This window comes from Castanea sativa, chromosome 5 (genome assembly GCF_040712315.1).
Source record: "Castanea sativa cultivar Marrone di Chiusa Pesio chromosome 5, ASM4071231v1".
Lineage (NCBI taxonomy): Eukaryota > Viridiplantae > Streptophyta > Magnoliopsida > Fagales > Fagaceae > Castanea > Castanea sativa.
This window is the reverse complement of record NC_134017.1, coordinates 3,673,796-3,745,884: the sequence shown is the minus strand read 5'-3', so window position 1 is coordinate 3,745,884 and position 72,089 is coordinate 3,673,796. Positions and strand designations below refer to the sequence as shown.

The 72,089-nt window shown below is 35.1% G+C and overlaps 5 protein-coding genes and 2 pseudogenes across 14 annotated transcripts in view; 6 read left to right on the top strand and 1 right to left on the bottom strand.

Moving 5' to 3' along the window:
• Positions 1 to 9,010, top strand: part of LOC142635993 (G-type lectin S-receptor-like serine/threonine-protein kinase RKS1) — a 13,132-nt gene extending 4,122 nt beyond the window's left edge. For 2 of the 4 annotated variants that reach the window (XM_075810045.1, XM_075810046.1), the window contains one exon: positions 33 to 334. In XM_075810045.1, the coding sequence (XP_075666160.1) occupies positions 33 to 332 (300 nt within the window). In that variant the 3' untranslated portion in view covers positions 333 to 334. Of the gene's footprint in view, positions 1 to 32; positions 335 to 3,415; positions 3,828 to 6,922; positions 6,974 to 8,657 lie in introns of those variants that run through there. The other 2 variants (XR_012844231.1, XM_075810044.1) reach the window with 2 other exon arrangements.
• A 7,599-nt stretch (positions 9,011 to 16,609) lies between these two features.
• On the top strand, positions 16,610 to 17,077 carry LOC142634559 (uncharacterized). The gene has a single exon (XM_075808860.1). It carries the CDS (start codon positions 16,610 to 16,612, stop codon positions 17,075 to 17,077), a length of 468 nt encoding a protein of 155 aa, XP_075664975.1.
• A 7,365-nt stretch (positions 17,078 to 24,442) lies between these two features.
• LOC142634443 (G-type lectin S-receptor-like serine/threonine-protein kinase RKS1) lies at positions 24,443 to 29,007 on the top strand (annotated as a pseudogene).
• An 11,041-nt stretch (positions 29,008 to 40,048) lies between these two features.
• LOC142635992 (G-type lectin S-receptor-like serine/threonine-protein kinase RKS1) lies at positions 40,049 to 44,045 on the top strand (annotated as a pseudogene).
• A 9,623-nt stretch (positions 44,046 to 53,668) lies between these two features.
• LOC142634558 (uncharacterized) lies at positions 53,669 to 54,220 on the bottom strand. Its single transcript, XM_075808859.1, has one exon. It carries the CDS (start codon positions 54,218 to 54,220, stop codon positions 53,669 to 53,671), a length of 552 nt encoding a protein of 183 aa, XP_075664974.1.
• Positions 54,221 to 57,127: 2,907 nt separating this feature from the next.
• Positions 57,128 to 62,211, top strand: LOC142635991 (G-type lectin S-receptor-like serine/threonine-protein kinase RKS1). Of its 5 annotated transcripts, XM_075810043.1 has the most exons (9): positions 57,130 to 57,479; positions 58,571 to 59,455; positions 59,572 to 59,715; positions 59,890 to 60,086; positions 60,249 to 60,459; positions 60,607 to 60,844; positions 60,955 to 61,105; positions 61,184 to 61,485; positions 61,809 to 62,211. In XM_075810043.1, the coding sequence occupies exons 2-8, from the start codon at positions 58,654 to 58,656 to the stop codon at positions 61,481 to 61,483; spliced, it is 2,043 nt and encodes a 680-aa protein (XP_075666158.1). In that variant the 5' UTR covers positions 57,130 to 57,479; positions 58,571 to 58,653; the 3' UTR covers positions 61,484 to 61,485; positions 61,809 to 62,211. The 5 variants fall into 5 exon arrangements, 4 of the variants coding, with proteins under 4 accessions (XP_075666156.1, XP_075666155.1, XP_075666157.1 ...); XM_075810041.1 differs by having other exon boundaries at positions 57,129 to 59,455; positions 59,896 to 60,086; XM_075810040.1 differs by having other exon boundaries at positions 57,129 to 59,455.
• Positions 62,212 to 70,795: 8,584 nt separating this feature from the next.
• Positions 70,796 to 72,089, top strand: part of LOC142636301 (G-type lectin S-receptor-like serine/threonine-protein kinase RKS1) — an 11,202-nt gene continuing 9,908 nt past the window's right edge. For 2 of the 3 annotated variants that reach the window (XM_075810477.1, XM_075810476.1), the window contains exon 1: positions 70,796 to 72,089. This exon is cut by the window's right edge and continues 1,262 nt beyond it. The gene's annotated coding sequence lies outside the window, so the exon portion shown is untranslated. The other variant, XM_075810478.1, reaches the window with a different exon arrangement.

Genomic DNA, 72,089 nt, shown 5'->3' with positions numbered 1-72,089 from the left:
CAACTTTTTTTATATAATACTACCAACTACAGGTCTGGGAACTATGGAGAGAAGATAGAGCCTTGGATATAGTTGATTCATCGATAAAGGAGTCATGTGTTTTTGATGAAGTCTTGAGATGCATTCAAGTTGGGTTGTTATGTGTACAAGAAGAAGCAGTAAATCGACCAACTATGTTAGCAGTTCATCTCATGTTGAGTAGTGAAAGAACTCTTCCTTCTCCTAAACAACCTGCTTTCATTTTCAGAGGACCTTCCAAAAACTTGGACTCAGTCACAGGAGTTTCTTGTTCTATAAATGAAGTGACAATAACTCAGTCTGAAGCTAGATAAAGGTAGTGATTCTTGTTTAAACAATGAGACATCCTTAGTAGATTTTTCTCTCTCTTTCTTAACAGCACACTATTGCCTATTACACCCCTCTTATGCCATTTGCATATATAATATGTAGTACTAGGATTTTGTATTGAAAAAAATGAGGCATTTTTGTTTAGATCTCATAGGGTCAAGTATGTGGTAAGCAAACTCAGAGAGTTTGGAGCCATTGAAACATAATTCAGTGGAGCAAAACTAAACAAAAGGGTTATACTTGGGATCCCTGTGGCTGTGATACTTCACGCTAAGTGCTTCCTTGACTCTTTTCTTGTCTTTTATTGTATAGTTTAAACAGGTACTTATGACAGCATGTCTGGACTAGCTAAACCAACACAATTGACGATTTTGTCAAAGATTGCAGAGACTGTTATGTTATCTCAAGTGCAATCGAATTTGAGGCCTAATTGGACCATTAAGTAGCAAGCTAGGCAAACTATTAGCTGGAGAATTGATTTTTCCTTGTTCACAAACTGCTTCTTTATATCTTTGCTTCCCAAATATCTTTTCTTGCAAAGTTCAAAAAAAAAAAATCTCTTCCTTTATGTTAGAAATTTAAACAAGTTAAAATCATTGTACCTCCATAGGGATCATTCAAATATATGTAGCAGTACGAATGTGAAATTCTGTTACATATAAACTCCAACTTGACCCATCAATCTTAGATCAACCCAAAACAAATGATTTTACCAATTCATTAACTGACTCACTATAAAAAGCAAATCAATATTAACTTCAAGATCACTATCCTTGAGTATATCTATCTTTAATTTTGGTCCAGGTGCTTGTAAAAGCATAAACCTTGCTATAGTAACTTGAAAATTCGATTAAATCCTAAAGTTGATAAAAAAGGAGCTAAAAAGGATTACCTTTTCAACTGATGGAACAATAATATAGGGAATGTAACGTCCCAGCTTTAAAAAAAAAAAAAAAAAAGGGGCATGGTCAGATTTTAATTTGCATTCACATGTGCCCCCCACCTATCCACCATTTCCCACCACTCTTTTTCGCACCATCTCTTCTCTCTTTTGGCGAGCCATCTCTTTTCTTATTTTCACTTTCTATCTTTTCTCTTCACTTAAACACCCACACGCATTTCCCACTCTCCCACCGGGTTCCACTCCAAACCACCATCTCACCATCATTTTTTCAGCAATATCACCGAAAAATCTTTAGAAACCTCTAAGCATCTTCATCCTTTTTATTTGAGATAAAAAATTTTAATCTTTTTTGTGAGTTTAATATTTTGGTTGAGGTTATATTTTTATCTAAGCTTTGATAATGATACTCGTGATTTGTAAGTCTTGGAAATGATATTTATGTGTTTATATGTATGAGTTTTGTCTTGGTGGATTTATTTGATGAGTGGGTTTATAGTTTTTACCATGGTGACTATCTAAGTGGTTAAGATTTGAGAGTTTTGGCTTTTTAATGTGAAATAAATAGTGAATATAATTTTTATTGATTATTTGGAGTTAGTCAAAGATTCAAATTGTTTGTTTTGGAGAATATTATGAATTTTGGTATCATGGGTCTCTTGTTGATGTGGTGTAAATATTGTGGGAAGTACTTTTAAATTGTTGAGGTTTTGATGTTAGATATAATACCTTCAATCATTATGAGAAGATTATAAGGCTATGAATGTAAAATGGTCCCATAAGCGCTTTCACCCACCCCCGAATAAGCGAATCCTTTTTCAAAGCCTTTTTGCCCAAAAGAGAGATCCATTCTCAGGGGAATCGTAGGCTTCAAATTGATTCGTAGTGGAATACATTGTTTTTGAGATTAAGTGCTAGGCTTGCCTAATTAAATGCTTATTTGGCAATTCGTAATTTGTAACTAGATATAATTTCAAGCTTTATGCTTATTATGATAGGTTTGCTTGATATTGTTTAGGTTTTAGTTAATCTCCTTTGGAGCTTGGAAAATTAAGCTCTTTGTGTTGGAAAGTTAATCTCCTTTGGAGCTTGGAAAGTTAATCTCCTTCGGGCCAAACACATTTTGCAAAATTATATATGAATATATGTTTTTTTAAAAGTTTTGTGTTGTGACCTTATCATATATTATTATGTATGAAAAGTGTATCATATTTGATATTGCGTTTGGGGAAATGCATGAATTGTTGACATGAAAAATATGAGCATTTTTTAGTTAAAATTTGATAAGGAAATCATTGATTTTATGGTATATTAGAAAATTTAAAGATGCTTATTTTGTTTTGTTATGTGGGAAATTGATAAAAAATCTCTTGACAAGAATGAAGTTGAAAACTTTACGAACTTTGTAGAAGTTAAATTATTTAAGATTTTTCTAGAAATTATCTAGATATAAACTATGTATTTGAAAGTAATGTAAAATGTGAGTTTTATGTGGTTTTAACACTATGTCATGTGTGATTTTTCGGTGATCACCCGATTTGGTTTTCGTAGTCTTTGTGACAACGGAATTAGATCCATGTTAATGCCCTTTCACTTTAGATGACACGTTCTTCCCTATTGCCCATGGGGGAGAGAGGTTCCTTGATTGTATATGGGTGAGACTGCTGCCCATGGGGCCAAAAAATCACATGCAAAAGAGGTCCTATATGACGCGTTCTCCCTGCCTATGGGGGGAGAGAAAAACCTTGAGGGTTTGGGTGAGACTGTTGCCAATAGGGCCAAGAGACTGCATACTAGAGATGACAGTATCATGTTAGTTGTGAATGGATGGATCCCTAACTTGTCTATGTGGTAATGTGGTATATTTGTGATAAATTATCGAATATTAGATTTTATGGCTTTGGAAATTATATAGTTAGTGCTCACAAATTATAGTGTATAGTTTTATGGTATTATTTTTCGAAACTTTGTGTTCATTATTTTTCATTCTTGTCATATTATTATTGAAAATGACCTTGCAGTATTCAGTTAAAAATTTCCCAAATTAAAACCATGCTTTGTAACTGTTCATCATCATGAAACTTGCATTTTTCACACTCTCATGAATTATGCTACTTACTGGGTTTTGACTCATCTCACCCTCTAACATTTTTTCAAATTAATTAGTTATACCTTGGGTATGGAGCTTACTTCATTGGTGATGATTAGAGTGCTATATTAAATTTGGAGATTTTTGTCGTAAATGGTTGATGACTCGATCTTGCTATTTACAACGAGACCTTAATTAATTGTATTGGAGGTTGGTCGCTTGAGGTTTGTTAGCCTTTAGCATGGTAGGCCTAGACTCAATGTTAAGGTCCTTATTCTTGATAAGATTGTGATTTTGTGTAATCCAATTAGAGTCTTGTAATATATCTATGTATTATGTGGAGGCACATGATTTTTAGTTATTGTTCATAAATATGTTATAGAGCTCTAACTTATAATGTAGAGATTTTAGTATGGTTATATATTTTTATCCTGTGGAAAAGAAAGAAAAATAAAGATCTCCTATAGTTTGATTTGCCAAAAAGGAAAAATCTACAAGTACCTTTGGGATGTATTTCTCATGCTTTTGACCCTTTTGGATTTGCAGCATGACAGGAAATACTACTAGTTACCCTGAATTATTAGTGTTTCCTTCACCCAAATTACACCACATTCACAACATGGAAAACAAAGTTACAACGCTTCCCCAATTTCATGGACTCAGGTATGGTGTTGCATAGGAGCTAACATCATATTTTCCTTTGTATATACCAATTTACCTACATAATGTGAGTTGCATGTGACCAATGGTAGAGTTAGATTTTTTTTTTTTTTTATGAGGGCTAAACTTGATAGAACAAAATTTTAAGTTAGAATATATATTTATTTATTTATACGCACACAAGTATATAAATATAACAAATAATCCTATTCAAAAAATTAATAATAATATCAAATAAAAAAACTTAATTTAATTACTTGAATTAAGTAACCATTAACTATCATCAATACAAATATATGAAGCAAACATGTGGAGTAGAAGTGCCTATTATGTGGCTCCTGAAGTTTTACATTGATCAATGTAAATATATGATATAAAACAGCCCTTAAAAATATAATATAATATAGAAAAGTATTAAAAGTGCATTGGAAATTGGAAACCACTTACATATACCTAGGTTTCTAAAAAAATAAAAAATAAAATAAAAACTTATACTCTGTGTTGATGCCCATTTTTGACAAGAGGCCCAATAGTAAAAGAAGCCTAACAATAAGGGAAATGAAAGGAAGACGAGGGGCAAAATGGTAAAAAAAAAAGAGGTAACAAGCCTAGTGGACTGACATGGCAGGAATGATGGCCAGCAAGCCCATAAAAGTAACAAGAGGTAAAAGAAAGAAGTAAGTGGGCCGAGGAAGCCAAAGGAATGAAGTGGTAAGCACATGGGGACAATGAGAGGTAAAAAAGAAGTAAATGGGCTAAAGAGGCCCAAAGAATAAAGTGGTAAACTCAATGGGCTAACATGGTTGGAACAATAGCCAACAAGCCCATAAGAGTGATAAGAGGTAAAGATGTAGTAAATGAGCCGACGAAGCCCAAATGAGAGAATTAATGGTTCAATGGGCTAACACGGCAGGAACACTAGCTAGTAAGCCCACAGAGGTAATAAGAAGTAAAAGCAAGGCAAGCTAGTTAGGGAGGCCTAAATAAAGAAATAGCAAACACAATGAAGCAACATGGCAAGATTAATGGCTAAAAGGCCCACAACCACGAAGAAGAGAGACAAAAACATGGGCCTAGTAGGCTATGGAGACAAAGGCCTTCGCCTAGACAATACCCAACCCAAGAAGGGATAAAAGGAAGAAAACATAGGCCCAAAAGCCCACACATCTTTCACGCCACAATGGATAAGCACAAACTAGTACACACAGCAAAATGAAACAACGCAAGAGTAGCAGAAATGGCATGAAGGGCAGAAGGAGACAAACACAGACGAAGTGAAACTTGCTTAGAAGACCATGGCACCACCTACTTGTACCCAACCAATACATGAGAGGTGGGCCATGGGTCAAGATATTCAGAGGGTGTGGTTTGACGGTGGGAAGAAAATGGGGGTATATTGTAAGGTTTCCGCCTAAGCCTTTTTGGGATAATGAGAGGTAAACAAGAAGTAAATGAGCCAAAGAAGCCCAAAGAATAAAGTGGTAAAATCAATGGGCTAACATGGTAGGAATAATGACCAACAAGCCCATAAGAGTGATAAGAGGTAAAGATGTAGTAAATGAGCAGAGGAAGCCCAAAGGAGAGAATTAATGGCTCAATGGGCTAAGACGGCAAGAACATTAGCTAGTAAGCCCACAGAGGTAATAAGAAGTAAAGGCAAGGCAAGGCAGTTAGGGAGCTCCAAACAAAGAGGTAGCAAACATAATGAATCAGTATGGCAAGATTAATGGCTAAAAGGCCCACGGCTATGAAGAAGAGAGACAAAAACGTGGGCCTAGTAGGCTATGGAGACAAAGGCCTTCGCCTATACAATACCCAACCCAGGAAAGGATAACAAAAAGAAAACATAGGCCCAAAAGCCCACATATCCTTCACCCCACAATGGATAAGCACAAACCAGTGCACACAGAAGAATGAGATAATGCAAGAGCAGTAGAAATGGCATAAAGGGTAGGAGACAAACACAAATGAAGTGGAACTCACACAAAGGACCAAGGCACCACCTACTTGTATCCAACCAATACATGGGAGGTGGGTCATAGGTCAAGATATTTAGAGGGTATGGTTTAGCGATGGGGAGAAAGGGGGGGGGTCTATTCTAGGGTTCTCGCCTAAGCCTTTTTGGGGGAATGTCTTGTTGGGATAGCATTTCACCCAAAAGAAGTAAGTGTGAGCTAGGACCACTTAATGCATGCCATAGAAGTAGGTGTTGAGGTAACTTAATCCTTATCCATTGAGGTAAAAACAGAAACAGAGAAAGGTAAAAAAACAAAACAAGTAATTTTATCTAGAAATAGAGAGTGGTGCAACCAACACACTCTGGTAGAGGTAGTGGCTAGACAACCAGCTTAGTGGGTAGTCTTAGAGAGATGCCCACTGTAAATACTGCTTTTTGTACTCCTTACGACTCGAGCCTCCATTCCCTAATGATGCTCAAACTCTAAGGCCCAAGGTTAGTTTAGAGCCTAATCAGATATCAAATTGACTTAAGGTGTTAAAAGAGAAAATATAACCTTTTAAATGAGCAAAAATCTATTTTGAAAATAAAATGACCAAAGAGTCCCTTGGCCCACGTATGTAGGCCAAAGCATGCATACACAATTACATTCCTGCATACGTAGCTAGGGTTTCAGAAGCATGAAAAATGCAAGTTTTTTGCAATAATTGCTGAAGTTTGGAATGAATCTCACATTGTCTAGGAGCCATTCCAAATCCCAATTTTTTCACTATAAAAAACCTTGCACTGTACATTTTCAAAACACAGAAATCTCATAAGAAAAACTTAAGATTCACTTGAAAATAGTGAATCAAAAGAGAGTTTTTCACAAAATACCCTCATGTCAAATTTATTTGATTGAGACCTCTTCTGGCCCCAATCCTTTTAGTTTAAGATTACTAATCGCTTGTTTAATGACTTATGATAGATTTTATTGAAGGGAATGGTCAAAATCAAAGCTTGGAAACTCCTTTTTGAGGTATCAAGCTTCAACCCTTTCTTTTCTTTTTTGCTTTTTATTTTGTGTTTTAATCTTGTTTCTTTGCTTAGTTTATGTTTTTACATGTTTGTTTAGCTTATTTTATGCTTATTTGTTGCTCTGAGCATGCACAGTTGTTAGAATTAGGATTTTTTTTGTTTGTGCTCTGTTTTCTATTTTGGGTTTTTGGGGTTAGGGTTTTGAACAAGTCCCACGCATGCATGTCATAAGCATGCATACGTAGGTTAAATCCTGCGTATGCAGGTACTTGCCCAGAAACCATAATTCAGATTTCTTACGTTGTTTGGTTTGCTTGTTTCACATGTTTTACTTCTATTTAAATCATTTTCTTATGTTTATACGTATCAGAGTCTCTGTCTTATATGCTTGTTTGTCTTTAACATGCTTAGATTAGGGTTTTATGTTCATGTCTTGTTTAAATACCATGTCATTCGTTCACATATGTGTTGTGTTGCTCAAAGGTAAGTGAGGTAAGTCATGCTTTGACATGAACATACATGTTGTTTATTTAATTCTCCCTTGATATATATGTATGAAGTTGATGCCTTGCTGTTAATCTATGACATGATTTGCTTGTTGCCATATCGATGTTTATGCTTGTTGTCATGTATGGGCTGCTGCCGTACCTTGAGAAGTATGATATGTTTTTCACATGCTAGATGAATGCTAGGGTTTGTATATGTGTGTGGTTTGGCTTCTTTTTGCTTTATGGATAGATGAGTATTTTGTTTTGGGATGAATGATGCCATGTTGCATGCTAGATGCATGTTAGCGTGTGTGTGAGTTAGAAAACAAGTAGTGAACATGTTTTTAACAAGGTTAAGGTATAAGACACAATGATGAGAGATCAACCTTAGGGTTGGGCGATCTTAGGTGCCTAACACCTTCCCAAGAGTACACCTAAACGCCGAATCTATACTCTAGTAGTAAGATCAAAGCTCCTTCTTCGAAAGGGCGCTATATATATGGTTCCTAAACCATTGCAAAAAAATTAGGTGGCGACTCCAAGACCCCTTGTGTCCACACCCACAAGAAACCAAAAATGGTTAAGGGACAAAAGGGGTAAATTCTATAATGGCAAACGGTATAAAAGGGGGTAGCCATGAACAGTAAAAGAGAAGAGGAAGCAAGAGGTAGGAAAGAATAAGGAGGAGAAAACACGGAGAGAAAAAAGAAAAGATTAAAAAATAAAAATAAAACACCCAAGTAAAACGAAAGAGAAAGTAATGTGGTAGGAATAGAGACATGCATTGATTGACCTCCTTTGCTCTCCCTCTTAGCATGCCCACTCTCTAAAGGTTGTGAATCGAAGCTTAAACCACTTAGGCCTTTTCTCCAGAATGAGTAATTTCTGTGGCAGAAATCTTTGTTGAGGTTACCCGCGTTGGAGATTGGTTCCCTTCTTGAGTTTGTTTCTATTGAACAGCTTAGCCCATAATCCAGCAGACGAGTTATTTTCATCATGCTTACTAGGACGATTTTCCTACTGCTTGAATAGAAGTTACCAAGTTATCTACTTTTTTCTGATGTAGTGTTATTTTTGCTTGTTGAATTATTCTGCTATAACCTTGTTAACTTTATTCATGATGTTAGCTTTATTTAGCACATTTTATTATTATAGTTATCCTGCTGTAGTGTATTCCTTCCGTAATACTTGTAACAGTCACTCCTGCTGTGACCACAACTTGTGTCCAGCCCATAGCACTCACGTCAAGATGCATCTGATCACAAGGTGTGCACAAGCTGGCCTGAAGCATAGTCTTAGCAAGGCCAGTTCCAACTCTCTTACCTTAAACTAACGGGCCATAGTGCAGCAGAAGGGGTTAAGGTCTAACAATACAAAAGGGCCTCCACACCCTACAACATTTACTCGATTGTAAACCACAAAATAGAGACCAAGATGTAAGCCATAAAATAGTTACTGACTTTTAGTCAATTGTCAAAACTCTCAAACTGTTTACTCCGGCTCTTTAGCTACAAACTCAACTCATACAAAAACACAAAGAAAAAGAGAAAGAAGAGAAATTGAAAGAGAGAGTTATACCATTGCAAGCTATGACTTACTAAACCATAGAGCTGTTATTTTCTTTGTTTTTGTATTTATAAGAGTACTCCAGAGTCCAAATTTATAAAGGATTTTTTGTTCAAATAATATTGTTGATTTGGATTTTGTGAAAGTTGTTTTGTTGTTTGTATTTATTTGGAGGGGTTATGAGCAACGGGCTAGATTATTTTTTGGGTTCCTAGTATCGTATTGTTTTTGGGTTGTTCTGAATTAAAATTCTAGGCCCAAATGAATTTCAAGAGAAAAAATTTTTCCTCAAAATCCAAGGTGGCCTGGTAAGTATATATGCAAGTAATTTTATAATAATAATAATAATAATAATAATAATAATAGCACTATAACGCTCCGTTTGTTTCAATGGAAAACCTTATGTAAAGATAGTTTTCCTTATTTTCCAATGTTTGGTAGTATAAAAAATATATAAGTCAAAGGAAAACTATCTTTGGTCAATATAAAAAGTATGGCTTATTTTTAGAGATTGTTTTCCATTAAATTTTTTTGGAAAACAACTCTATCTCACAGCAAGCTAAATAAGGGAAGATAAGAGGTTGTTTTTCAACTTATTTAAAGTTGCTACCAAACATTGGAAAATGAGATAGTTTTATAGAAAATGTTTTTTAGAAAATCACTCATTTTCTAGAAAATATCTTTATTGAAACAAACAGAGCGTAAATAAGAATCCCAAGAGCTAGGGGTGGTTCCCCCCTTAGCTCTGCCATTATCTGTGATTGAGTCTATGTAAGACCTCATAGTCAAAGTTTTTTTTTTTTTTTTTTTTTTTTTTTTTTTTTTTTTTTTTTTTAAATTTTAGTGTTTAGTAAGTCCTCGGTTAGGAGGAGAGAATGGAATGTAAATGAATGAAATTAAATTTAGGCTTCATTTGGGAGTTCATGAGGGAATGGAATGGAATAATCATAACGGAATGGAAAAGAATGTAATGTATTTAAGAAAGGAAAGGAATGGAAAAAAAAATGAATGGAATGGAATTAAGTAACCTTGTTTGGATGTTTTAAATAAAAGAATAGAAAAGAATGCAAATTAATGGAATGTAAGTAATTTCGTTTGGGAATAACATAGCGGAAATGGAATGAAATCATTTTATGACAATATTACTATTAAACCCTTATTTTAAAATAAAAGGTTGAATATACAGGGGTATTTTGGGAGTTTTAGTAAAAAATTCATTAAATCTAATTTCATTCCCTCCAATTCCTTCCAATTTCAAAGGGAATGAAAATTTAAGGTTTTAAAAGAATAAGGAGGAATGAGTGTTCTCTCCTACACATTCCATTTCCTCCCACTTAAACTCTCAAACAAAGGAATGGACTTTCCATTCCCTCCATTAAAAATCCCAAGGAAATGAAAGAATATTCTAAAATTATTCTTTTTAGTCATTTCCATTCCATTCCCTTCCCTCCTCCCAAACGAGGACTTAATTAATTTTTTATTAAAACTCTCAAAATACCCCTATATATTTAACCTTTTATTTTATTTTATTTTAAAATAGGAGTCTAATAGTAATATTGTCATAAAATAATTCAATTATTTTTCCTCTATGTTACTCCCAAACAAAGTTGCTTACATTCCATTCTTTTTCATTCTTTTATTTTAAAATATCCAAACAAGGTTACTTAATTTTATCCCATTTATATAAATTTTATTAAGTGTTTGTGTATCTTTCAATACACGATACGGTGTAAATTTTATTAAGTGTTTTCTCTCTCGTTTCTAAGCAAGTATATCCCTCTCTTAGGTGAAACCTTAAGGGTTTGATTTTTTTCTATCTCTTTTGGCGGAGATTGTCCATTCTGTTATCATGGAGGAGGATGTGATTAATAGTTTGGGGAACATGAAACTTGCCGCGGAGGAGGAAGAAACTATTACGATACCTGAGGAGGCCAGGTTGCCTAAGATCGAGAGTTGTAATCTGAGTTTAATTGGCAAATTTTTGACTTGCAAGGCTTTTAATAAAAGGGCTGCATTGTCTACGATGAGAAGAGTATGGGGGTTGCAGTCCGATTTACAGACTATAGAGATGGGAACGAATCTATTTCAGTTCAAGTTTCAGAGGATTTTGATCTTAATCGTGTATTGAAAGGGGGAACATGGTGCTTTGATAATCAATTACTGACGCTCAAGAGATGGCATAGTTGTACCGTACATACCCTTCAACTATATTTTAGTGTCAATTAAATTAATTAATGCAAAACTTGCTCAAATTTCTATCACTGTCAAATGATCAATTTAGGCATCACAGATTCACACAATAAGAAAAGTGACATTAACATACAAACAATACGTACGATACGTAAAACAGCAAAATAGATCTAAAAGATTATGAGAACTCTTTGATACCACATGATTTTTTGTGTACAAAATTAAATACCCTGTCAACTTCAGAACTTGGAGAGTTGGCTAACAAAAATGGAATAGTTTTTTGTGTGATTCACCAATTTTTCTAGGTTCATTAATTACAAAACGAAGCATATATTCGGTTGTCACAATCTTCTCATTTGGAGAATAATATTAATTACTTCACTTGGTGAAACCTAGTATCTGCCTTTTTACAGTTTCTGGCTTTGTGTTCATTAATGCGGCTCTAGGTGTTTTTTGTTTACAGAAATTTAGAGCCCGCTTAGTACGTATGTTTAAACAACAGTTTTTTTTTTTTTTTAAATGCGTGCAGATAAATAAGTGTGTGAAAATGCATGTAATGTTATTTAAAAACTAAAACATGTGTTCAAAATCATCTACCAAATAAGGCCTTAAATGTTCGAGAAATTATTCTGTAAAGCTGTGTACTACCTTTTTTTAATTACATAAATATGAATTTTATTTTATGTACATGAATCGGAAATAAAATTTTGTAAAATTTTTCAAGAAAATAAGAAGAATAAGAATTTTTGACAGTCAAAACTCAAAGTTTCAAACTTAAGGGGATGACTGCAAGTAATGTGAAATTAGAGTGTGCTTCTCTGTGGGTTCAGATTTAGGGAGCTCCGTTTGATATGCTTTCTTCTAAAGTAGCGACTAAAGTCAGGAGTAGGCTGGGTATTGTGGAAGATGTTGAAAGGCATCGAAGACAAGACATGCAGAATTTTTTCATGAGGGTCCGAGTTGCATTGCCTATCTCGAAGCCTCTCGAGGAGTGGAGGTTTTGTTGCGTACTCGATGGTGTGCGCACATGGTTGGCATTTAAGTATGAGAGGTTACCTATATTCTCGTCATTATTGTGGCCTCGCTTGGACATGATTTACGCCATTGTGCTAGTCACTATGCTGTGGAGAAAAATGGAGTGTAAATAGAGTACCAATATGGAGACTAGTTAAAGGTTGTAGGAGGACAACAGAGATAACCACCACAGAAGGAAGCGACAGAAAAGGAGGCTGATGCATGGATGCTCAAAAATCTGGGAGAGGATTTCTCTCAGCGTGATGATCAGGCTGAGAATCAAGGGACAAAACTGAGTAGTCAGATGATGTGTACTAGAAAAAAGGAGTTGAATATGTTGCTGACAATATGATATCTATAGAGGCTGAGGATAAATGGAAATCTACTCCTAGTGTTGTAGTTACGGAAGCAGGCAATTTAAAGTCAAATTTTGAGATAGAACCGAGTAATCAGATGATGTGTCACGAGGAAAAAGGATTAGAAGATACTATTGTAGTTACGGAAGTGGGCAACTTAGAATCAAATTCTGAGATGACACAAGCAGAACACGTAGCTGGACTGAGTGGTCATCTTGGACCTAAACAAAAATTTACTTGGACTAGAATTATGCAGATGGACTATGGGCTAGGAAGTTTCACTAAAGCATTGGAGGGTCCAATACTAGGGAAAAGAGTTAGTGAGCTGAATTCTAACTTATCCCTTTCACGTGTAGAGGTGGAAGGCCAGAAAGTGAAGCGTGAGAAATTATCTTCAAATTCTGCAGATGTATCGACGAGGGTGGATGGTCACCCTTGCCGAGAGCAATGAAACTCTTAAGCTGAAACTGCTAAGGGCTTGGGAACAATTGGATAGATCGAAGCCTTTGCAAAATTGTGAGGGAACAAGCTCCTACTGTGTGTTTGATGGAAACAAGATTGGACAAAGAAGGGCTTAATAGGTTGTATGGTGAGTTGCCTTACCCAAATAAAATCATTGTCAAAAAACCTGATATGGATGGCGGGTTGGCTTTAATTTGGATGGAAGGAGTAGTGATAGATTTGATTAATTTCACAGCTAATCATATCCTAGTGAAAGTGACGGAAGAAGATGGATGGTGGCTGACATGTTTCTATGGTTGGCCAAAAGCGAATATGCAATATAAGTCCTGGGAATTATTTGAGCACCTTTAAACTCTTGTGGGGGGGACCTTGGATATGCATTAGTGACTGCAATGCAATAATTCAATCTATAGAAAAGCTCAGTAAAACACCACCTCAGATGAACCAAATTGATTCTTTTTGGGCTGCCTTGGAGCATTGCCAATTGGAGGATTTGGGGTTTAAAGGCTATCCATATACTTCGAACAATAATAGATCGGGGGATGCAAACACAAAACTCAGGCTAGACAGAGCTGTTGCAATGAAGGATTGGCGTGACAAGTTCCAGTTAAGTTCTGTAACTTATCTTCCCCCTCATGAGTCTGATCATCTTCCTATTGTTCTTCAAATAGAGCACCTGAAGTCGAGGAAGGGTAGAAAAGGATCAAGTTTAAGGAAAATTGGTTGCTTTGGAAGGAATGTGAAGAGGTAGTGTCGAATGCATGGTTACTGGTGAGATTGAAGGTCAAGGGTTGGAGATGATTCAACATAAAATAAAGACATGTAGTGAGGTGTTAAGGGCTTGGGGTTCAGCTAAAACATATCCGAATACAGATGAGATAAAACAGCTTCCAAAAAGATTAGAAGTGTTGAATATGGAGGAGACTACTGAAGTGTCGAGAGCTGAATATTTAGGAGTAAGCAAGACATTGGATGATTTATTACTAAAACAGGAGATTTTTTGGGCACAGAGATTTAGAGTGGCTTGGCTGAAACATGGAGACAAGAACACAAAATTTTTCCACTCAAAGGCCTCACAACGTAGAAGGAGAAATCATATACAGGGAATAAAGAACTTTGTTGGTGCATGGTTGGAGGAGGAGGAAGAAATAGCTGACATGGCGGCTGATTATTTTAATAACTTGTTCAATTCAGGTACTTGTACTCAGACTGATGACTATCTCAATATTGTGCCCCACAAGTTGACCCCAGAAATGCAACAGACTTTGACTAGTGATTTTACTGCTGAAGAGATCAAGGTTGCATTGTTCCAAATGGGACCAACCAAGGCACCTGGACCTGATGGTATGGATGCACTTTTTTTCCAAAAATTTTGGCATGTAGTGGGTGATAGTGTAGTTAATGCTGTGCTGGATTATTTTAATTCTGGTATCATGGTTCCTACTATAAATCATACCCATATTGTGTTGATCCCCAAAATAAAGTCACCTGTGAAAATGTTTGATTTCCATCCTATTAGCTTATGTAATGTTATTTACAAGATTATTTCCAAAGTTTTGACTAACAGGTTGAAACATATCCTCCCAAGTATTATAACCCCTACACAAAATGCTTTTGTCCCAGGAAGACTCATCACAGACAATGTATTGGTGGCCTATGAAACTTTACATACCATGCACTCTCTGAAAAAAGGCAAAAAAGGATCTTTTGCATTGAAGCTTGACATTAGTAAGGCATATTTCCGAGTTGAGTGGCATTTCTTGTAGGGTATTATGGTAAAGTTGGATTTTCTAGTAACTTGGATTAATTGGGTGATGGTTTGTATCACCGCACCTTCTTTTTCCATTCTCATCAATGGGAAGCTGTATGGCAATATCAACCCTTCTAGGGGAATTCATCAGGGTGATCCATTATCAGCATACTTGTTCTTACTGTGTGCTGAGGGTTTTACTTCATTACTATCCAAGGCTAAGATGGATAGGCGGATTAAGGGTGTATTTATTTGTAGAGGGGCGCCAAAAATATCAAATTTAATGTTTGGAGATGATTGCTTTCTCTTTTGTCGAGCTAATACTGGAGAGGTGGAGGTGATTAATGAAGTGCTACAGACTTATGCTAATGCTTCAGGCCAGTGTATCAATATGGAGAACTCTTCGGTATACTTTAGTAGCAATACCCAAGGCAACCAAAGAGATGAGATTGTGTCACTTTTGGGAGTGAAAGAGGCGGAGCGCTTTGAGTCTTATTTGGGTCTACCAACATTGGTGGGTTTAGCAAAATACCAAACTTTTTCTTTTTTGAAGGATAGAGTTTGGAAAAAATTGCAAGATTGGAAGGGGAAGATGTTATCTAAGGCGGGGAAGGAAGTGCTTATCAAGGAAATTGCCCAAGCTATCCCCACGTATACCATGGGAGTGTTTCAATTACCGGTGAAATTGTGTGATGAACTAAATTCCTTGTGTGCTAAATTTTGGTGGGGGCAAGTAGGCAATGAAAAGAAGATTCATTGGAAGAGTTGGGATAGTTTAACTCAACCAAAGAAGGAAGGGGGAATGAGTTTTAGAGATTTGAGGTATTTTAATCTTGCTATGTTAGCCAAGCAAGGTTGGAAGTTGCTAAAAAATCATGAGTCTCTACTATTTAAATGTTTCAAGGTTAGATATTTCCCTCAGTGCAATTTTCTTCATGAAATTGACTCACCTAACAGCTCTTTTGTTTGGAAAAGTATGATGGCAGCCTTACCAATTTTGAAGAGTGGGTGCTGTTGGAGAGTAGGGAATGGAGAGTCCATTGAGGTCACCAAAGATAAGTGGATTTCAAACTACCTTTCTAATAAAATTCTACATCCGGTGCATGATATTGAGGAGGGCTAGAGAGTATTGGATATTATTGACTGGGACCTTCACAGGTGGAGAAGAGACATCATTACGACAAAATTCAACTAAGATGAGGCTAAGGCTATTTGCATAATTCCCTTGAGCCAAAGGGTTGTGGAGGATTCAATGTTATGGCTGCATAACAAGAGAGGAGACAGTATACTGTTCGGTCTGGGTACCATTTAGCAAGACAAGTTCTAAGGAAAAATAATTGGGTCAAATCATCAAATAGGAGTGGAAGGCAGCAGATATGGAGAACTTTATGGAAGCTAAAGAAACCTGGGAAAATAAAAAATTTTGGCTGGAGGGCTTGCCATGATATCCTCCCTACACGAGTGAATTTAGCAAAGCGCAAAATTGTTCCAGAAAATTTGTGCCACTGCTATAAGAGTGAGCCCGAGGATGCTATTCATGCCATATAGGGATGTGGAGCAGCCCAAGATGTTTGGGTAGGGAGTTTCAACGTGTTGTAGAAGCTTCAGACGAACCAATTTGATTTTTTGTAGCTCTTTGAAATTTTGGAGGACAGGTTACTACAACAGAGATGGAGCTCTTCCTTGTTCAAGCTTGGCTCATATGGAATGAGAGGAACGTGGTTGTGCATGGAGGACAAATGAAGGACCCGCAATAATTGAACAATAGAGCAACTAAACTGTTGGAAGAATACAAGAAAGCTCAAGCAAATATGGTGTTGTCTAATGCAGCACCAAGAAGTAGCAGCTATTGGCAGCCCCCTTCGCAGGATGCCTATAAATTGAATTTTGATGCAGCGGTCTTCTCGAACTTAAAATGCTCTGGTGTTGGTGCGATAATTAGAAATTCTGCAGGTGAGGTGATGGCCGGTATGTCGGCTAAGGGAGAATATGTGCACAACAGTGACGAAGCAGAAGCATTGGGATGTCGTAAAGCTTTGGAATTTTCTATGGAAGCCGAGTTCTCAAATTTGGTGATTGAGGGAGATAATTCAAATGTCATTAGAGCTATAGCAAGTTCTACAATAAATAATTCCTTGTATGGTCAAATAGTGGATGACATTAGACATTATATTTCGGGTAGGCAATTTGTTGCTTTTAGTTGTGTAAAAAGGGAAGGAAACATGGTGGCTCATTCTTTAGCTAGATTTGCTAGGAATATAGTGGACGATCTATATTAGATGGAAAATGAGCCCTCACCTGCTGTAGATGCTTTGCATCATGATCGATTACATATTAATGAATGAGCAGTTCACTTGTCAAAAAAAATTTCATCTCATTCATTTTCCTTGCTTAATACATTTCATTCCATTCTATTCCCTTGATTAATACATTTCATTCCATTCCATCCAACACCTTTTAAATCACATGAGACGTGAAAACCAAAAAATAAAAATAAAAATAAAAAGTAAAGTGAATTGTTCAGGTTTATTGATATCTCTTCTAAGATCAAGGGAAGATCTTGACATCTCCTCATGTCAATAGAGGGTTCCTTCATCCCCCACAACCCAATTTGACTCAACATGTGAACGCTTATACTCATTAATACTAATCAATAACATCCTAAGAACTATCTTTGTATTTTTGATGATTCAAATTTAAAACTTTGAGTTCAACCAAACTATCCTCTTTTTTTTAGGGGGGGTGGGGGATTGGAACCTAGACCTCTTTGTTAGAATACTATGAGGTCTTAGTTGAGATACAAGTCTCTTAGCAGTTCAACCAAACCATCAGGGAATAAATGAAAAACTTAATCCATGTTAGCCAACCAACACTAATTTTTCAAATCTCCAAATGACATCAACAGTCACTGTTATAGAAAGATAAGTTCCCCAAGATTCAATTTGGCTAATGGATCAATAATCAAGCTAACTAAATCCATATAAAAAAACAATCTAATCGAGGCAAAATGGTTTATGATTGAATCTCAGACGCATTCTTATCATTTGGTACATCACATCCAATTTTAGGCTTCCATACATACCCGAACCAAGACATTCAAACGATGGGATAAATTTTGATATAAATGTGGTTCAAATTCCTCCTATTGAGCACACAAGACAACTTTGACCCTGGAGTGAACGGAACTTAAATCTCATACTGTTTACTTTGGCAAAGTCCTTAGACTTTGGAGTTATTATCAATTTGATCTATTCATTTTGGTAGCAATCAATTTAGTTCATGTTATTTTCATTTGTAGTCAACTTCTGTTAGTGACTTGATAGTAGGAACCAAATTCTTGTAAGTTAAAAATAAAATGTACTAAATTGATTGCTACCAAAATGAATTAGGAACCAAAATGGTATTTTCACCTTAATGTATATCTAAACTCATGCATCTAAACTATTTTTTAAATAATAATAATAATAATAATTTAAACACTCAAGCATCTAAGGTAATTGCAACTTATTATTTATATGCTTGACTCAATTAGGTAATACTTATTCCAATTGATGGTCTTTATAAATTGGGTCAAATGTGGGTTTCAGTTAACTCAACTAGTAAAAAAATTTCTTGTCAAATGAGAGATTTAAGGTTCGAACCTCGGCTACACCAAAAATTAATTGGTGTATTGGCTTGATAAATGATAATAAATAGCAATCATTATAGAACCAACGTCAAGTTGAATTCTTTTGTATCTATCAACAAATAAATAAAATAGGTCAACTCTATGTAATTTTTTTAGCATGTCATTAACATAAACTAACTTCACCTAATCTTATACTTTATTTTTATTTTTACTTTATTTTGGCTTCAACAACACATTTGGCTAGAAGTTTTGTAACTCAACTAATTGACATTTTTTTTTAATATTTCTAAGACATCCACGGTTCAAAATGCTAGCTCCATCCCTATTATAACTATTGAATTATTTATTAACAACAACAACAACAACACACTGAGTATAATATTCTAAAATGAGGCATAACTGGACCATTAAGCTGCAAACTAGCCTGGGAAACTATTAGTCAGGCCGTGATTTTTTTCTAATTCAAAAAATGCACCAAGTTCCCAGTACATTAAAATATCCCACTTCTTAGTGTCGTTGCTGCCTAATGTCATCTTATTCTTTTCTTCAGGTCTCCTTCAAACCAGGCCTAATGTCTTTTCCTACAACCCAAACTTGAAAAATTAAAACCATATTACCTCCATGGGTCATTCAAAGGACAAGTTTGGATTCAAACATTCAAACATGTTTGGATCTATCTTTTCCAAGTCATTACGTGGTAATTGATAAGACTTTGTGCATTATTTAAAAAAATCACATGACTCATTAAAATAGTCATCTAACTAAAATGAATGATTTTTTTAATCACTACATCATGGGTTGGAGCAAGATAACTCCAAACAAATTTGGGGTCAATTTTTTTTTTTTTTTCTGTAATTCAAATATATGTTATAATTGGAAGTATATGGAATATAAATCCTAACTTCATACATCAAATTTATAGCAACCTACAACAAATGATTTTATCAACTCATTCACCAATTAGGCCCGTCAATGTTTACAATATGACAACCATTGAACTGTTTGGTACATATGGTACATACGCCTCTCCTCAATGAGATGCTATCTCCTGTTACAAATATATCATATATGTGGATTGAGATACAGACATTATATATAGCAACCTAGGATATTTAACTTGATGTAATTGCTCTTGTTCATCTCATAATTTTTTTTACTTCTTCTGACAATTTGTATTCAATGGTTGATGTATGGATAAAAACAGTTTCTCAATGGAATAGGGCTTAAACCAAATCAATTAATTTGTAGAGGTGAATTAAGAACTAACTCACAAATGTATAAGGAATCTCAAACTGCTTTTATACCACATAAAAGGTCTTGCCTAAGGAGGAGTGTACTCAATAAGGATATAAATTTACAAAGACTATTTCATTACTTGACTCTTTTTCTTTCCCTTAAACACAATTTTTTTGGATCCCCAATGCACGGGGGATTTGTTCCTATTTATACTCATGAAGGTTCCCTCCCTCACCATCCACTTGTAGGGTGGGCATGGACTTGGTGAAGATATTTGTCCAATCCTTCCTTTCCCCCTTCTTTTGAGGTAAAGATGGGTGAAAGGTAGGTTGTTTGACACTATTCTAGTGTGTCATTTAGCTATAAATGCACCACTGCTAGTTGTTAGGTGCATTTAATGCGGAAGTGATGGCTATCTTCTCTGAGGTTTTCCTCATTTTGGTCTATTCTCTAATCCTTTGTTGCCCCTACTTATGCTTTGAGAGCTAGGTGGGTTCGTAAAAGGTGAGACAACTAGTTGTCTGAAGGTAGAACACTTCTTGGGCAATCTTCCGAGGAGAGGTTTCTCTCCCCCCCCCCCCAACCCCCACCTCTTTCTTAAATCGTACTCCTCGGAATTTTGTGATGACATTGTCCCTTTTCCCTCATAATTCATGCTTCGGAGGTGCTGCTAGAACCCACCTTATTTTGGGCCCACTATATAGGATATGGACTTTGCCCCTCACAATTGAGATTGAAAAATGCTTTTTACAACTCTCGATTTCTACCATTGAGAGCAATTGCACATAGTAAAATACCCTCTCAATTCCCATATATTTAGTAGCCTTTCACAATGGGTGGCTCTCACACAACTTCAGGACCCATTTAGTGTAAGAGAGCATGTATCAAAAACAAGTGATAATTATTCCTCCTTAGCAAGGAGAGTGCCTGTAGAACACCTTGAGTGCATGATACCTTAAAAACTTAAATAAAAAAAATAAAAAATAAAAAATAAAAAAAAGAACAAGAACAAGAACAAAAGTATACTACATGACTAATGTCCCAGTGCGACAATATCTCACCACTAGCTTCTATTTCAATGCTTTGCAAGACCTGGCTAATGCTAGCCCAAGATCAATCATCATTTTAACAATAAATAACCAACTTAAAGCAGGATGGGTAGCCCTGCTTCAATAACTCCTTTTGAGTAATCTATAAATACTATATAACTAAAGCTTTTGACTTTTTTTTTTTTTGAATTCATGAAAACTTGTCACGTCGGCTTTGAACCTCCGACAATTTTACACCTCAATACTTATTCTTTTTTTAGTTAAGTTAAAATTTTGGGGATATTTGCCAACTAGCATAATTTTTAGAGACTATTTTGTTAGTAAACATAGTTTTGAAACCATTTAGGAAACTAGCATCTTGAGTCTGTGAAGTGGAACAATTTGGACTCGAGTTCTAGTGCTAAGGTGGAACAATTTATCCACGCAAAACTTGAGTTTCTCATACTCGAGTTTCATAGAAGTATCTGAAGAACGAAGAGGAAGAAGAAGAACCAGAACTGAAGAACCAAGTCCGAAGGAAGAAGAACTAGAACGGGAGGAAGAAGAACAACAGAGAACATGATCTAGAAAGCGCAGATCTAAAGAAGAAAAATAGAGATCTGGAGAACGCAAATCCAAAGAAACAAAAAAGGAAGACGAAGAATAGAGGAAAAATCTGTAGAAGCAGATGAGAAAGAAGAAGTGCAGAGGAAGAAGGAGGACGATCTAGAATGGTGGAACTCGAGTATTATAAACTTAAGTTCCACGTAGATAATTTTTGTTTGTCAACTCAGGAACTCGAGCATTTAAGACTCAAGTTCTATCATGAAACTAGAGTCTTAAAAACTTGAGATGCTATTTTTCCATATTGTTTTGCAAACATCACCACTAACAAAATTGTTCAAACCCACCTGTGCGAGATTTTTAAGCAGGAAGAATCCTTACTAGAAGAATACCAGAGACTTGCAAAGACTCTACCCCGAGGAGGATGATTTATATTTTTACGTTGTATGCATGGCCATTGTGTAATTTGCATGGCCTTGTTTTTTGTCTTTAAGTCTTAGCAGGTCCTGGAGTTATGGGCCCATGGTTTAGCTCTGGGCCGTTTCTTTGGTTGAAAAGCTCCTGGGCCGGGCCTGCTTGTTTTCTTTTGTTTTCCTTTTGATTAATATATTTCTATCTTTACAGTAAAAAAAATTAAGGCTAAATGAAAAAAAAAAAAAAAAATTCTTAAAATTTTATTTGCTTATAGCCAATAGTATGCCCTCTCTTTCCCTCCCCGATTAACGCTTTTTCTTTATCTCTTACCTTTCTCTCTATCCGGAAAACCATGGGAAGGGACAACGATGAAGAAATAAAGTTGTCTTAACTTTATGAAGAAATTCAACAATGTGGTGGGGAGATGCAGTATATTGTTGTTATAATTCAACTTCATCGTTGTTGTAATTCAGTATATCTAAGAATTACAACAACAATTTAAGAGGTAAATCAAAGATGTTCCCCCCACCACGATGAAGAACATTGTAATTCCTTACATAAATCAATGGTGGTGGAATTTCTAAGAATATCTAAGAGCTAAATCAATGATGGTGGAATTACAACTAACATCTTCATGCACAATTTTTTTTCTTCCCATCTGACCTCACCTTAGAAAATCACCCAAATCTTCAATTGTCAACTAACCCATATAATCAGGATGAGATTTTGATTGGTTTATCATGTCAGGTGATTCTCCCAATTCTTTTCAATTTTTTTTTTTTCCAAATTATATTTGTTTGTCTCTCTATTTGTTTGTAAACTCTGCCATTACTGCGTTGCCTCAATTCCTAACTTTGAATCTCGGTACATCCTTGTTTTTTTCTCTCTTTTTCCATATGGATTTTTCTAATTTTTCTTTTATTTCGATTAGTTCACTATTGCTTGATTTTTTTTTTTTTTGTGGGTTTCCTTTGGTTTTGGAGGATTGCAAGGAACACAACCTAGAAGGTTTTAATTCTTCTACTATGCTATTCCGTTCCCTTTTCTACTATTAAAACAAAAAGAGAACAAAGTTCTCCATTATTCTATGGTTCATTGTTTTAAGTTGTACTATGTTGATAAAACAAAGTTTAGAATTTCAGAAATTTTAGTGTTAATTGCTTCTTTGCTGAGATGTAATTTTTTTTCAAATCTATAAGATTCTTTTTTGTTTTTATGTTATGGTTTTTTTTTTATTGACACGCGTTTATATTAAACATGTTGAGAGGGCGCTTATTTAAGTCACATTATTATTGGTGTAATTGGCCCTTAACGAATTCTACATATTTATGCATGCTTAAAGTCAGTTAACTCACCGACATTGAATTCTCTAGCACATTCTTTTATAGTCTTTGACTAATAGTAAAAATATCTCTTTCACCAACCTTCTAGACAAGTTAAAACTTTGTGGCTGAGATTAAACTATGCAGGGAAGCTCTAGATAATTCCGGAGAGAAAAAGATTGAGTGAGATATGTCACAAAGACATCTGAAGCTTTTTTTTTTTTCCTTTTTTTTGAGAATCACAAAGACATCTAAAACTGAAAAATAAAGTATAGACTCTAGAGTTTAACATATAGATTGCTTAAGTTGAATTCTACTTTGCCCTAAGACTTTAATTTATTCATCACATTTGGAGCAAAAGAAAAATGAAAGGATAGGGAAAAAAAATTGCAGTTTCCTCTTGTACGAAAATCTGATCTAGATCATTGTTTTAGTCATCAAAAGCCTTCGCTGAAAAATTGACTCCCAATTCCTAAAGAATTCTCAGTCCACACGCACAACCTTTAGTTTTTTTTTTTTTTGGTCTCAACCACAAAAATTAAAAATAATAATTTTTTTGAGTTTTAAGACCATTTGCATAAACTAGGATTTCCTGGAAAAAAAAAAGGATTAAATCTTTGATTCTAAATTCTAATCATTCTCTTCTTCAAATTTTGCACTTCCCTTGACACATTAACAACAAACCAATCCATTAAGGATGGCCAATCTTTGATTTCCTAACACGACCGTTGTTACTAAAACATTGTGCCCCATACAAATAAATCCAAGACCGATGGTCTGTTGAACTAGGCCCTTTTGTGCCACAATATTCAACATGTTTGATGCATCCAGCAGCAGGAGCTGATCAGCGAGTTCATCAAGTTGCACTAAAAGTAAAATTAAAGGTCTATTTAGATATCGCTTATTTGCTGAAAACTAAAAACTTATTGTTAAAAACAGTGTAGTAAAATAATTTTTAAATGTGTGAATAGTGCTGTAGGACTCAAATTTACCTAGAAATTTGCGTTTTGCTGAGTTTGGCTGGGTCATGAACAGTACTATGAGACCCAACTAAAAACGCAAACGTACACTAAGGGTCTGTTTGAATACCACTAATTTGCTGAAAATTGAAAACTTATTACTGAAAATACTATAACAAAATTATTTTTAAATATATAAATACTATTTGAAAACCCAAATTTACCTAGAAATTTGCGTCTCGCAAAGTTTGGCTAGGTCGTAAATAGTGCTACGAGAACCAACCAACAACGCAAACACACCCAAAAGCACACTTGCCCCGCAAACGCACGCTAAAAAGAAATGGCGACTAGAGAATTCTCAGTCCATATGCACAATCCTTAGTCAAACCTTTTTTTTTTGGGGGGTCTCAACCACAAAAAATAAAAAAAAAATAAAAAAAATGTTCCATGTTAAGAAACCTTTTGCACAAACAAGGATGTGCTGAAAAAAAACATGTTCAAGTCTTTGATTCTAATCGTTCTCTTCTTCAAATTTTGCACGTCCCTTGACACCTTAACAACAAACCAATCCATCAAAGATGGCCAATCTTTGATTTCCAAACGCAACAATTTTGCCTTAGGCTTCTTCAGCCCTGGCAACTCTAGCTTCAAGTATATTGGTATTTGGTATGTCAAAGCAACACCAAAAGCAATGTGTGGGTTGCAAATAGGAACGACCCCATTAATGATTCCTCTGGAGTTCTCTCAATGAACCAATATGGAGACCTTGTCCTCCATGACAGTAATAGCCTTCCGCTTTGGTCTACAAATATTTCTGTCCAAGACCAAGTGACAACCTCCTCGGAAGCTTAGCTTCTTGATTCAGGAAACTTGGTATTAGTCCAGGACAATAACAAAAATGTGCTGTGGCAGAGCTTTGACCATCCTACAGATACTTTGCTTCCAAAGATGAAGCTTGGCTTGAATCTTAAGACTAGGATAAACACGTTCCTAACATCTTGGAAGTCAAAAGATGACCCTGGAACTGGAAACTATAGCCATAAGATGAATCTTGATTGCTCTCCACAAGTGTTTTCGTACAACGGTTCAGCCCCATATTTAAGAAATCCTTTTTCGCCAGGGAATAATGTATTCACTGTAACAAGCTTATCAGGTCAAAAGTCTTTTTTTGTTAACAACCAAGATGAAATATCTTTCTACTAATCTGATGATGACCCTTCCATCATGACAAGAGTAGTGTTGGACAACACTGGATTGGTTCAGTTTCTTACGTGGGATGATGGTGTTCATCAGTGGAAGGAACAATGTTCAGCACCTAAATACCGGTGTGACAAGTATGGGCAATGTGGTCCGAATAGTAAACGCAATCCTGATAATATTAATAAGTTTGAGTGCATGTGTCTGCCAGGGTATGAGCCTAAGTCTCCAAGGGATTGGTATCTCAGAGATGGTTCTGAGGGTTGTGTGAAGAAGAACTCGGGGTTGTCTATGTGTAAAAATGGAGAAGGGATTGTTTAATTGGAGCATTTGAAACTTCCCGATTTATCAATTGATTTAGCTTTGATAGGCACGAGTATGAGTAGCTCAGAGTGCGAGCAGGCATGCTTGACGAATTGCTCTTGCGCTGCTTTTACCAGCATGAACATTGATGGGAAGGGAACCGGATGCTTGGCATGGTTTGGTGAATTAATGGACATTTTACAGTTTACAGATGAAGGGTCGGAACTAAATGTTCGTGTGGATGCAACTGAGTTAGGTAGCATTCTTCACTTGCTTGCATTTTCTTATAAGTTTCATTCTCTCTTTTTCAATTTCTGAATCATGTTTTCTTCATACTTTTTTTTTTTCCCCTTCAGCTAAGTATATAAGCAAATCCAAACGTTCTCTTAGCAAGAAGAGGAAGCTGGCTATTGCATTAGTGTCTATTGTTGTGCCAATGTTTCTGGTATCCTTACTAGCCTATATTTGGCTAGCGAAGAAGAAGAAAACAAAAGGTAAATAAAGTCACTTGTGCGCTGTATTGTTCACAAATACATGTGTTCGGCTCAGCTATGACAAAACGTCCCATATATCAGGAGTCATTTAGATTAGTCCTCCACATGATGTGAACTATATCATATAGATCCTGAATTACAAAGTTATATTAAGCAATATCTCTCAAATATTTTTTGGGACAGTGAAGAGAGAAGTTTACTATCAATCATTAAATCTTGCGAGTACCAAAGGCTCTTTCGAGGGGCATGAGCTCGAGGACAGTGGTACACGTCCAGATTTACCGATTTTCGATCTAAGCTGCATAGTTGCTGTCACTGAAAATTTCTCTCCTACCAACAAACTTGGGCAAGGAGGTTTTGGCTCTGTATTTAAGGTACAATTACAATTCATTGACATTGTCGTTATCTTGCGCATTTTTATCTGTTTCAAATTCCATTACTATAAGCTATGACCAAAGTTTTTGAAGAAACCGATAGCGCTTTGTTGCTTTAAAATAATATTCATGAGTAAGCTTAAGTTTGGGTCATGATTGCAGGGCCAATTATCTAATGGACAACATATAGCTGTAAAAAGGCTGTCCAAGAGTTCTAGACAAGGAATAGAAGAATTCAAAAATGAAGTTATGTTGACTGCAAAACTTCAACACAAGAATCTTGTCAAACTGTTAGGTTGTTGCGTTCAAGAGGAAGAAAGGATGCTCATTTATGAATACATGCCCAACAAAAGTTTAGACTCTTTTATTTTTGGTATGTCTTCTATGTAAAAATCTATGGCCTTCACGTTTTAGAGCATCCACAGCAGTGGAGATAAAAATTTAACTTTCTAGCCCCATAAAAAGTTACTTTATCTATTTTACCTACTCACTTTAAAAAACATGCTGTAGCAGTAGATCTATTTTAGCTTTCAACACAATAAAATAATATAAACATCACAATAAAATAATATATCCACTACAATAAAATAATATATCCATTATAATAAAATAATACATTCATTACAATAAACAACAACCACAACCAACCACAACCACCCGCAACCGCCGCCACTACTGCCACTACCGCTGACTCTTCCACAGCCACCGCAATCGCTACCGCTGCCCGCCGCCGCCTCCGCCGCCACCAACTCCATAAAATTAGACAAAAAAAATGTAAAGTTCCCTGCACACAGAAAATTCTCAAATTCTTGCAAACAGAAAAATCCCAATACATTCCAAGACAAAGTCATTCTGTCCATTCATGGATGCTCTAAATCAAAAGCCAAAAAAAAAAAATGCAAAGTTCCCTGCACACAGAAAATTTCCAAACTACCAACAACAACAATTGTATTCAAACACAATCATCACAACACAAACAAGATGAACATCAAAAAAATTATTGCATCTAAAATAATAAACTGAAAGAACAACTAACCTGAAGTGAAATAGAGAGGTGGGTCTAAGCTGACCGGCGGCTTGGGACGGTGGTGAAACAGAGGTGAGAGTTTGAGAGAGTGGGTCGGTGATGTTGAGAGAGTTTGAGAGCTTGAGACGGTGTGGGTCTGAGGCTAAGAGGGTTGATCGGCGGTGGGTCTCAGCTGGTGGGTCGGTGACGTTGAAGATGACAAGGGCTGGTGGCGGTGAGCTTGAGAGAGTTTTGAGAGAGTTGAGAGAGTTGATCGGCGGTAGGTCTCAGCTGATCGGCGGTGGGTCTCAGCTGGTGGGTCGGTGACGTTGAAGATGGAAAGGGCCAGCGGCTGTGAGCTTGAGAGAGTGAGCTTGAGAGCTTCGGATGGAGAAGAGATGAGAGTGACTGTGAGAGAGAGAGAGGCATGAATAAAAGAATTGAAAACAAATAATCTGCCTCTATTATTTTAATTGGAAGCCAAATAAAAATTAATTTTTTCTTTTAACTCTTAGCTACAGTGCTCATGTATAGATACATGAGCACTGTAGCAATTAAGCTAAAAATTTTAGCTATACCTCCACTGTTGCAAGAGGATTTTTTGTGTTTTGGTAGAGCTAAAATAGCTATATAGCTATTTAGCTCCACTGCTGCAAGTGCTCTTATATCCTTTTGTTATATATGTGCAAAAGAAGAAAAAAAATATTATATTTGAAGTTTCTAGAAGGTAAAAACCACATATTTCAACACTATTACATCACATTTAGTTTACTTGAGCAAGCTTTTATTGTAGATCAAACAAGAAGCTCATTCCTAGACTGGAAGAAACGCTTTGAAATCATCCTTGGGATTGCTTGGGGAATTTTGTACCCTCATCAAGACTCAAGACTGAAAATTATCCATAGGGATCTTAAAACCAGCAACGTCCTACTAGATGCCAAGATGAATCCCAAGATTTCAGATTTTGGTATGGCTCGTATATTCAAAGAGGACCAAACTCATGATAAGACAACCATAGTTGTCGGAACGTAGTAAGTATAGCACACGTGCAAACCTACACACACACACTTAGACTCACATGCTTGAACACATACAAAGTTATAAAGTATTATGCAAATGTTAAGATTACCTTTGATATTGTTTATCTTCAGTGGTTATATGTCACCAGAGTATGCAGTATTTGGAGAGTTCTCAACAAAATCAGATGTCTTTAGTTTTGGTGTCATATTATTGGAGATTGTAAGTGGCAAGAAGAATAGTGATTCTTATCAAGAGCATCCTTCCCTAACTTTGATAGGGCATATAAGTAATAGAAAGCTACAATCTTTTACCATTTGCATTCACAGTACAGCTCTTTATAGATTATGCTACAAACCACACAGGTTTGGGAACTATGGAGAGAAGATACAGCTTTGGATATAGTTGATTCATCGATAAAGGAGTCATGTGTTTCCGATGAAGTCTTGAGATGCATTCAAGTTGGGCTGTTATGTGTACAAGAAGAAGTAGTGGATCGACCAACTATGTTGGCAGTCCATCTCATGCTGAGTAGTGAAAGAACTCTTTCTTTTCCTAAACAACTTGCTTTCGTTTTTAGAAGACCTTCTAAAAATTGGACTTAGTCACAGGAGGAGCTTCTTGTTCTATAAATGAAGTGACAATAACTAAGTTTGAAGCTAGATAAAGGTAAAGATTCTAGTTTAAACGGTGACACATCCTTAGTAGATTTCTCTCTCTTTGTTTTAATAGTACATCTATTGCTAATTTTATTGCACCTCTGAGTTATGCCATTTGCACATGCAATATTTTGTACTGGGATTTTTTATTGAAAAATGAGGCATTTTTGTTTAGATCTCATAGGTTCAAGTACGTGGTAAGAAAACTCAGAGTTAGGAACCATTGAGACATAATTAAGTTGAACAAAACTAATCAATAGGATTATACTTGGGATCCCTGTGGCTGTGATACTTTACACTAAGTGATTCCTTGACTCTTATCATGTCTTTTATTGTATATTTTAAACAGGTACTTATGACAGCATGTCTGGAGTAGCTAAACCAACACAATTGCCTATATCGTCAAAGATGACCGAGACTGTTATGTCAAGTGCAAATGAAAATGAGGCCTAATTGGACCATTAAGCAGCAAGCTAGGCAAACTATTAGCTAGAGAATTGATTTTTCCTTGTTCACAAACTGCTTCTTTGTATCTTTGCTTCCCAAATGTCTTTTCTTTAATGAAAGAAATTTAAACAAGTTAAAATCATTGTACCTTGATAGGGATCATTCAAATATAAGTGGAATTCTGTCACATATAAACTCCAACTTGACCCATCAAACTTAGATTAACCCAAACAAATGGTTTTATCAATTCATTAACCTACTCACTGTAATAAGCGAATCAATATTAAGTATTAACTGCAAGATCACTGTCCTTGAGTATTTCTATCTTTGATTTTGGTCCCAAGTGCCAGTAAAAGCATAAACCTTGCTATAGCAACTTGAAAATTGGATTAAATCCTGAAGTTGATAAAAAAAGGAGCTAAAAAAGACTACCTTTTCAACTGATGGAACAAGAATACTAGGAATACATTATCCTTGTCACCCCAAATTTTTAGTGTTTCCTTCACCCAAATAACACCACATTCACAACATGGAGAACAAAGTTACAACGCTTCCCCAGTTTCATAAACTTGTGCATGGTGTTACATAGGAGCTAACATTTTATTATCCTTGTTATATACCAATTTACCTACATAATGTGAGTTGTCTGTAACTAAGTCTATGTGAGGCCTCATAGTCAGAGTTCTTTTTTTTTTTTTTTGGTAGCGTTCACTAAAAGAGACTTAAATCTAAGACCTTATGGATCACATTCACATGAGACGTGAAAACCAAAAAATTAATATATATATATATATATATATATATATATATATATATATATATATATATATATATATAAAGTAAAGTGCATTGTTCAAGTTCATTGATTTCTCCACTAAGATCTAGTGAAGATCTTGAGATCTCCTCATGTCGATAGAGGTTCCTTCATCACTTGCCTAACGTGGTTGAGCCAAGTGATAGGTTGTGCCACAACCCAACTTGACTCAGCATGTGAAGACCTGTACCCTTTAATACTAATCAATAACATCCTGAAAACTATCTTTGTTTTTTTAAGGATTCAATTTTAAAACTTTGAGTTCAACCAAACTATCATCTTTTTTATCATTGAACTCGAGCCTCTAAGGCTTGAGATGCTAGTTTGCTAATAAATTTTGAAAACATGTTGACTAACAAATATGTTTCAAAAATCGTGTTACATGCCAAATTTCCCCTAACTTTCACCCTGGAGTGGATGGAACTCAAATCCCATATGGTTTACTTTGGCAAAAATACCATTTTAATCCTTATATTTTTGGAATTACTCTCAATTTGATCCCTACGTTTTGGTAGCAATTAATTTAGTCCCTGTTATTTTCACTTGTAGTCAATTTCCGTTAGTGACTTGATGGTAGGAACCAAATTCTTACAAGTTATAAATAACATTTACCAATTTTATTGCTACTAAAATAGTATGTTCGCCTTATTGTACATCTAAACTCGGGCATCTAAACTATTTTTTAAGAAATAGAAAAATAATAATAATAATAATAATTTAGACACTCAAGCATATGAGGGTATTGCAACTTATTATTTTAATGCTTGACTCAATTAGGTAACACTCATTCCCAGGTCTTTATAAATTGGGTCAAATGTAGATTCTAGTTAACTCAACTGGTAAAATCTTTTCTTGTCAAATGAGAGATATAGGTTTTGAGGCTCACCTATACCAAAAATTAATTGGTTTATTGGCCTAATAAATTATAATAAAGAGTGGTCTTTACCTGAATCGTCCGCCGGTTCAACTCGACCGAGTCAAAAAAATTTATAATAAAGAGTAATTATTATGGAACCGATGTCATAGGTTGAATTCTATTGTATCTATCAATAAATAAATAAAATGGGTCAACTCTATGTAATTATTTTAGCTTCAAACATTCAAACATGTTTGGATTTATCTTTTCCAAGTCATTACATGGCAATTAATAGGACTATCTTTGTGCATTATTTAAACAAATCACATGACTCATTAAAATAGTCGTCTAACAAAAATGAATAACTTATTTAATCACCACATCATAGATTGGAGCAAGATAACTCCAAACATGTTTGAAGCCAATTTTTTTTTTTCTGTAATTCAAATATATGTTGCATACATGAATCGGAAGAATATGGAATATGAATCCTAACTTCATGCATCAAACTTATAGCAATCTACAGTAAATGATTTTATCAGTTCATTCACCAATTAGGCCCATCAATGTTTACTACATTACAACCATCGAACTGTTTGGTTCATATGGTACATATGTCTCTCCACAACGAGATTCTATCTCCTGATACAATTATATCATATATGTGGATTGTGATAAAAACGTATTATATATAGTGACTTAGGATATTGCACCTAATGCATTTGCTCTCGATCATCTCATAAAAGTTTTTTAATTCTTCAAACTATTTTTATTCAATGGTCGATGTATAGGTAAAACCCATTTCTCTATGGATTAAGGCTTAAATCGAATCAATTAATTTGTAGAGGTGGATTAAGAACTAACTCACGAATGTACAAGGAATCTCAAATGAATTACAACAAGAGACTTTGACAGAAGGAAATGAACAAAACTGCTTTTATACCATATAAAAGGTCCTCAACATCCCCAAGGAGTGTACTCAAAAAGGTTGTAGAATCACAAAGACTCTATTGCACTACTTGACTCTTTTTCTTTCTCTCAAACACAATTTTTCATGATCCTTAGTGCACAGGGGGTCTATTCCTATTTATACTCATGAAGGTCCCTTCCCTATTGTCCACTTGTAGGGTAGGCATGGATCTGGTAAAAATACTTGTCACATCCTTCCTTACTCCCTTCTTTTGAGGTAAAGATGGATTGAAGGTTGGTTGTTTGACACTATTCTAGTGTGTCATTGAGCCATAAATGTTACATTACTAGTAGTTAGGGTGCATTTAATGCGAAGGTGATGGTTGTCCCTCCGAGGTTTTTCTCCTTCTAGTTTGTTCTCCTGGTCCTTTGTTGCCCCTACTTATGCTCTAGGAGGTAGGTGTGTTTGTACGAAGAGAGACAACTCGTTGTCCAAAGGTAGAACGCTCCTCGAGCAATCTTCAGTGGAGAGGCTTCTCCCCCCCCTCCCCCTTTTTAAAATGGTACTCCTCGAAATTTTGTGATGACCTTGTCCTTCTTCTCTCATAATTCATGCTCTGGAGGTGCTCCTAGAACCCACCTTGATTTGGGTCCACTATACTGGGTTTGGGCCTTCTTTTGTTCTTAGCCCTGATGGGCCAGTTAGGCTATGGTACATTTACTACATTTAGACTTTGTCCCTTACAGTTAAGATTGAAAGTTCTCCTTTTTTTTTTAATTTTTCAATTCTCAATTTCTACAATTGAGAGGAATTTTACATAGTGCAATACCCTCTTAATGCCCATACATATAGCACTCTATCACAATAGGTGGCTCTCACACATCTTTAGGACCCATTAAGTGTAAGAGAGCATGTATCCAAAACAAGTGATAATTATTCCTCCTCAGCAAGGAGAGTACCTGCCTGTACAACATCTTGAGCACATGATACCCTAAGAACTTTAGCAGAAAGAAGAAGAACAAAAGAATACTACATAATTAATTTCCCAGTATGGAGGTGTCTCACCACTAGCTTCTCTTTCAATCCTTAGCAAGGCCCAATTGAATTAGCTAATGCTAGCCCAAAATCAATCACCATTTTAACAACACATTACCAATTCACGGTAGGTTGGGTAGCCCTACTTTTATAACTCCTTTTGAGAAATGTTACTGCAGACACAATATGTTTTATAACTTATTTTTTACCATTGTTAACATGATTTGTTGTGATCCGTGCAACATAATCTAGGAGGCCAAATTTCCATATAGCACCCATCTTCAAACATATTTTTTTTGTTAGCATCATTTCCAAACTTACTAGCAAACTAACATCTCGAGTCTCTTAGACTTGAGTTCACTGTAGCAACTCGAGTTCCATGTGCTAGCAGAGCTGAGATAGATTAAAATCCATGTGAACTCAAGTTCCTGCTTTACACAAATAACAAATCTGATTTATGCAATTCAAAGAAGAAGAAGAAAAAAAATGAAGGAATTAGAGGAAAACTTTCAACTAGAGCTTCACCGCTTGGGTTCAATCTAAGCTAAGGGGTTTGGGTTAGGGAGATCTGGGTTCATGGGGGTTTGGGTAAGGGAGGTTTGAGGTTGCCTTCATTGTGGTTTTTGTTTTATTTTTTATCTCTCTGGGTTTGTTGCTTCATGTTTCTTTTTTTCTTTTCTGTTTTTTTGTTTTTTTTTTTTTATCTCTCTGGGTTTGTTACTTCATGTTTCTATTTTCGTGGTTTTTGTTTCTAATCTCTTGCTTTGTGTTTCTATTATTGATGATCTCTCTAGGTTGGTTTGGTGCTTCCTTGTTTTTGTTGATGTTGCGTTGTTTCTTTGGAGACTCGATTTCCATGTGGATAATTTTCCACATCAATTTTACAAGCATATGAAACTCAAGTTGCTACAATAAACTCGAGTCTAAAACACTCAAAATTTTAGTTTGCTAATAAGCTTAAAAACGATTCTAATTAACCAAATATGTTTCAAAAATGATGTTAGATGGCAAATTTGGCCGATTTAAGATATGGGCCAAAGCAGAACATGATGGTTCAGACTTCATAACTTCTTTATGGATCCAAAGAAAGGAACTTTCAAATGACCAATTTTGTAAGAGAATAGCTTGTGTCCAGTGACCAGTTGCCACTAGACACGTTAAGATATGGACATTTGTTCACATTGCAACGTGTCTAGTGGCACTAGCCACTGGACACAAGCTCCACCCATTTTGTAATACTTGACATAAGTTTACTGTACACGTAATAAAAATTTGGTAATGGTTTCTCACCAAAAAAAAGGACCACCTGTGAAAACCCCCAAGCCTAGAGGGATCCGGATCCTCTCCATTTCCCTTTGAAATGGAGAGTGTCCAGTTAAGGGTCAGGATGCATCTAAAATAAATCAAGGGTGTAAAAACTGCCACGTCAATTAAAATTGAAAGCACTTAACTCTGGAAGCTCAACTGTGGTTAAACAAAAGGGTTAACTCAGCAAACCCATTTCACTCTCTCTCAATCTCTCTTCTCCATCCCCGTTCTTTGCTCTCTCTCAACCTGGCCATCGCCGCTGCCACAATCACCAACGTGTGCTAAGCCACCGTTGTTTCTTCAACCACGTCTCACACCAGCCTAACATCTCCGACCCCACTGCTAGGTAAATTTTCTCAATCTTATTTCTTCTTTATAAGCTCTGTTTGGTTGTACAAGGGTGAGGAGGATGGTAATGCAGCATCAATTTCTGAGGTGGGTGGCGTGCTTCCAAAGATTAGGACACTTTGGTGTGTGAATGAGACTCCAAGGGACTCAGGGAGTGGCTGAATTGATTGGAAGGAGGTCGTACTTTTGCAATAATGAGGAGGTGGAGCCTTCAGTTTGTCAGGCTTTGAGTTTTGCAGAAGGAGATGCAGAGGAAGAATGAATTGAATAATAAGAAAGTAAGGACCGAGTGGATTGTTAGTACTGAAAATTTTAGCTTCATTGTTGTGAGCCATAACTCTTGTTATGGGTTTAGCAAGCTTTTGTTTTTCTGTGAATGGGTTGTATTACTTCATCTATTATGCAATAATGGGCTAAGCTTTTCTCTTGCTTGATAATGGTGGTACATGTTTTGAAGTCAATGAAAATGAATGGCATGTTATTTGATACTCTTTTTGTTAGGACTCAAAACCATTTGAATGATACTTATTCTGAAAGTTCAACTTTCAAATTAGTTGACATTGGAACTTATTTCTATTCTCCCTTTTGAATCTGTTATCATCTTTCACTGGTTGACTAAAATTTTCCAATCAATAATACCTGCATTTAGGGAGAGTTCCTAAGGTTTCATTCTGACAACTAGCTTACCTGAATGTATCATATGTCTCTATATTTCCTAAGGTCTTGAGCTTCATTCAGGATGGTTTTAATGGTAAAATACAGTTTACTGTCATGAGTCACATGCCTCTTTGGTCAAGTTGTTTTGATGAAATATAAATTGCATGAACACCTTCTGGAAGAAGAAGAAGAAGAAACAAAGACGAAGATATGTGCAATGAGAAGGTGAAGATGAATGTACTGTGGAACTCAAAAAAATATTTTGTTGTTTGATTCTGATATCTGGAACTTGCCATATTTCTTCTTACACTGTTGGGATTGTAGAAAGAAGTTAAGTGGTGGTTACTGCTTAGTGCTTACTGGGTTATGACTTTAGCTTTTTACTTTAGTCTTGTTCTTCAAGATCTATTGACTATTAGGACAAAGCCATATAGCAGCAATCTTCTGGTAGAAATTTTTGTGTTACTGTTAACGCATACCAAAATCAAGCTAAAAGTACCTTAGCAATTCAAAGCAATCTAGTAATTGGCATCTGGATAGGACCATCATATTTTATAGTCTTTTCACTTGTGAGTTATGTATATGGAGAGGAGAAGGACAGTTGGCTTAGGGACAAAAAGATGAGACCTTCAAGCCATGGACAAGGAAGGAAATGAAACAGTGATGGCAATCTGTAAGGTTCGGTGTGCATTGAAGGCAAATGTTGGTCCAGATACTTGGAACACGATTAAGGATTTCCAAATGAATGAAATTTGAGTAGTTTTTATTAATATTGGAACAGTATTAAGGATTACCAATTTGCACAAAAATGCAGATGATCATGCTGGCGTATATCTTACACTCTCTCAATGCTTGTTATTATGGTCTTTGTAATCAAAATGTACATTTTAATAAAATTTGTTCATTTTTGGATCAAATTTTGATTGTAACGGACCATCAATTATTCAACTTGAAGCAATTTACTTTATTGTTGATGACGCCTTATGAATTCATAGTGATGTGAACGTTATATAGTCCTTTGGTTTATGGTTTCTTTAAAACAACACAAAAATAGGAAAATATGTTATACACAAGTACGCACCAATTGCAATGATTTAAGAGCTCTGAATATTAATGTAACTAGTAAGTTGCCCGTGCGATGCACGGATAATATTGTAATATTTTATGTAAGATAAGTTTGGAGAATGTTGTACACATATTATACCATAATTGTCATAAAATTTTGTTAGTAAGAGTTCATTATAAAAAGTAACAAAAGCTAAACAAAATAATGAAATAAAGATGAAAAAAACCTTAATAAACCAAATGCTAAAATCCTCGATTCATACATTATTGAAATTCATAGAAAAGAAAGCACACACAACATATAGATCATTATACATTCAACATTAAACCAAAACTCAAAAAAAAAAAAAAAAAAAAACCATTAACCCAAAACTCAATTTATTGTTGGAAAAAAGTCAATATGTATTTCTTTAATGAAATATCAAGAAACTTACTCAAGAAATGAGCTTTGGAGTCTAAAGAATGCGGATTGAATAGTCGCGTTGTTTTTCCTTTGCAAATTCAATTGCCTTTGACTAAATCCCTTCCACCCTACCACTGCACATCCTTGGTGTGATGATCACTCCACAAGTATAAGTGCTTGTAGGGGTATGGGGAGTAAGGGCCGGGGTTCAAGTCTCCAAGAGAGAGCTTCACACACATATATACTTAGACTTGGCTAGAGTAAAATTTCTATTTTGTATTTAAAAAAAAAAAAAAAAAAAATCCCACCACCCTAGATGATAATTGATTGATCCCTATAATCCAATTTATGATTTACAACATGTTTAGCTTTTGTTTATTTTGAAAAGACCAGTCTACTCAAGTCATACGCTAAGATTAGACAATCTTGAAATGACAATGACAATGTGACTTTTACACTAAATAAACAATTATTGACTTCTCAGTTCTAGACTTCAAGCATCTTTTGGAAATCGATATACACAATAACGCAACCTATAACAGAAAATAGAAAAAACCAAAAATCTCACGATCTTAACCCTACCGATTATAAGTGAAGAAATGAAATTTTGAAAATAACAAAAGATAGCTTGAACTCATACATGTCAAGACCACTTAATGTGCGATGGATAGTCACTGACTACAACAAAAGATCACAAGAGCAATATGTTTCTTCCATTGGCTTGGTGTTTTAAAAAATTGTGAGTATGGAAACAAAATTTGAGAATAGCAGTAGTTTAGGAAATTTAACTATTAAAGGTTTTTTTTTATTTTTTGAAGAGAAAGAAAGTTTATTAAAGAGAGAAAGAAAGAGAATGGAGGCATATGGTCAAAGTTGAGAGGGGAAGGCAAAGTGTGAGAGAGAGGTTGGGGAGTCAAAGATTTAGAAAATCCTACATTAATCATTATAGCAGAGTATTGATAATGTACATAATGTGAAAACAAAAAGTTGAAAACGAAAACATCATTTTGGAGGCAAGCTATGATTAATGCATCTACACAATCATAAAGGCAGAAACTTTTTATATAACTAATGTAAAAACCTGACATACTAAAAAAAAAAGACTAATAGGTGAGGGAAACTTTGTTTATGAGATGTTTGTATGTAAATTCATAACCATAAAATAATAAGGATTCCCATAGAATAAAATAAAATAATAATGATTATAGTAAATAAAAGATATGGATTTGTGTAATTTAGGCAACAGAAATGCTAGAAGATTATCTATCTCGATCTCATTAGTTATTAGTATCCCTTTTTATTAAAAATAAAAATAAAAATAAAAAACTGAAACATTTGGTATACTAAAAGACATAAAGAAGAGAGAGAGTTGTGATGTAAACTTCATCAATTAATGAAAGAGTTGGATGATTGTAGAGAAATTTCATAGAAGGTGCCACTTGGCAAAAGCTTAGACCCTCACACAATGAGGTCTCTGCTTTTATATATATATATATTGATAGGGTGATTTAATAGCTTTGAATGTTAATGTAAAAGTGCATCAGCACTGTTATACACTTGTAAGTACTGCTAAAAATATGTACATATGAAAACCAACATATTTGAGTATCTTCAAAAGCCAACTACAAAAACTATCCAAAAACTTGATACAAAATGTGCAAATAATAGTCCAAGACTCCAAGTTGTCCTACAAGCTAGAATATATCAAATGTGAATCTTTACTAAAATTGAATTTTAAAGTTGCTCAGTTCAAGATACATTGTCTTCAACGAGGCATGGAATACTTCAAAACCTTTCAAAACCTTTTCTTGATAAGGAGCAAAATTTGGTACATAAAACTTTGCATAACAAAGCTTGCACTTGACTTCATGAATAACACTTATACCCTTCTCTTCAGACCTTTTTACTGAAGGCTCCACCTCCTCATTATTGCAAAAGTACGACCTCCTTCCAATCAATTCAGCCACTCCCTGAGTCCCTTGGAGTCTCATTCACACACCAAAGTGTCCTAATCTTTGGAAGCAGACCACCCACCTCAGAAATTGATGCTGCATTACCATCCTCCTCACCCTTGTACAACCAAACAGAGCTTATAAAGAAGAAATAAGATTGAGAAAATTTACCTAGCAGTGGGTTCGGAGATGTTAGGCTGGTGTGAGACGTGGTTGAAGAAACAACGGTGGCTTAGCACACGTTGGTGATTGTGGCAGCGGCGACGGCAAGGTTGAGACAGAGCAAAGAACGGCAATGGAGAAGAGAGATTGATAGTGTGAAATGAGTTCGCTGAGTTAACCCTTTTAATTGACGTGGCAGTTTTTACACCCTTGATTTATTTTAGATGCATCCTGACCGTTGACTGGACACTCTCCATTTCAAAGGGAAATGGAGAGGATCCGGATCCAGCCTGGAGTTGTTATTGAAAATTGCGGCACATGCACAAGAATGCGTGACTTGGCTCTTGTGCATGTGCCGCAATTTTCGCCCTGTACAATGCACCCAGCTATAGGCTGACAGGCCAGTACATTAATTTTCTTCTTCTTCACTGCTACGGCTTCTTCTTCTTCTTTTTCGCTGCCGCTGCTGCTTCTTCGCTGCCTCTTCTTCTTCTTCTGTGCAATATGGGTTTGATGATTCTTTTTTTTTTTTTAATATGGGTTTGATGATTCTTTTTTATTTTTTTTGGTATAGTGGGTATAATGATTCATATATGTTTAATGAGTTTGGGATCTAAATTTGTGTATATGGGTTTAGTGAGATTAGATCTAAATTTAGGATGATTTTGATGAATTTGTAGAGATGCTGGGATTCAAGAGGAGATAGTGAGAATAGAGTTAGAGGAAGAAGAGAGAGAATATGACGAGAGAGGGGAGAGAAAATATAATAAAAAATTAAAATACAAGCTATAGCGTTTACACGTTACTGTAGGTAGCTTACATATTTACACAGCGATGCACAATCTGATGCCGGTGAGTTTTGAGCAATATTGTATAAATTTCACAACCTTTTTTATTATGCACCCACTGAGTGCTCTGAAGCAATCATTGTTATAGTCCTAATTCCTAGAGAATTCTCAGTCCACACGCACAATCGTTAATCTAACCCTTTTTTATTTTTGGTCTCAACCACTAAAATAAAAAATAAAATAATAATAATAATTTGTTTGAGTTTAAAGACCATTTGCACAAACAAAGGATGTGCTAAAAAAAATGATCAAGTCTTTGATTCTAATCATTCTCTTCTTCAAATTTTGCACTTCCCTTGACACCTTAACAACAAACCAATCCATCAAGGATGGCCAATCTTTGATTTCCAAAGACAACAATTATGCCTTAGGCTTCTTCAGCCCTGGCAACTCTAGCCACAAGTATCTTGGCATTTGGTACGTCAAAGTGACACAACAAACTGTTGTGTGGATTGCAAACAGGAACGATCCTCTTAATGATTCCTCTGGAGTTCTCTCAATCAACCAATATGGAGATCTTGTCCTCCATGACAGTAATAACCGTCTACTTTGGTCTACGCATGTTTCTGCCCAAGACCAAGTGACAACCTCCTCGGTAGCTCAGCTTCATGATTCAGGAAACTTGGTATTAGTCCAGGACAATAACAAAAAGGTGTTGTGGCAAAGCTTTGACCATCCGACAGATACTTTGCTTCCAAACATGAAGCTTGGCTTGTATCTTAGAACTGGGATTAACATGTTCCTAACATCTTGGAAGTCAAAAGATGACCCTGGAACTGGAATCTATAGCTATAAGATGAATCCTAATGGCTCTCCACAAGTGTTTTTGTACAACGGTTCAACCCCATATTGGAGAACTCCTCCTTGGCCATGGTATAATGTGTCCAATGCAACAGCATCATCGGTTGAAAAGTCCAATTTTGTTAACAATCAAGATGAGATATCTTGCACCTACTTTGTTGATGATCTTCTATCATGACAAGAGTAGTGTTGGACAACACTGGATTGCTTCAGAAACTTATGTGGGATGACGGTGTTCATCAGTGGATGGAACAATGGTCAACACCTAAATACCGGTGTGACAAGTATGGGCAGTGTGGTTCGTATAGTAAATGCAACCCTGATAATATTAATATGTTTGAGTGCATGTGTCTGCCAGGGTATGAGCCTAGGTCTCCAAGGGATTGGTATCTCAGAGATGGTTCTGAGGGTTGTGTGAGGAAGAACTCAGGGTTCTCTATGTGTAAAAATGGAGAAGGGTTTGTTAAATTGGAGCGTTTGAACCTTCCCGATTCATCATTTGATGCAGCTTGGATACGCATGAGTATGAGTAGCTCAGAGTGCGAGCAGGCATGCTGGACGAATTGCTCTTGCACAGCTTTTACCAGCATGAATATTGATGGGAAGGGAACTGGATGCTTGGCATGGTATGGTGAATTAATGAACATTTTACAGTTTACAGATGAAGGGTCAGAACTAAATGTTCGTGTGGATGCAACTGAGTTAGGTAGCATTCTTTACTTGCTTGCATTTTCTTGAAAGTTCCATTCTCTCTTTTTCAATTTCTGAATCATGTTTTTTCATACTTTCTTTCTGTTCTTTTTTTAACATTTTTTTTTTCCTTCAGCTAAGTGTATAAGGAAATCCAAAGGTTCTCCTAGCAAGAAGAGGAAACTGGCTATAGCATTACTATCTATTGCTGTACCGATGTTTCTGGTATCCTTACTAGCCTATATTTGGCTAATGAAGAAGAAAAAAACAAAAGGCAAATAAAAATATAAAAATCACTTGTGCATTGTATTGTTCACATATACATGTGTTCGGCTCAGCTATGACAAAATGTTTCATATATCAGGAGTCATTTAGATTAGTCCTCCACATGATGTGAGCTATATTATATAGAGGCTCAATTACAAAGTTGTATTAAGCAATGTCTCTCAATTATGTTTAGGGACAGTGAAGAGAACAGTGCACAATCAATCATTAAATTTTGCAAGTGCTGAAGGCTCTTTTGAGGGGAATGAGCGCAAGGACAGTGGTACACATCCAGATTTACTGATTTTCAATCTAAGCTGCATATTTGCTGCCACAGAAAATTTTTCTCCTACCAACAAACTTGGGCAAGGTGGTTTTGGCTCTGTATTTAAGGTACAATTACAATTCATAGACATTGTGGATTATCTTGCACTTTTATCTGTTTTATATTCTATTACTGTAAGGTAGGACCAAAGTTTTTTTTTTTATAATCTGCAATGAGATTGAAACTCAAGAAACAGAACAAACGGGGTAATCATTTTTACAAACAGACTCGATGACCTCAGGAAGATTACATTAATTAAAATACAAAAAAGGATTAGGAAAAAAAAAAAAAAAACCAAATTTGGCAGTAGCATGAGCTGCCGCATTACAACTTCTCCTGACCCAAACGAAATTGCAACAAGAAAAGGAACGAGCAAGATTACGGATATCACTGATGATGGTGTTAATAGTCCAGTCAGGGGGGAGGTCAGGGGAGGATAGAGGGTCAAAACAGGCCTTGGTATCTCCATCAAAACAGACGAGGTTCCATAGCTCTTTGATTGCAAGCTCCACTGCCCAGAGAATGGCGGATGCTTCAGCTTGGATAGGCAAACAAACTTTGACATGTTTGGACCAGACTTTAACAGTCAAAATTTGCCAAATAGTATGTTTTTAGAAAAATTTTAGGAAAACAGTACACGAAAGAAGTTATTTAGTTAGTTAGACTAATTTTGGAAGTCGAGTTTGGCAAACTCAAGTTTGGGCTGAAAGTCGAGTTTGTCAAACTCGACTTCCAAGCAGGATGCATCAATATTGCTTGGAAGTCGAGTTTGTCAAACTCAACTTTCAGCTCAAACTCGAGTTTGCCAAACTTGACTTACAATGGACAACAAATAGCTGTAAAAAGGCTGTCCAAGAGTTCTAGACAAGGAATAGAAGAATTCAAAAATGAAGTTATGTCGATTGCGAAACTTCAACACAGGAATCTTGTCAAACTGTTAGGTTGTTGCATTCAGGAGGGAGAAAAGATGCTTATTTATGAATACATGCCCAACAAAAGTTTAGACTCTTTTATTTTTGGTATGTCTTCTTTCTAAAAATCTATAACCTTCATGACGTGCCTTTATTATATATGTGCAAAAAAGAATATATTTGAAGTACCTAAAACCACGTATTTCAGCACTATTACATCACATTTTGAGTATACTTGAACAAATTTTATTGTAGATCATACAAGAAGTTCATTCCTAAATTGGAGTAAACGCTTTGAAATCATTATTGGGATTACTCGGGGGATTTTGTATCTTCATCAAGACTCAAGATTGAAGATTATCCATAGAGATCTTAAAACCAGCAATATCCTGCTAGATGCTGAGATGAATCCCTAGATTTCAGATTTTGGCATGGCTCGTATATTCAAAGAGGGCCAAACTCAAGACAAGACAACCAGAATTGTTGGAACATAGTAAGTATAAAACATGCATATGCATAGACACACACCAGAATTGCACGCATACAAATAAATTAAAACATTATTCAAACTTTAAGATTACTTTTGATACTAGTTACCTACAGTGGTTATATGTCACCAGAGTATGCAGTATTTGGAAAGTTTTCAACAAAATCAGATGTCTTTAGTTTATGGGTCATCTTATTGGAGATCGTAAGTGGCAAAAAGAATAGTGATTCTTATCAAAAGCACCCTTCCCTAACTTTAATAGGGCATGTAAGTGACAGAAAAAAACAATCTTTTACCGTTTGCATTTACAGTACAACTTTTTTTATATAATACTACCAACCACAGGTCTGGGAACTATGGAGAGAAGATAAAGCTTTGGATATAGTTGATTCATCGATAAAGGAGTCATGTGTTTTTTATGAAGTCTTGAGATGCATTCAAGTTGGGTTGTTATGTGTACAAGAAGAAGCAGTAGATCGACCAACTATGTTAGCAGTTCATCTCATGCTGAGTAGTGAAAGAACTCTTCCTTCTCCTAAACAACCTGCTTTCATTTTCAGAGAACCTTCCAAAAAATTGGACTCAGTCACAGGAGTTTCTTGTTCTATAAATGAAGTGACAATAACTGAGTCTGAAGCTAGATAAAGGTAATGATTCTTGTTTAAACAATGAGACATCCTTAGTAGATTTTTCTCTCTTTTTTAACAGCACACTATTGCCTATTACACCCCTCTTATGCCATTTGCATATATAATATGTAGTGCTAGGATTTTGTATTGAAAAAATGAGCCATTTTTGTTTAGATCTCATAGGTTCAAGTATGTGGTAAGCAAACTCAGAGAGTTAGGAGCCATTGAAACATAATTAAGTTGAGCAAAACTAATCAAAAGGGTTATACTTGGGATCCCTGTGGCTGTGATACTTCACGCTAAGTGCTTCCTTGACTCTTTTCTTGTCTTTTATTGTATAGTTTAAACCGGTACTTATGACAGCATGTCTGGACTAGCTAAACCAACACAATTGACGATTTCGTCAAAGATTGCGGAGACTGTTATGTTATATCAAGTGCAAACGAATTTGAGGCCTAATTGGACCATTAAGTAGCAAGCTAGGCAAACTATTAGCTGGAGAATTGATTTTTTCTTGTTCACAAAGTGCTTCTTTATATCTTTGCTTCCCAAATATCTTTTCTTGTAAGTTCAAAAAAAATATCTCTTCTTTTATATTAGAAATTTAAACAAGTTAAAATCATTGTACCTCCATAGGGATCATTCAAATATATGTAGCAGTACGAATGTGAAATTCTGTTACATATAAACTCCAACTTGACCCATCAATCTTAGATCAACCCAAAACAAATGATTTTATTCCAATTCATTAACTCACATTAAATTAAAAAGTTGCAAAGTAGAAAATCACAGGCTCACTTGAAGAAAGTGTACTTGTGCATGGATGGATTCACTGGGGTCCGTAGATCATGTGGATTTTTCAATTCAAGAAGCTCCAGTACATTTTTCCCATTTTCTTGTGTTTGGATTAACATAGTTTGATTATATAATAAGTTGTGCAAAAAAAAATGGTATTTGCTGAATAGTGCAAAAGTGTAATTATGCTTAGAAAAAATGAGACTATAAAACTACAAGAGGGAACCCCTTAAGGCATAAATTTTCAACAATCTATTGTAGCTTTGACCTAATAATAAAGAATAATCATTATGAAATTGACATTATTGATTGAAATTTCGATAGTATCTAAAAATAAGTACTACACCTGGCTTATTGAACCACACATAGCTGGAAGTAGAGTGTTAGGAGTGTATCAGGCTATCAGCAAGTCTGACAAGAATGAAAAATCAAATTGAGGTATTGAAAATTGGCTAGAGTGGTTGGGAGGTTTACAATGACTCAATGAGAGTATAATGTCAAAGAAACCAGAAAAATCACTTTTCATTAAAGAAAAAAAAAATATATATGTTCACTTCTACTACAAAATCTTACAAATTAATGTGACAGTGAATCTGATTAGTGCCGGTATGCTGCATCAAGCACATAATAAATAATTTCTTAATTAATATTGTGTTTTGTATTTCAAATTTGACACGGGACTTTGTAATGCCTATCGAGTAAACTTATGTTGTAAGAAGAGTAGTATCTCTATGTCACTTTTTTCATTAACATCAAGATCCTGCGTGTAATATATATTCCAAGCATGAGAGAATAATGCGTGTAATGTGTTGCCACAAAGCACGAGATTTAGAGTTCGAATATTATATAATCATTGCTCAAAACAATAATTAACAATACAAAGAAATACAAAAGTGCACATATGCTCACAAGGTGGAAGTGAAATGCATAAAGGAGGTAATAATATATGCATTTTGGTGTGGCTTAACATACAAATCTGGTATCAGATGGGAGAAATTTCAGAGAGAATCAATCTAGAATAAAAATGAGGTGGGAATGATCAGCATTTCATGGAACCAAATCTTCTTTTTATTGTTGCAATTGGGATCCTTTTAAATATTCTATATGCTGAAATGATCTCCCATGCTTTTCAGTCTAAATTGCTTTGGTGATAATATCGGTGCTTAATTTCTAATAAATTATAATCTTATTTAAAAATTGGGTTTAGAATAATGATATGTGCTTGAAAAGAAATTAATTTAAGGAGAGAAACTCAAATCTCCAACTAAAAATTAGCCCCTAAAGCAATAATTAAGAAACTTACTTGGACAAACCCCATCAGGAAAAAATTTGGTATCAATTTAAATGGACTATTCTTGTATATACACAAGTTCATGAAGAGCCTCATATCTTGTGCTTTCTCTGGCACTATAAGATCAAACACATTCCTTCCTATCTTCTTCAACTACTCCTCCTTTTGGTCATCAGTGTAACACATACCAGAGCTCATAATCCCAACCTTCTCCATCTCATCTTGATAAATTTCAGCCATCCGATATGTCACATACCCTCCATAACTAATGCCTACTATACTAAAATTGGATTCAGTCACAGGAGTTTCTTGCTCTATAAATGAAGTGACAATAACTAAGTTTAGAGCTAGATAAAGGTAATGATTCTTGTTTAAACAATGAGACATCCTTACTCCTTAGTAGATTTTTCTCTCTTTTTTTTAACAGCACACTATTGCCTATTACATCCCTCTTATGCCATTTGCATATATAATATGTAGTACTAGGATTTTGTATTGAAAAAATGAGCCATTTTTGTTTAGATCTCATAGGTTCAAGTATGTGGTAAGCAAACTCAAAGAGTTAGGAGCCATTGAAACATAATTAAGTTGAGCAAAACTAATCAAAAGGGTTATTCTTGGGATCCCTGTGGCTGTGATACTTTACGCTAAGTACTTCCTTGGCTCTTTTCTTGTCTTTTATTGTATAGTTTAAACAGGTACTTATGACAGCATGTCTGGACTATCCAAACCAACACAATTGACTATTTCGTCAAAGATTGCCAAGACTGTTATATAAAGTGCAAACGAAAATGAGGCCTAATTGGACCATTTAGTAGCAAGCTAGGCAAACTATTAGCTAGAGAATTGATTTTTCCTTGTTCACAAACTGCTTCTTTATATCTTTGATTCCCAAATATCTTTTCTTTTATGTTAGAAATTTAAACAAGTTAAAATCATTGTACCTGCATAGGGATCATTCAAATATATGTAGCCGTACAAATGTGATGTGGAATTCTGTTACATATAAACTCCAACTTGACCCATCAATCTTAGATCAACCCAAAACAAATGATTTTATCAATTCATTAACTGACTCACTATAAAAAGCGAATTAATATTAACTTCAAGATCACTGTCCTTGAGTATTTCTATCTTTAATTTTGGCCCCAAGTGCTTGTAAAAGCATAAACCTTGCTATAGAAACTTGAAAATTCGATTAAATCCTAAAGTTGATGAAAAAGGAGCTAAAAAAGACTACCTTTTCAAATGATGGAACAATAATACAAGGAATACATTACACTGGTCACCCCAAATTATTAGTGTTTCCTTCACCCAAATAACACCACATTCACAACATGGAAAACAAAGTTACAACGCTTCCCAGTTTCATGGACTTGGGCATGGTGTTACATAGGAGCTAACAATATATTTTCCTTTATTGTATATACCAATTTACCTACATAATGTGAGTTTCCTGTAACTAGTGGCAGAGTCAAAAAAAAAATTTATGGAGACTAAACTAGATAGAACAAAATTTTAAGTCAAAATATATATATATATATATATACACACACACAAGTATATAAATATAACAAATAACCCTATTCAAAAAATTAATAATAATATCAAATAAAAAAAACTTCATTTAATTACTTGAATTAAGTAACCATACACTATCATCAATACAAATATATGAAGCAAACATGTGGAGTAGAAGTGCCTATTATGTGGTTTCTGAAGTTGTACATTGATCAATGTATATATATGATATAAAATAGCCCTTAAAAATATAATATAATATAGAAAAGTATTAAAAGTGCACTGGAAATTGGAAACCACATACATATACCCAGCAAGTTTCTCAAAAAATAAAAAATTTACATATACCTGCAACATTTACTCGGTTGTAAGCCACAAAATATAGAGCAAGCTGTAAACCACAAAATAGTTACTGACTTTTAGTCAGTTGTTAAAAGTCAAAACTCTCAAACTATTTACTTCGGCTCTTTAGCTACAAACTCATCTCAAACACAAGTCTTCTATCATAAGTCTTCTCTCTTTCTCTCTTTTATAGCTTTTGTTTGATTTTTTTTTTTTTGGGACATAATACTTAGGTATTTTGGAAATGAGATTTTATATTTGAGCAAGACTTAGGTACTGTTTCTTAGGTTCCCTTCTTAAGATTATATCATGTAGATTTTTTCTCATGGAATGAAAATGTATGTTTTAATTAAGTGGTCACATGACTGAATCATAAGAGAGGAACCTAAGGAACAGCACCTTAAGTACTGTACCTAAGTTTGTCCTTTATATTTATATCAAAATACAATCTTAGCTATGTATCTAAATGTGTCTATCAAATATTAAAATTGTCCAAGATGAATATGTATAGACTATATTTTAATTTCAATTTTTCATTGATTTATTATTTAGTTATAACATCAAAATTAAATTATATGAATATGTAAACTTCAAAATGCCTAAGATAAATTTGTGCTCCTTGTTCGACCAGCCCTGACAATTGGTTGGTTGCTATTATTGGTTCAAATTGTTCAATGTGCTTCTTTGATTTAAAGCCAAAGCCAATATATATATATATATATATATATATATATATATATATATATATCTACATATATATATATATATATATATAATATTGTCAAAATTTTAAAAGTAGAATATAAATAATAAAAAGAATAATAATGTAACTAATGATGTAAAGGATGAGGAGGCTCAATAAAAGCATAGTAACAACAAATTTTTTTTTTTTTTTTTTTTTTTTGAGAATCCAATCTGAAATGTCTTATTAACTTAAGAAAGGGGCATGTCTGCCAATACAAATTGATTTATATCTGGTGGAACAGACTCCATCCCGTACGCTTAAATCAAAACTAAATTTAGCTTTTTTTGCTAAAGCATCAGCTACAGAATTGCCTCTCCTATAGGTGTGGGAAAAACTATAGGATCTCAAGGAATTGGCATAGAACATAGTGTCTCTAAAGAGATGACCATAAGCAGATTGCAACATATCCCCTTTTTGAAGGGATTTGATGACAATTTCCGAGTCTCCTTCGAAAATGGACTCCTGAATGCCTACTTCGTGGACAAAAATGGCAGCACGCCTAGCTGCTAGTAATTCCAAACAAATAACTGAAGGGGGTTGAGGGATTTTTTCAGAGAGAGCCGCAATGATTTCTCCTTCATGGTTGCGTATTATCACCCCCAAGCCTGCTTCTCCCCTATCCGGAAACATGGCTCCATCAAAGTTTGTTTTGAAGCCATTGAAATCTGGAGGCTTCCATTTTATTTCAGTTGCTTGTGACTGATTCTTTGGGAGTGTGTTGACCGGCTGCTGATGTAGATTCAAGTATCTCTTTGCTTCAAAAACCACCCGGTTTAGAGGGAGAGCTACCTCTTTTAGCCTGAGTTTATTCCGTCTGTGCCATAGGAACCAAGCAATGGTGATGAAGAGCTCAAGCTTGCGTGACTGTTGAGTGATCAATTCAACCAAATTTTGGAAGGAACCCTCTGAAGTTTTTTGGCGATCCACCCATCCAAAATCAGCTTCCCATACCTGTTGAACCGAAGCGCAATCCCAGAGGGCATGGAGGACAGATTCGGGCTGACATCTGCATTGTTGACATGAGCTATCAGCAATGATTTTTCGCTGCAGTAAGTTTTCTCTCGTTGGCAGAGCATTTGAGCAAGCTTTCCATGTGAAATGCTTAATTTTCCCAGGTACATCAGCTCTCCAAACTTGCTTCCAGAAGGCGTGAGTCAGTTCTGAGTTTGAGGTTGATGCCACTTCATTATTTTCCTCAGCACACAACCATTTATACCCCGAGCTTACTGAATAGGCCCCATCTCTACTCTCCGGCCAATATAAAATGTCAGGTTGATTGATCAGTCCTAGAGGAATGGACTTTATTTGCTCTGCTTCAAAAGGCAAGAAATTATTGTCAATGATGTAGGAATTCCAACCATGTGTGTGTGGATCAATTAATGCCGATACAGCTGCTGATCTTAGTGTAGGAGTTGGAGGTGATATCACCCGGCCATGTGACTTCCCAGGCAGCCAGTTTGTCCCATAAATATTTATTTGAGAGCCATCACCAATTCTCCACTTGGCACCCCTTTTGATGAGCTTTCTTGCATGTAAAATGCTTCTCCATGCAAATGAACCTAGATTTGCCTTAGCTTCAAACACACTGCTATTAGGAAAATATTTGGCTTTAAACACTTTATAGAAAAGTGAATTTGTGTCATGCACTAATCTCCACACTTGTTTTGCTAGCATAGCTTCATTGAATTTGCAAAGATCTTTGAACCCCATGCCTCCATCCACCTTGGGTTTACATAAAGTCTCCCAATTTTTCCAATGTATTTTTCTCCGGTCACCCCTTTGCCCCCACCAAAATTTACGGATCATCACTTCAATATCTCTGCAAAGGCCCACCGGCAAACGGAAGCAACTCATTGCGAAGGTAGGTATTGCTTGTACCACCGCTTTGAGTAGGACTTCCTTACCGGCTTGTGACAATAATTTTTCCTTCCACCCTTGGATTTTTCCCCACACCCTCTCTTTAATAAAGTTCAAGCTGGCACTTCTATTTCTTCCCACCACTGCTGGAAGCCCTAAATATTTTTCATATTCCTTGATCTCCGGAACCCCAAGAAAATTTTTTATGTCGTCTTTTGTTGTCGTAGGCACAACTTTGCTAAAGAAAAGAGTGGTCTTTTCCTTGTTGATGCGCTGCCCGGAAGCTTTCTCATATAGGTCTAAAATTTCTTGGATGGCTCTTATATCACTTATCTGAGCACGACAAAAAAGTAGACTATCATCAGCAAAAAATAAGTGGGAGATTTTTGGACCGTACCGGCATAGGGAGTATCCTCTAATTTTGTCTTCATGTACAGCATGTTGGATGAGTGCATTTAGACCTTCAGAGCATAGCAAAAAGAGATATGGAGATAAAGGATCGCCTTGTCTGAGGCCTCTTGATGGGACAATATTGCCTTTTGGTTCGCCATTCACCAGGATGGAATAAGTGACCGTGCTGATGCATTCAGAGATCATATTCACCCATCTTCCATTGAAGCCCATTTTTTCCATCATTTGCAGAAGGAAAGGCCACTCTACTCTGTCAAAGGCCTTACTCATATCAAGTTTAAGCGCCATAGAGCCCATTTTTCCTGAATTTCTTGTTTTCATGTGATGAAGTGTCTCAAATGCAACTAATATATTATCTGAAATTGCTTTGTCAGATTGGAAAGCACTCTGAGATTCAGAGATAATGTCAGGTAATATGACTTTTAGGCGATTTGCTAAGACTTTTGAAATAAGCTTGTACACAATATTACACAAGGCTATGGGTCTAAATTCAGATACATATTCAGGACTTTTCACTTTGGGAATAAGAGTGAGATAGGTGTGATTTATACCTGCCGGAATATGAGTTGAATTGAGGCAGGAGAGCACGGCGGCTGCAACATCACTTCCAATATCCTTCCAATAGTGTTGAAAAAAGATTGGAGGCATCCCATCAGGACCTGGGGTTTTTAGCGGCGCCATTTGAGATAGAGCTATGTCTACCTCATCCCTTGTAAACTCACGCCCAAGAAGGGTGTTCATCTCTTCAGTAACACATCGCTGGACTTTCTGCAATATTGTGTCGATTTCATATGGGTCTGATGAGGTGAATAAGTCCGTGTAATATTCCACCAATAGGGCAGCAACCTTCTCATCTCCACAACACATTTCTCCATTTGAATTTCGAAGACCATGAATGTTGTTGCGGCGAAATCTGTGAGATGCTCTACTATGAAAATAGCTGGTATTTTTATCTCCTGATTTTATCCAGTGAGATTGTGACCTTTGGTGCCAAAGTTTTTCCTCCGCCACCAACAATCCATTGATATCATGCTTCAATTGTTGTACTTGGACAAAATTTTTACCTTGAGCCGCTACCTTCTCTGCTTGTTTCAGTTGCTTCTTTTTTTTCAACTAATTGCCTTGTGATATTGCCAAAATTTTGCTTGCTCCAACGTTGCAAACATTTGTTTATTTTTCCAGCAACATTTGTCATAGGAGAAGACCCAAAGTTTTGCCTCCACGCCGAGTGGACTGTATCATGGCAGCCCTCATCATCCAACCAAACTTGTTCAAATCTCCATGGTCGTTGCTTACTACCCGGAATACCCATGGGGTGGATAATGATGGGTTTATGATCTGAGGTAGCACACTCAAGAGTAAGCACTTTTGATGCTGGAAATAAATTCAACCAATCTTGTGTAGCTACAGCCCTGTCAAGCCTCTCCCAGATTGAATTGTCGTTCTGATAATGTTTGTACCAAGTGAACTTATTTCCCACATAGCCCATGTCAGTGAATCCACACTCATCAAGAACATCTCTGAAGTCCTGCATTTGTCGATGTGGTCGTGGTCTGCCACCGGATTTTTCATGAGATTTTAGAATCTCGTTAAAGTCACCAGCACATATCCAAGGGAGGGGTGGCTTTTGATGAAGCCACCGTATTTTGTTCCAAGATTCCATATGATTCTGTGTCTCAGGGAAACCGTAGAAACCTGTGAACCTCCAGCTATTTTCCTTTCCTTTGTTTATAACAACATCAATGTAATTCAGAGAGGAATTTTCCACCGATAGATCGACATCTTTTTTCCAAAACATAGCAAGTCCCCCGCCTCTTGTACCTCTAGAAACTCCAAAAGTATCACCAAACCGCAATTTGTTACGTAATTGAAGTAGCCTAGCTTCATCCAGCCATGTTTCGGCTAAAAACATAACTGCGGGATCTTGTGCCCGGACTATGTCACCAAGCTCTTGAATTGTCTGTGGGTTCCCAAGCCCACGACAATTCCAACAAAGGAGACTCATTGGCCATGGCGGGGCTGAGATGCAGCCGCCGCCAATTCAGATTCTGGTTCATGGGAGAGCAGTCTTTTTTTTGTTGATTGGTTAAGTTCATCATCTATTGTGGAGGTGCGTTTGTGTGGGAGAGTGATTAATTGTGGTAGGGTAGTTTCTTGTGGTGTTCGTTGGATTCTTTTCCAGGTTTTAGGGGTAGTAATTGGGGTACACTGGTTGACATCAGATTTTGGGAGGGGGGTATGGTAAGGCACGTGGTCATTAGAATTGAGGGGTTGGCTAGAGTCGAAAATTGAGTCAAATTCTGGTACCTTAATTTCAGCAGTAATTACTCCAGAATTATTGCATGCATGGCTGTCAAATAGCATTAACTCCTGATCAATTTCAAGCAACGTATCAGGAAATGATTTGTCCAATCCGTTTGTATCATTATTCCCCTGTAACGTAGAAACGTTTTTGGTGACATTAATGCTATTATGAGGCGTCGTTTGAGTGGTGGCAGAATCTTGGGTCGCCGGAGTAGGAGCCACCGGAGTTGCAGCCGACGAAACTCCTTGGTTTTTTGCTTTCTGACCTCTCTCTTTTTTCAGTGCTTCATAGTATCCTGGAACTTTTATCACTGACTTCCGGGTGTAGCGAGGAGGAGCTCGAATCCATGGACCATATTCCCTTTCTTCCGTGGTCAAGGAGCCATTACTTTCAATCCATCTATCGTCAGCCTTTATCAACATGATCTAGGCAACCGCATCGCAATGAGGATTGGCAATCTTTCATATCGAAGTGTACCCAGCCCGTTGTTTCATTGTCCAGAGATATTTTTCGCCCACGACACAGGGATGGTAACGTCCACCGTTGTTTTTACACGGAAGAAGTGACCGCCATCCATCTCCGAGAGTTTTGTGTCCTTACTCACTTCACCTACTGCACTGCAGAGCTCTTCAGCAACGCCCCTGTTTAAGAAGGGTAATGGGATATCATGTACATGAACCCACAATGGAACTTTGTTGAAATTGAGTTCACTAATTTGGGTTGCATTGTCAAAGTGAGACAGGACAACCAGGTGCTTATCAAAGGTCCAAGGTTGGAGTGATAAAATCTTCTCTGCCTCCTCTTTATTGTCGAAAACAAAGAAGAGAATGTGATTTCCTGCTGAACGAACCTCAAATCCATTTTTGGAGCGCCACAATGGATTAAAGGTCCGAATGACTGCTTCAATATTTAGTGCCCGCTTTTTGAAAAATTTTGCTGCCAGAATTGTTTCACTATTTGATTTGTCTTTTGTCAATTTTAGTGCACCATCCTCTCTTTCATTCAGTGACAGATTACTCCAATGTTTCGTTAACTCTTCCATATGTTGAAGACACTCGTGTTTCCCGAAACTCCGAAGAAAAAACCCAACAATACCCTACGATAAACAGTGTTTATCCAGGGACAGACAGCCTTACTTGAAGGGACAGCAAATTCTACAATGGAAGAGAAGCTTCGGTTTTTTCCAAAACTTTTCTTACCAGAGAGAAACTTTCTTTTCAATAGTATAACTATCTTTAACAACAAATAAATGCAATATAAAGATCTGGTTAAAGGAAATTAAATCTTAATAAATAAAGTCTATGCAGTCTTTTTTTTTTTTTTCTGGTTAGATCATGTTCTCTTTACGTTGTTATACAAATTATTTTCTTTCATTTTGATAGGTGAAGTATTCAATTTCAAACATAAAGTATACTTTTTTCTACATAATATTTTATATATTAAATTTATAATATGGTATAGTCTCTTAGGAATGTCCAAGAAATATGCAGTTCCAATCTCATGTATCCATATTAGTAAACAATACCCAATCAATAGTTTGAAACTACCCTTACAATAAGAAAAATTATAAATATGATAATCTCTTTTAGGAAAATAAAATTTTTGAATAATATATTTGAAACTTAAATAATTTAGTTGTATAAGAAAAAAATTAGGAAAATATAATGCAAGATAACATAATTTAGCAAAATATGAACCGCCCAAAAAATGAATAATATCAATCAAACAAATCCAAACCATAAAATGATGATATATTTTTTGAGATAGATAAATGAAAAGTAATTTTTTAATTTTTTGAGAGATAAATTATTTTACAAAATTTAGAGAACAAATTATATATTATACTAAAACTAAAAAATAATTATTTATTCCCATGCATGGGTCCACGACTAGTTCATTAAAAAACTCATATAATTAAAACTACGCACTTCGAAGTATCTTTTTAATCACCATATTATGGGTTGGACCAAAATAACTACAAGCATATTTGAATTTGAAATTTGAAACCAAACATTTTCTATCATTGAAATATATGTTGCAATACGTACATGAATTGGAAGTTTATGGAATATAAATCCTAACTTCATGCATTAAACTTAGAGCAACCGAATATCGATTGGTATTTTGGTCGGATGATAAAAAACTATTATAATGAATTGACACCATAAGTTGAAATCTCCCCAACAAAAAAAATAAAAAATAAAAAAACTTGGAGCAACCTAAAGCGAATGATTTAATCAATTCATTTACCAATTAGGCCCATCAATGTTATTCTATAACATAGCCACTAAACCATTTGGTTCATATAATACTTATATCTCTCCTCAACGAGATGCTATCTCTTGTTATAGATGTATCGTATATGTGGATTAAGATACAAATATATCATATATAGCAATCTAGGGTATTGCAGTACTTGATCCAATTGCTCTCATTCATTTCACAAAATATTTTTACTTCTTCCATTTTTAACTTTTCATTATTTACTTTTAATTTTTATTTAATGAGATTGAAAGTTACTTTTTTCAACTCTCAATTTCAGTTATTGAGAGCAATTGAACATGGCCCTCAATCCCATATATGTATATGTAACAGCCATTCACAATAGGAGGCTCCCATGATCTATGGGACCTATTTGTTGGTAGAGAGTTCGCTGCATGTATCTAAAACAAGTGATAATTACTCCTCAATAAGGAGAGTGCCTATGCAAATTGCAATGCAACACCTTGAGGGAGTGATACTCTAAAACCATAGGCCAAAAATAATGATAATAATAAAAGAAAAAAAGTTTACTACATGACTAATGTCCCTGTGTATCATCACTAGCTTCTATTTCAGTCCTTAGCAAGGCCCGACTGTATTAATTATCATTTTAAAAACACATTACTAACTCAAGGCAGGATGGGTAGCCTTGCCTCTATTAACACTTTTGAGTAATGGTACAAGCACAATATGTTTTACAATTTTTTTTACAATTGTTGACATGGTCTATTGTGATCTATGCAACATCATTCAAGATGTGGCCCAAAGCAGAATATGATGGTCCAAAGAATGAAAGAATGGAGCTTTCACAGAACCACCTGTGAAAACCCCAAGTCTGGATTTGTTTGCTCGTGATTGTCGTTACTAAAACATTGTGGCCCCATACAAATAAAGCCAATACCGATAGTCTGTTGAACTAGGCACTTGTGTCAGTTGTGCGCCACGATATTCAACCTGTTTGACGCATCCAGCTATAGGAGCTGATCAGCGAGTAGATCAAGTTGCACTAAAATCACTGAAAAACATTGTTATAAAATAATTTTTAATTGTGAAAAATTACTGTTTATGCCTAAAATTACTGTTCGTTGGCCTAAAATCACTGTTCATAACCAATGAACAGTGATAAACGCGTGTCCAGGAAAAGGAAAAAAAAAAAATCCACGGGTACTGTTTATGGAAAAAGTCAACAATCACAGCTTGAAAAAAAAAACGCTGAAAAGCTAGACGCGTGAGTTTTTAACCAGATCCAAACGCACTCTAAAGTATCTGTTACAAGTCTACGTTTTCAGTTTGCATTGTCAATTTTTTTTTTCCTCTAGCGCGTGAACAGTAACTGATACTGTTCATGCCCATAGAATTATTGTGTGTGAGATAAAGTTAGTGCATTCATGCACATAGAATTATTGTGGGAGATAAAGTTACTGTTTACGCACTGTTCATGACACCCACAAGCACTTTATTCAGAAAAAAAAATATTAAAAATAGATCTCATAATACTATTTACATATTTAAAAATTATTTTGTTACAATATTTTCAGTTTTTAACTTTTAACTTTCAGTAACAAGTTTTATCCAAACAAGTTGTGTTCAAATGAAGCCTAAAAGTAAATTCCAATAAACTAACCTGGGCTAATACCAACAAGCTCCAAAATTTTTCAAAATGACTAAGTTGGTCCCTGAATATAATTGGACCCTAAACGGCTTTATGCCCGTTACTCATTCTCAGGTTCTCCTCTCAAACCCTTGTCTTCTCTCTTTCTCAAACGCTTTCTATTCTCTCTCTCAGACGTTCTATCTTCTCTCCCTCTCATACGCTCTCTTCTCTCTTACCCACAACGGCAAAACTATCATCTTGCTCTCTCTCTCTCTCTCTTCGAATCAGTGCCATGAAAACAGTTGTCTAGGAATTTTCAAGCTTTTCCTCACCACCGCTGCTGCTGGTTCCTCACTGAAGGCTTCTGTTTGGATTTGGGTTTGAGTCTAGGTCTGTGTGCCAAACGTCAAGGGAACGAGGCCCACGACCTCTGCAACTACCACAGGTAACGAATCACACCGGAAACGCCACCGATCGTTCTCCTCCTCCTTTGTTGGTTCAGGTCTTGGTTGGTTTAGGGATTGGGTTTTTTTTTTTTTTTGGGTGATTTTTGATTTGGGTTTGAAAGGTGAGGTTTGGATATGGTCATCTGTGAATCTGTGGGTATTTTTTTTGATTTGGATTTTGTCTGAAAATTGGTCTAATATAGTGTTTTTGTTGGAGTATGAATGATTATAGATATGTTTGTATGCTTTGTGATCAGAGATTTTTGGGGGTTTAAGGGTTTTATATGGCTAAGTGTATATATTTGTATAATCACTTTGAATAAAACTCAAGACTCTTAAGAGATATTAGAATTGAACATAAACATTCTGAGAGAGAAGAAAAGCTGAGAGTAAAGTAACGGTCCCTAACAGCGTTTAGGGACCAAATTGAGATTAGGGACCAAGATGGTCATTTTTGAAAAGTTTACTGGAATTTACCGAAACTAAAAAGAAATGATATTCAAAATGTTTTAAATAATAGTTATGATAGTCAACAAAAGCCTTCCCTGAAAAATTGACGACTAGAGAATTCTCAGCAGTCCATGTGCACAAACCTTAGTCAAACCTTTTTTTTTTTTGAGGGTCTCTCAACCACAAAAAATAAAAATAAAAATAAAAATAAAAAATGTTCCATGTTAACAAACCATTTGCACAAACAAGGATGTGCTGAAAAAGAAAATGATCGAGTCTTTGATTCTAATCATTCTCTTCTTCAAATTTTGCACTTCCCTTGACACCTTAGCAACAAACCAATCCATCAAGGATGGCCAATCTTTGATTTCTAAACACAAGAAGTTTGCCTTCGGCTTCTTCAGCCCTGGCAAGTCTAGCTACAGGTATCTTGGCATTTGGTATGTCAAAGTGACACCACAAACTGTTGTGTGGGTTGCAAATAGGAACCATCCTATTATTGATTCTTCTGGAGTTCTCTCAATCAACCAACGTGGAGATCTTGTCCTCCATGACAGTAATAACCCTCTACTTTGGTCTACAAATATTTCTGTCCAAGACCAAGTGACAACCTCCTCAGTAGCTCAGCTTCATGATTCAGGAAACTTGGTATTAGTCCAGGACAATAACAAAAAGGAGTTGTGGCAAAGCTTTGACCATCCTACAGATACTCAGCTTCCAAACATGAAGTTTGGCTTGAATCTTATGACTGGGATAAACATGTTCCTAACATCTTGGAAGTCAAAAGATGACCCTGGAACTGGAAACTATAGCCTTAAGATAAATCCTAATGGCTCTCCACAATCGTTTTTGTACAACGGTTCAACCCCATATTGGAGAGATTCGCCAGAGAATAATGTATTCACTGAAACAAGCTCATCAGGTTTCAAGTTTTTTTTTGTTAACAACCAAGATGAAATGTCTGCCTACTACTCTAATGATGACCCTTCCATCATGACAAGTGTAGTGTTGGACAACACTGGATTGGTTCGATATCTTATGTGGGATGATGGTGTTCATCAGTGGAAGGAACTATGGTCAGTACCTAAATACCGGTGTGACAAGTATGGGCAATGTGGTCCGTATAGTAAATGCAATCCTGATAATATTAATAAGTTTGAGTGCATGTGTCTGCCAGGGTATGAGCCTAAGTCTCCAAGGGATTGGATTTTTAGGGATGGTTCTGAGGGTTGTGTGAGGAAGAACTCGGGGTTGTCCATGTGTAAAAATGGAGAAGGGTTTGTTAAATTGGAGCATTTCAAACTTCCCGATTCATCAATTGATGGAGCTTTGATAGGCACAAGTATGAGTAGCTCAGAGTGTGAGCAGGCATGCTTGACGAATTGTTCTTGCACAGCTTTTAGCAGCACGAATATTGATGGGAAGGGAACCAGATGCTTCGCATGGTATGGTGAATTAATCGACACTTTACAGTTTACAGATGAAGGGTCAGAACTAAATGTTCGTGTAGATGCAACTGAGTTAGGTAGCATTCTTCACTTGCTTGCATTTTCTTATAAGTTTCATTCTCTCTTTTTCAATTTCTGAATCGTGTTTTCTTCATACTTTCTTTCTTTTCTTTTCTTTTCTTTTTTCCTTCAGCTAAGTATATAAGGAAATCCAAAGGGTCACTTAGCAAGAAGAGGAAGCTGGCTTTAGCATTAGTGTCTATTGCTGTGTCAATGTTTCCTGTATCCTTTCTAGCCTATATTTGGCTAATGAAGAAGAAAAAGAAAAAGAAAAAAGGTAAATAAAGTCACTTGTGCATTGTATTCTTCTCATATACATATGTTTGGCTCAGCTATGACAAAATGTCCCATATATCAGGAGTCATTTAGATTGGTCCACATGATGTGAGCTATATTATATAGATGCTCAGTTACAAAGTAATATTAAGCAATGTCTCTCAATTATGTTTAGGGACAGTGAAGAGAAAAGTGCACAATCAATCATTACATATTACGAGTACCAGCGGCTCTTTTGAGGGGAATGAGCTCAAGGAAAGTGGTACACATCCAGATTTACTGATTTTTGATCTAAGCTGCATAGTTGCTGCCACAGAAAATTTTTCTCCTGCCAACAAACTTGGGCAAGGTGGTTTTGGCTCTGTATATAAGGTACAATTACAATTCATAGACATTGTTGATATCTTGCAAATTTTTTATCATTTTATATTCCATTACTGTAAGATAGGAACAAAGTTATTGAAGAAGCGGATAGAGCTTTGTTGCTTTAAAATAACAGTCATGAGTAAGCTTAAGTTTGAGTCATGATTTCAGGGTCTATTATCTAATGGACAACAAATAGCTGTAAAAAGGCTGTCCAAGAGTTCTAGACAAGGAATAGAAGAATTCAAAACTGAAGTTATGTTGATTGCGAAACTTCAACACAGGAATCTTGTCAAACTGTTAGGTTGTTGCATTCAGGAGGAAGAAAAGATGCTTATTTATGAATACATGCCCAACAAAAGTTTAGACTCTTTTATTTTTGGTATGTCTTCTTTCTAAAAATCTATAACCTTCATGATGTGCCTTTATTATATATGTGCAAAAAAGAATATATTTGAAGTACCTAAAACCACGTATTTCAGCACTATTACATCACATTTTGAGTATACTTGAACAAATTTTATTGTAGATCATACAAGAAGTTCATTCCTAAATTGGAGTAAACGCTTTGAAATCATTATTGGGATTACTCGGGGGATTTTGTATCTTCATCAAGACTCAAGATTGAAGATTATCCATAGAGATCTTAAAACCAGCAATGTCCTGCTAGATGCTGAGATGAATCCCAAGATTTCAGATTTTGGCATGGCTCGTATATTCAAAGAGGGCCAAACTCAAGACAAGACAACCAGAATTGTTGGAACATAGTAAGTATAAAACATGCATAAGCATAGACACACACTAGAATTGCACGCATACAAATAAATTGAAGCATTATTCAAACTTTAAGATTACTTTTGATACTAGTTACCTACAGTGGTTATATGTCACCAGAGTATGCAGTATTTGGAAAGTTTTCAACAAAATCAGATGTCTTTAGTTTAGGGGTCATCTTATTGGAGATCGTAAGTGGCAAGAGGAATAGTGATTCTTATCAGGAGCACCCTTCCGTAACTTTAATAGGGCATGTAAGTAACAGAAAACAACAATCTTTTACCATTTGCATTTACAGTACAACTTTTTTTATATAATACTACCAACCACAGGTCTGGGAACTATGGAGAGAAGATAGAGCTTTGGATATAGTTGATTCATCGATAAAGGAGTCATGTGTTTTTGATGAAGTCTTGAGATGCATTCAAGTTGGGTTGTTATGTGTACAAGAAGAAGTAGTAGATCGACCAACTATGTTAGCCGTTCATCTCATGTTGAGTAGTGAAAGAACTCTTCCTTCTCCTAAACAACCTGCTTTCATTTTCAAAGGACCTTCCAAAAAATTGGACTCAGTCACAGGAGTTTCTTGTTCTATAAATGAAGTGACAATAACTGAGTCTGAAGCTAGATAAAGGTAATGATTCTTGTTTAAACAATGAGACATCCTTAGTAGATTTTTCTCTCTTTTTTAACAGCACACTATTGCCTATTACACCCCTCTTATGCCATTTGCATATATAATATGTAGTACTAGGATTTTGTATTGAAAAAATGAGGCATTTTTGTTTAGATCTCATAGGTTCAAGTATGTGGTAAGCAAACTCAGAGAGTTAGGAGCCATTGAAACATAATTAAGTTGAGCAAAACTAATCAAAAGGGTTATACTTGGGATCCCTGTGGCTGTGATACTTCACGCTAAGTGCTTCCTTGACTCTTTTCTTGTCTTTTATTGTATAGTTTAAACAGGTACTTATGACAGCATGTCTGGACTAGCTAAACCAACACAATTGACGATTTCGTCAAAGATTGCGGAGACTGTTGTGTTATCTCAAATGCAAACGAATTTGAGGCCTAATTGGACCATTAAGTAGCAAGCTAGGCAAGCTATGAGCTGGAGAATTGATTTTTCCTTGGTCACAAACTGCTTCTTTATATCTTTGCTTACCAAATATCTTTTCTTGTAAGTTCAAAAAAAATATCTCTTCTTTTATGTTAGAAATTTAAACAAGTTAAAATCATTGTACCTCTATAGGGATCATTCCAATATATGTAGCAGTACGAATGTGAAATTCTGTCACATATAAACTCCAACTTGACCCATCAATCTTAGATCAACCCATAACAAATGATTTTATTCCTACTAATTAACTCACATTAAATTAAAAAGTTGCAGAGTAGAAAATCACAGGCTCACTTGAAGAAAGTGTACTTGTGCATGGATAGATTCACTGGGGTCCGTAGATCATGTGGATTTGTCAGTTCAAGAAGCTCCAGTACATTTTTCCCATTTTCTTGTGTTTGGATTAACTTAGTTTGATTATATAATAAATTGTGCAAAAAAAAAAAAAAAGGTTTTCGCTGAATAGTGCAAAAGTGTAATTATGCTCAGAAAAAATGAGACTATAAAACTACAAGAGGGAACCCCTTAAGGCATAAATTTTCAACAATCTATTGTAGCTTTGACTTAATAATAAAAATCAATCATTATGAAACTGACGATATTGATTGAAATTTCGATAGTATCTAAAAATAAGTACTACACCTGGCTTATTGAACCACACATAGCTGGAAGTAGTGTTAGGAGTGTCTCAGGCTATTAGCAAGTGTGACAAGAATGAAAAATCAAATTGAGATATTGAAAATTGGCTAATGTGGTTGGGAGGTTTACAATGACTCAATGAGAGTATAATGTCAAAGAAACCAGAAAAATCACTTTTCATTAAAAATATATATATATGCTAAAGATATGTTCACTTCTACTACAAAGTCTTACAAATTAATGTGATAGTGAATCTGATTAGTGCCGGTATGCTGCATCAAGCACATAATAAATAATTTCTTAATTAATATTGTGTTTTGTATTTCAAATTTGACACGCGACTTTGTAATGCCTATCGAGTAAACTTATGTTGTAAGAAGAGTAGTATCTCTATGTCACTTTTTTCATTAACATCAAGATCCTGCGTGTAATATATATTCCAAGCATGAGAGAATAATGCGTGTAATGTGTTGCCACAAAGCACGAGATTTAGAGTTGGAATATTATATAATCATTGCTCAAAACAATAATTAACAATACAAAGAAATACAAAAGTGCACATATGCTCACGAGGTGGAAGTGAAATACATAAAGGAGGTAATAATATATGCATTTTGGTGTGGCTTAACATACAAATCTGGTATCAGATGGGAGAAATTTCAGAGAGAATCAATCTAGAATAAAAATGAGGTGGGAATGATTCAGCATTTCATGGGACTAAATCTTCTTTTTATTTTTGCAATTGAGATCCTTTTAAATATTCTATACGTTGAAATGATCTCCAATATAATCAGAAATAACTTATCAAAGAAGAACAAATTGGAGAAATTTTTGTTCCTTTAAAAGCCATCACATGTATTGAGCATGTAGTCCCATGCTTTTTAGTCTAAATTGCTTTGGTGATAATATTGGTGCTTAATTTCTAATAAATTATAATCTTATTTAAAATTGGGTTTAGAATAATGATATGTGCTTGAAAAGAAATTAATTTAAGGAGAGAAACTCAAATCTCCAACTAAAAATTAGCCCCTAAAGCAATAATTAAGAAACTTACTTGGACAAACCCCATCAGGAAAAAATTTGGTATCAATTTGAATGGACTATTCTTGTATATACACAAGTTCATGAAGAGCCTCATATCTTGTGCTTTCTCTGGCACTATAAAATCAAACACATTCCTTCCTATCTTCGTCAACTGCTCCTCCTTTTGGTCATCAGTGTAACACATACCAGAGCTCATAATCCCAACCTTCTCCACCTCATCTTGATAAATTTCAGCCATCCGATATGTCACATACCCTCCATAACTAATGCCTACTATACTAAAATTGAATTCAGTCACAGGAGTTTCTTGTTCTATAAATGAAGTGACAATAACTAAGTTTAGAGCTAGATAAAGGTAATGATTCTTGTTTAAACAATGAGACATCCTTACTCCTTAGTAGATTTTTCTCTCTTTTTTTTAACAGCACACTATTGCCTATTACATCCCTCTTATGCCATTTGCATATATAATATGTAGTACTAGGATTTTGTATTGAAAAAATGAGCCATTTTTTTTTAGATCTCATAGGTTCAAGTATGTGGTGAGCAAACTCAGAGAGTTAGGAGCCATTGAAACATAATTAAGTTGAGCAAAACTAATCAAAAGGGTTATTCTTGGGATCCCTGTGGCTGTGATACTTTACGCCAAGTGCTTCCTTGGCTCTTTTCTTGTCTTTTATTGTATAGTTTAAACAGGTACTTATGATAGCATGTCTGGACTATCCAAACCAACACAATTGACTATTTCGTCAAAGATTGTCGAGACTGTTATATAAAGTGCAAACGAAAATGAGGCCTAATTGGACCATTTAGTAGCAAGCTAGGCAAACTATTAGCTAGAGAATTGATTTTTCCTTGTTCACAAACTGTTTCTTTATATCTTTGCTTCCCAAATATCTTTTCTTTTATGTTAGAAATTTCAACAAGTTAAAATCATTGTACCTGCATAGGGATCATTCAAATATATGTAGTAGTACAAATGTGATGTGGAATTCTGTTACATATAAACTCCAACTTGACCCATCAATCTTAGATCAACCCAAAGCAAATGATTTTATGAATTCATTAACCGACTCACTATAAAAAGCGAATCAATATTAACTTCAAGATCACTGTCCTTGAGTATTTCCATCTTTAATTTTGGCCCCAGGTGCCTGTAAAAGCATAAATCTTGCTATAGAAACTTGAAAATTCAATTAAATCCTGAAGTTGATGAAAAAGGAGCTAAAAAAGACTACATTTTCAACTGATGGAACAATAATACTGGGAATACATTACACTGGTCACCCCAAATTATTAGTGTTTCCTTCACCCAAATAACACCACATTCACAATATGGAAAACAAAGTTACAACGCTTCCCAGTTTCATGGACTTGGCATGGTGTTACATAGGAGCTAACAATATATTTTCCTTTATTGTATATACCAATTTACCTACATAATGTGAGTTTCCTGTAACTAGTGGTGGAGTCAAAAAAAATTTATGGAGACTAAACTAGATAGAACAAAATTTTAAGTTAAAAAAAAAATATATATATATATATATATATACACACACACACACAAACACAAGTATAAAAATATAACAAATAACCCTATTCAAAAAATTAATAATAATATCAAATAAAAAAAAAACTTCATTTAATTACTTGGATTAAGTAACCATACACTATCATCAATACAAATATATGAAGCAAACATGTGGAGTAGAAGTGCCTATTATGTGGCTTCTGAAGTTGTACATTGATCAATGTATATATATGATATAAAATAGCCCTTAAAAATATAATATAGAAAAGTATTAAAAGTGCACTGGAAATTGGAAACCACTTACATATACCCAGCAGGTTTCTCAAAAAATAAAAAACTTACATATACCTGCAACCATGGTTGTCAAAATCGCGATCCAGATCGTAGAATCGCACGATTTTACGATCCCACCTCACCAAAAAGTTTTAAATCGTAGCAGGATCGCAAAAATGTTAGGATCGTAGGTAGGATCGTGTAGAATCGTATAGGATCGTAGGATCGTATGGGATTCTACCGATCCTACCGATCCTACCATTTGGCTTGAATTTTTTTTTTTTTTTTTTTTTAAGTGGGATTCATTTGGGTAAACCTAAACCCACAAGCCCAACAGGTTTTAGAAGCCCAATAATGAATTGAAGTCCCAAATTTACCCCTATGTCAACATAAAATCTCAAAAAAACCTATGGTATAAGTTTAATGTTTTCAAAAACAAAACATTTTCTTTCTTTAACTGTTCCTGTTTTTTTAAACTGTTGTAGAAGCCAATTCATTTTTAATATTAACATACTTATGCTAAATTAATCATCTATTTGTATCGCATTCACAAATGTTGTTACATAAAATCTAATGATGTACTTGTGTTTCACTATCTATAGGCAACCATGTTTTATATAATTTTGAAGTGATTATTTTTATTGAGTTAAGAAGAACTATTTTTTTTCATAGAATAATAAGACCTAAAAAAGTAAATATCAATTTTAGAACCAAAAAAAAAAAATAAAACCACACAATTGAAACCAATGTCATTAAAGCATTAGATTTAGGAACTTTACCTTAGAAATAACAGTTTTAGTACTCACAACAGTGGTGTTTCTAACTTCGTAGAAAAGAAAATGCATTTTGTAGAGTCCATATTTTTGTAGTTGGCAAATACGATAAATGTAATCAATTCATAGTGTTTTTGGTGTGTCTTAAGTGGGTTAAAGATGTATTTTATAGTCCAAGACAAAGACCCAAGTTCGGATCAAGAAAGAATCAAGTTTAGAGCAAGAAAACTAAAGTTTCTATCAGTTTTACTGCTAGCTTGATTCCTGGCTAGACCGTATAAGATTTTCGATTTCAAGCTTGACATCTAGTTCGATCAATCGAGATTGCGATATTATCAAAAATATAAAACGTGAAAAATGCCATAACTAGCCCTTTGTCAAAAACATAGCATCTTTCAGCCCTGTTAATGGTGAGCCATCACTGCCTTTAAGCTTTCTTAACTTAAGTTTAACGTTTAAAAAAAAAAAAAAACTCAGTCAAAAACCCAGCACCTCTCAACCCTCTCAATAATGTTGCCATGAGCCATTGCTGCCTTTAAGGTTTCTGGTAATTTGTTTTGGTAGTTAGTACTTAGTAGTTTATCATTTATTTGTACTTTGTTAGCTTAATTCCATATTGTTGTGTTGCGTATATGATTTTGACAAAGCTTTTAAGGTTTTTATTTTTCTATTTTGTTAACTAAATTAAGTAAAATTTGAAAAATTATGAAACAGGATCTTCATTATTTAATTAGCTAGTTTACCTTAGATTGAAAATTTTCTTTTAGATTACATATTGTAAAATTGTAGTTAGCTAGTTTTTATATGCTAACTAGCCTAACTTATTTTGGATTTGGAACTTAGAATTTGGAAAACATTTTTCATATGTGTAGATAATATTTTGGTACTTAATTGCTAATTAAACATGTACTGAACTTTTTAGATACATTATGTCAAAAGTTAAATATATTTTGCTTCATTAGAATGACATAAGAACGATGTAGTGCGTGCAAATTACATTTTATGATGCAATTTTTTTTAATGGATGGATTTATATTTTAAGTAATTATATAACATACAAAGTTACTATCAATAGGTTTTTTGTTTAAAATCTGAAAATAAGTTGGATCTTACGATTTATGATCCGATCCTACGATCTTCGATCCTACCTACCTCCCACGATCCTACGTAGGATCCCGATTTTGACAACCTTGCCTGCAACATTTACTCGGTTGTAAGCCACAAAATATAGAGCAAGCTGTAAACCACAAAATAGTTACCGACTTTTAGTCAGTTGTTAAAAGTCAAAACTCTCAAACTATTTACTCCGGCTCTTTAGCTACAAACTCATCTCAAACACAAGTCTTCCATCTTAAGTCTTTTCTCTTTCTCTCTTTTATAGCTTTTGTTTGATTTTTTTTTTTTTTTGACATAATACTTAGGTATTTTGGAAATTAGATTTTATATTTGTGCAAGATTTAAGTACTGTTCCTTAGGTTCCCTTCTTAAGATTATATCATATTGATTTTTTCTCATGGAATGAAAATGTATGTTTTAATTAAGTAGTCACATGACTGAATCATAAGAGAGGAACCTAAGGAAAAACACCTTAAGTACTGTACCTAAGTTTTGTCCTTTATATTTATATCAAAATAAAATGTTGGCTATGTATCTAAATGTGTCTATCAAATATTAAAATTGTCCAAGATGAATATGTATAGACTATATTTTAATTTCAATTTTTCATTGATTTATTATTTAGTTATAACATCAAAATTAAATTATATGAATATGTAAACTTAAAACTGCCTAAGATAAATTTGTGCTTCTTGTTCGACCAGCCCTGACAATTAGTTGGTTGCTATTACTGGTTCAAATTGTTCAATGTGCTTGTTTGGTTTAAAGCCAAAGCCAATACATACATATATATATATATATATATATATATATATATTAATATTGTCAAAATTTTAAAAGTAGAATATAAATAATAAAAAGAATAATAATGTAACCAATGATGTAAAGGATGAGGAGGCTCAATAACAGCATAGTAACAACAATAAATGCAATATAAAGATCCGGTTAAAGGCAATTAAATCTTAATAAATAAAGTCTATGCAGTCTTTTTTTTTTTTTTGGTTAGATCATGTTCTCCTTACGTTGTTATACAAATTATTTTCTTTCATTTTGATAGGTGAAGTATTCAATTTCAGACATAAAGTATACTTTTTTCTACATAATATTTTATATATTAAATTTATAATATGGTATAGTCTCTTAGGAATGTCCAAGAAATATGCAGCTACAATCTCATGTATCCATATTAGTAAACAATACCCAATCAATAGTTTGAAACTACCCTTACAATAAGAAAAATTATAAATATGATAATCTCTTTTAGGAAAATAAAATTTTTGAATAATATATTTGAAACTTAAATAATTTAGTTGTATAAGAAAAAAATTAGGAAAATATAATGCAAGATAACATAATTTAGCAAAATATGGACCGCCCAAAAAATCAATAATATCAATCAAACAAATCCAAACCATAAAATGATGATATATTTTTTGAGATAGATAAATGAAAAGTAATTTTTTAATTTTTTGAGAGATAAATTATTTTACAAAATTTAGAGAACAAATTATATATTATACTAAAACTAAAAAATAATTATTTATTCCCATGCATGGGTCCGCGACTAGTTCATTAAAAAACTCATATAATTAAAACTACACACTTCGAAGTATCTTTTTAATCACCATATTATGGGTTGGACCAAAATAACTGCAAGCATATTTGAATTTGAAATTTGAAACCAAACATTTTCTGTAATTGAAATATATGTTGCAATATGTACATGAATTGGCAGTTTATGGAATATAAATCCTAACTTCATGTATTAAATTTTGAGCAACTGAAAATCGATTGGTATTTTGGTCGAATGATAAAAAATTATTATAATGAATTGACACCATAAGTTGAAATCTCCCCAACAAAAAAAAAAAAAAAAAAAAACTTAGAGCAACCTAAAGCAAATGATTTAATCAATTCATTTACCAATTAGGCCCATCAATGTTATTCTATAAGATAGCCACTAAACCATTTGGTTCATATAATACTTATATCTCTCCTCAACGAGATGCTATCTCTTGTTACAGATGTATCATATATGTGGATTAAGATACAAATATATCATATATAGCAATCTAGGGTATTGCAGTACTTGATCCAATTGCTCTCATTCATTTCACAAAATATTTTTACTTCTTCCATTTTTAACTTTTCATTATTTACTTCTAATTTTTATTTAATGAGATTGAAAGTTACTTTTTTCAACTCTCAATTTCAGTTATTGAGAGCAATTGAACATGGCCCTCAATCTCATATATGTATATGTAACAGCCATTCACAATAGGAGGCTCCCATGATCTATGGGACCTATTTGTTGGAAGAGAGTTCACTGCATGTATCTAAAACAAGTGATAATTACTCCTCAATAAGGAGAGTGCCTATGCAAATTGCAATGCAACACCTTGAAGGCGTGATACTCTAAAACCTTAGGCCAAAAAAAAAAATAATAATAAAAGAAAAAAAGTTTACTACATGACTAATGTCCTCGTGTATTATCACTAGCTTCTATTTCAGTCCTTAGCAAGGCCCGACTGTATCAATCATCATTTTAAAAACACATTACTAACTCAAGGCAGGATGGGTAGCCCTGCCTCTATTAACACTTTTGAGTAATGGTACAATCTCAATATGTTTTACAATTTTTTTTACAATTGTTGACATGGTCTATTGTGATCTATGCAACATCATTCAAGATTTGGCCCGAAGCAGAATATGATGGTCCAAAGAATGAAAGAATGGAGCTTTCACAGAACCACCTGTGAAATCCCCAAGTCTGGATTTGTTTGCTCATGATTGTCGTTACTAAAACATTATGGCCCCATACAAATAAAGCCAAGACCGATAGTCTGTTGAACTAGGCACTTGTGTCAGTTGTGTGCCACGATATTCAACCTGTTTGACGCATCCAGCTATAGGAGCTAATCAGCGAGTAGATCAAGTTGTACTAGGGTCCGTTTTGATAAAACTTAAAACTGAAAAATATTGTTGTAAAATAATTTTTAATTGTGAAAAATTACTGCTCATGCCTAAAATTATTGTTCATTGGCCTAAAATTACTGTTCATGGCCAATGAACAGTGATAAACGTGCGTCCAGGAAAAGGAAAAAAAAACACTGGTACTGTTTATGAAAAAAAGTCAACAATCATGGCTAAAAAAAATAAAAATAAAACGCTGAAGCACCAAACGCGTGAGTTTTCAGCTGGATCCAAACGCCCTCTAAAGTATCTGTTACAAGTCTACGTTTTCAGTTTGCGTTTTCAAAAAAAAAAATTTTCTCTAGCGCGTGAGCAGTAACTGGTGCTGTTCATGCACATAGAATTATTGTGTGGGAGATAAAGTTAATGCGTTCATGCACATAGAATTATTGTGTGGGAGATAAAGTTAATGCGTTCATGCACATAGAATTATTGTGTGAGAGATAAAGTTACTGTTTACGCACTATTCATGAGACCCACAAACACTTTATTCAGAAAAAAAAATATTAAAAATAGGTCCCATAATACTATTTACACATTTAAAAATTATTTTCTTACAATATTTTCAATTTTCAATTTCTAGTAATAAGTTCTATCCAAACAAATTTTATCCAAATGAACCCTAAAAATAAATTCCAATAAACTAACCTGGGCTAATACCAACAAGCTTCAAATTTTTTCAAAATGACCAAGTTGGTCCCTGAATAAATTGGACCCTAAACGGCGTTTAGGCCCGTTACTCATTCTCAGCTTCTCCTCTCAAACCCTTGTCTTCTCTCTTTCTCAAACGCTTTCTATTCTCTCTCAGACGTTCTATCTTCTCTCCCTCTCATACGCTCTCTTCTCCTTTACCCACAACGGCAAAACTATCTTCTTGCTCTCTCTCTCTCTTCGAATCAGTGCCATGAAAACAGTTGTCTAGGAATTTGCAAGCTTTTCCTCACCACCGCTGCTGCTGGTTCCTCACGGAAGGCTTCTGTTTGGATTTGGGTTTGAGTCTAGGTCTGTGTGCCAAACGTCAAGGGAACGAGGCCCACGACCTCTGCAACTACCACAGGTAACGAATCACACCGGAAACGCCACCGATCGTTCTCCTCCTCCTTTGTTGGTTCAGGTCTTGGTTGGTTTAGGGATTGAGTTTTTTTTTTTTTTTTTTTTTTTTGGGGTGATTTTTGATTTGGGTTTGAAAGGTGAGGTTTGGATATGGTCATCTGTGAATCTGTGGGTATTTTTTTTTATTTGGATTTTGTCTGAAAATTGGTCTAATATAGTGTTTTTGTTGGAGCATGAATGATTATAGATATGTTTGTATGCTTTGTGATCAGATATTTTTGGGGGTTTAAGGGTTTTATATGGCTAAGTGTATATATATTTGTATAATCACTTTGAATAGAACTCAAGACTCAGAGATATTAGAATTGAACATAAACATTCTGAGAGGGAAGAAAGGCTGAGAGTAAAGTAATGGTCCCTAACGGCGTTTAGGGACCAAATTGAGATTAGGGACCAAGATGGTCATTTTTGAAAAGTTTACTGGAATTTACCGAAACTAAAAAGAAATGATATTCAAAATGTTTTAAATAATAGTTATGATAGTCAACAAAAGCCTTCGCTGAAAAATTGACGACTAGAGAATTCTCAGCAGTCCATGTGCACAAACCGTAGTCAAACCTTTTTTTTGTTTGAGGGTCTCAACCACAAAAAAAAAAAAAAAAAAAAATGTTCCATGTTAACAAACCATTTGCACAAACAAGGATGTGCTGAAAAAA

Excerpts from the sequence above, each read along its gene's own strand:
- LOC142634559 (XM_075808860.1), top strand. The coding sequence starts at position 16,610 with ATGGTGTTGTCTAATGCAGCACCAAGAAGTAGCAGCTATTGGCAGCCC.
- LOC142635991 (XM_075810040.1), top strand. The coding sequence starts at position 58,198 with ATGATCGAGTCTTTGATTCTAATCATTCTCTTCTTCAAATTTTGCACT. Across the intron at positions 60,087-60,248 it reads GTTTTGGCTCTGTATATAAG|GGTCTATTATCTAATGGACA; the intron begins GTACAATTACAA and ends TCATGATTTCAG. Across the intron at positions 60,845-60,954 it reads ACCAGAATTGTTGGAACATA|TGGTTATATGTCACCAGAGT; the intron begins GTAAGTATAAAA and ends AGTTACCTACAG.
- LOC142634558 (XM_075808859.1), bottom strand. The coding sequence starts at position 54,220 with ATGGAAGAGTTAACGAAACATTGGAGTAATCTGTCACTGAATGAAAGA.